This window comes from Arvicanthis niloticus, chromosome 10, assembly GCF_011762505.2.
Source record: "Arvicanthis niloticus isolate mArvNil1 chromosome 10, mArvNil1.pat.X, whole genome shotgun sequence".
Classification (NCBI taxonomy): Eukaryota; Metazoa; Chordata; class Mammalia; order Rodentia; family Muridae; genus Arvicanthis; species Arvicanthis niloticus.
The window spans coordinates 50,101,770-50,173,858 of record NC_047667.1 but is presented as its reverse complement, the minus strand read 5'-3'; the positions used below and the strand labels follow the sequence as shown (position 1 = coordinate 50,173,858).

The window sequence follows — 72,089 nt, the reverse complement described above, 5'->3', positions numbered from 1 at the left end:
TCTCATCATGATTTTTTTTTTCTGCAACAAAGCCACAAATCCAAGTTTGGCCTAGTTGAGATCACTAAAGTCAAGGGCAACTCTCTGGGCTGCTGAAAATGAAGGTGTGGGTGTGTCTGTTTCCTCACTACTACCAATGTGATGTGTCATGGGAAAAGAAGCTAGGAAATCCAATCATTGCTGGTGCTACTGAAGGAGTATCTGGAATTCCACCCCCTATACTAGCTAAGATCTCTATGCTTAGCTCTTTTCATATAGCCTCTTACAAATTACATACAGCTATTTGTCCTTTCCATTCACACTGGCGACACATAATAGATTTTTACCTTTTGCTGATGGAGCAAGTGAAACCAAGGAAAATAAAATAGTTAGTCTGGGATCCTAAGATGAACTCTAATCATCATAATTTCCCTAAAGCCTAGTCTTGAGTTTGGCCAAACAAACTATGGTTGCCATGGGTTTAACAGTGATTCAACACTAAAGATATTTGGAACTGGTTTCAAATAACCCTAGTATACATTTTATTTTTGTTTTGCACAAAAGAATGAACTGAAACAGGGGACTGGAGAATGGAAGATGGTGAAATAAAGTAAGTAGGAAGTTCTGTGTTTAAAAGTAAAGCTGATTTGATTCACAAACTTAATGTTAGAATTTTCTGTGAACAGAACCAAGAACATGGGATCAATTTTAGAGAAAATAATGAACACATCATATGTTACAATTGTGCATTGTAATAGTGGTTGCAAAGGACCTAAAAAATATTTCTAATGAACATAAGAAAATCTGAGAGTGGAAGAGAAAGACTGCTGAATGAGGAGCAGGAGAGCTAGCCATGGTGGCATGTCTCTACAATCCCAGCATTCAGGAGGCCAAGGCAGGACAACCACGGGATACCCTGATTAACATGATGAGTTCCTGTCTCATACAAGCAGACAAAACCCTAAAAAATAAAAAAAAAAAAAAAAAAAAAAAAAAAAAGGGAAAGAAAGAAAGGAAGAAAGAAAGAAAGAAAGAAAGGAAAGAAGGAAGGAAGGAAGGAAGGAAGGAAGAAAGAAAGAAAGAAAGAAAGAAAGAAAGAAAGAAAGAAAAGAAAGTTGAAAACAGCTCAATTGATTTGCCTCACAAATAAGACCTGAGCTCAATGCCCAGATCCCAAGTTAAAATGTTTGGTCTTGGTGGTAAGTGCTTGTCATCTTACTGCTGGGGAGGAAGGAAAACATGGCTCCAACAGAACTGGCCAGCCAGTCTCATCCAATGTGCCATCATCATGATGGGGGAGCAGCCCTGTCCCAAAACAAATAAGGCAGGCAGCACCTGAGGGAGAATGAGTCAAAGCTGTCCTCCAGGCCCTACATATACATGTGTGTAGAATCATTATGAGAAAATAACACTAGAGTTTTTAAAGCTTAAAATAATAAGTGGCCTCCCTGGCAATGGGTGAAGAGTCACCTTGATGGTGGTAATTTTTATCAGTCAGAGGCAGAGCAGTTGGCAGTCCTTTGTTCATCCTAGCTTGAAGCCTGGTTTAGGGGCCAAGCTGTTTTGTGCCTAGGACACACAAAAATCAAATCAAATTCAGGCAGTGCAACAAGGGAGGAGGAAGACATACAGAGACTCGTGGCCTGCCGTACCACCCACAGACCTGACCTCCAGCACAGGTCACAGGGGGCCATAGAGAGCAGCAGGGGCTGAGGATGTCACCCAAGGTTCTGCCAGCTGTGTGGTCAGCCTGCAGCAGGAGCCACCGCAAGGAGCAAGTGTGGGATGGACAGATGGGAGAGAAAGAGAAATGGGACAGCTTGAGCATTGTGAAGAGAGATGGAACTAGAGACTCGAGGGTGGAGAGGAATAGCCTGTTTTGAGTGGCTAGCCCTGCCACCTGGGGCTATAGTGAGTTCCCAGCCTAAGCTACAAAAGGCCATACCTAGGTCTGTGCCTATGCAGTGCCAGCGGTTAGTATCAATGTCCCTGGCTCATATTTCCACCAAGGAACATTCAGGGCAGCTGCAGGGGACCCTATAGATATCCAGGGTGCATCTGGAGGCATGGGTGCTGGTGAGCTGACCCCAAAGGCATGAAAGCAGGAGAGCTAACACTGCCTTCTGCTAATGGCAGCATTGCATGGCCTAGTCGGAGCAGGGTGCATATGAGAGGCTGGGGAGATGAGCAGGACCAGGGTGTGTAATGTGAAACTCACAAAAAAAAATCAATAAAAAGTTTAAAAAATATATGTATACTAGGTATTATTGAAACTCATTTCAGGTCAACATTACTGGTAGTGCAGTTATTTTGGAAAAATCTCAAAATATAGCCTTAAATACCATTTTCCTTCACTCACAAATATGACAGAAGGAGGCAGACCATCTTCCAGTGGATGTAGAAAAAATGAATAGCTAAATTTGTTTGAAGCCTAATGCCCTCTGGAATGTACTTATAGAATAAATCAATAGACTATATGTTTTTGTATGGTACATAATGGAATATTGCCTATCCTCATAACTCATGACAGTTTAATAAATGTGTTAGTCAGACAATGATTCCTCCCAAAGATGCCTTTTTCCTAACCTCCAAAGTCTGAGGAAAGGAGGCATTATAGGTTCTTTACAGGTGTGAAAAAAAGAAAGATCGTGAAATCTGGATATTGTCCTGGATTATCAGGTTGGTCCCTTTGTCATCAGGGACCTTTTAAGGATATGAGGGGAAACTGGGTTAAAAAGAAACTTAGAGATACTGTACCATGAAGCTTGACAAAGTAAAGCAATGTGCACAAGGAAAGGAATGCAGGTGACCTCCAAGTACTGGGGAAAGTGAAGAAATGGTTGCCCTCCCCCTAGAACCTCTGCCCAACCCTGCCAAAACCTCACTATCAGTGAGATCCTTGCTAAACATCTGACCTGCAGAATTGTAGGGTAACAGATTTGCATTTCCAAAGCGCTACATCAATGATAACCTATTGCATAAGAATAGAGAAATTAACAATAATCCTGGGTATATTTTCTGTGTAATTCATGCTTCTTATAGAAGGAAAACAAACATTATTAAAGGAAGCCTTTTAGTAATGTAAGAATAAAATTGATTTCTCTGACCGTGACAGATGAATATCTGACTCTACTTCCAGTTGTTACACAAAATAAAATACTAGAAACTTAAAAGGGAGAAATAAAACAGAAACAAAAACGGAAACAAAACAACAACAAAACTTCTCAGAAACAGGATTATTCTAAGAATAAATAATAAAGAGAGAGGTGAGGTCTATAAACCACTTCCCTCCTGGTTTTGGGGAGACAATAGCTCACCATGCAGCCATGCTATCCTCAAATTCATGACTCTGGTCCTCATACCTGAGCATGCACTGCCATCTTTATCCCCACCCCCAAAATTTGAGGGCACACTTGAAATTTCAATTGATTAGAGTGTGAGCATAGTTTGAATGCCTAGACGATGCAACAGAGACCCAGGAGGTATAGCAGCTGACCTACCCACAAGACTGGACTACACGGAGGACCCCCAGCGTTAGACCTCCATTATGTTAGAAAGTGAGCTTGAATTAATCTAAATTTTAATTAATCTGTTTGGCACCCTCCAAAGAAATCTATCCTTTTTCAATGTGGAAAAAAAAAAAATGAAGAGACTTAATAACATGGTCTTTTCATGCTGAGCAGCTAATAAAAATATTGTTTTATAGAAGCCAGGACATCTAACCAAGGGAGAAACGAATGAACAGAAGCATGTAGAAATAACCACATACACTTATCCCAAATTTGACTGCAAGTTTAAAGAAAGGCCTATGCCTGGAGCTAAAGAGTAGCGGTTGTTACGAATCAAATTGAAGTCACACGGATCACATTGATGTTTGTTATTTCACTGGAGAGGAATAACAGCAGATTAGATTTTTACAGAAGAAAAAACCCCAGAAACTTAGAGATCACAAGGGAAGAAAGAAAAACTAATGAAAGGCTGGGTATTATGTTCAAGAATGAATGACAGAAAACAGGTCTTGGGGAAAGAATAAAATGTCTACTGGCTATGTTCAAGTTGTTAGAGTTATGCTTAAATTGTGTGTTTTTGATGAAAATTCAACACCTACCTATTCTACAAACCTTAATGTGCAATTCTTTGAAGAAATTGTAAAACATGTTGAGTTCTACAGTAAGCTTGACAAAAGAAAGTCAGAGTCACACACTAAAGCACTAGGTATTAAATTCTAAGAAAGGGTTTTCTGATTCATCAGTTCTCAAACAGAGATGACACCATAAAAAAGCATTATCCTTGACTTAGAGTATGCTCTTCATATTCATTAGAAATATATTTAATATTCTTCCCAGAGCCACAACAAAAGCACACGGAGATTGTACATTGTACCCTAAGAGTAGAACAAACACATGGAGGTTAATAAGCTGGATATGAGGTCTTACAATTCATAAACTATTCATGTGTTAAATATACAAACTCTTGCAAGGTACATTGGAAATAGGGGTCAAAGTTCTGATGATTATTCAAAATGATTATTTTTCTATTTTAAAGTTGCATGCAAAAAAACCCAATCAATGTATTTCTTTCTTTATTCTAACTAGATAAAGTTGGGAGGGTCATAGCATGTGTCTCTCCAAGGCTTATCAATGGAACTCTCTTTACAGATTCCATATTATGGTAGTAGTAAAATCTGCTGGTAATTGCTTGTGATGGTTATCTTTAATTGGTAAATTGACACAATATGGAATCAGCTGGAAAGGGGGTATCCATGAAAGTTTTTGTAGATCAGGGTAACCTATAGGCATGTCCTTTGGAGACTGACTGCCTTGGGAAGACCCAGCCCATGTGGGTGGCACCATTCCCTGACTTTAGATCCCAGGCTATGAAAGAGTAGCCAGAGAAATTGAATGTAGTACCTAGCATGTATATGTTCATTCGCTCTCTGATCTGTAATATGGATGTAGCTAACTCCTTCAAGTTCTGGTCACCCTGACTTCCCCACAATGATATATGGTAACCTGGAACTATAAAACAAATAAACTCTGTCTCTCCTCAAGTTGTTTTGACAGGGTGCTTTATTATAGCAAATTAAAAGGAAATGGGTCCACTGCTGTAAAGGTTTTCATTAATGAAAAGGTGATGTATTTCTTTGGTTCTAAGATGATTAATTGGCACAAGAACTATTAATTTCGTACAAGTCTTTATTTGTAAAATGAAATGAAACATAAAAGTAAAATGAAATTTTGTACCTATGTTACATTTTTAAATGCTGCAAGAAAGTCCATCTGTGAAACTTCTACTACTCATATATACTTTATATTAAAAAAAAACCATTAGCAAGGTAAAACACATATTAATAATAATTTGTAAACCGGCATTGCTCTTTGAAAAGATGCACTTAGAAGCTTTCATTTTGAAAGAGCTTTGAATACGGTTTTCCAGAAATTGCAAGGACTTTTGGGTAAAACTGAAATCCCATTTGTTATCTTTCCACTTCTGCAGTATAACTCCACCAAATTCATCTCCTTCAATGTCAGTTGTATCCAGTAACAACCTACGTTTTTATTTTAATAATAATCTTGATACAAAAAATCCAGTGTTTACGTTGAATATAAGATGCATTGCCGGGCGGTGGTGGCACATGCCTTTCATCCCAGCACTTGGGAGGCAGAGGCAGGCGGATTTCTGAGTTCGAGGCCAGCCTGGTCTACAGAGTAAGTTCCAAAACAGCCAAGGCTATACAAAGAAACCCTGTCTCACAAAACAAAACAAACAAAAACACACACACACACACACAAAACCCACAAAAAAACCCAAAAACAAACAAAACAACAACAAAATCTATCTCACTGTCGAGGAAATACTGTATAAAAGTAAAGTGTGTGTTTACTTGTGGTTTTGTCTTGAGATAAAAATAAAATTGATCCAGTTCCCCAGTTCTAAAGAAGACTATTCTCTCCTCCCTGGATTCGAGAAGTGGGGAGCATGTCAGGTGATCTTTGTTGAACTGTTTTAGTTGTGAGGTTCCATGTCATTAAGATAAGTGGAAGATCCTCCTTCCTAGGCATGGTGGCTCCATGCTGCTCGGAGAATTTGTACCACTGGTAAGCCTGCTTTGAGAAAGGGACCTCGAAAACTGTTGTTTTTAGGAGTTGGTGAGACAGTCTTTCAACGACAAGCTTAGATATCTGAAGTAGACACGGGTAGACACAGCTTCCAATGAGCAGGACGGCAGCTCTACTTCTAATAAGTTAATCCAATGGTTTTTGTCATGAGCAAAACAAGAAATCATGTTTTTAATCACGCTAAAAGGTCTCTGCATCTTGTTAACATCTGGAGTTCAATCACTTCTGTGCTAAAAACCGGGGAATGCTTCAGCAGGGCATAAATCTTGCCCCTTGTCGTACATGTGATCCAGATGCCGGGGGAGAATTAACGTTCGTTTGTAACACATCTGGTGTCGGCAGCTTTGAGCGAACACTAATAGAAAGAGTGCAGAACTAACATGGCATTACACCTTCCCTCAGGCCAGAGGTTCTAGACCAAAGGTAAAAGCCTGCAGGTGTCCCCTGAGGCTTAACAATAAACTGCATTAATCAGCCCTGGCACTGTGGTAAGTGTGGGGTGTTTTAAATTTTCCACCGAAACTTCACAACCCAGTAAGTCTACATTCCAACTGTCGGCGCTTGACAACTCTTTAGTTCGGCCACCATCTTGAAACACAGAGCAACAAAAGAGCCAGATTCACTGCCAGAGTTTGGACTACACCAAGATGTGGGAAAAGCAAATAACAACGCTCCTCTGTTAATGTGAGGAATGGTTTGGCTTCATCAGTGGGAGACTAAAGGCGAGGTAAAGAGTTGATCTTAAATCCCAGCAATGGTGTGTAGATATAGACATCTCCAATAGCTGAAGGTAGTTTCTCACAAAGGTCATGAGAGAACCAAATCACATGGGATTTTGTTTGTTTGTTTTTGTAATTAAAAGATCAAGTCCAAATTCCATAGAATAACATTCCGATTCATTTTACAATCTCACTTATCCTTATTATAGTTAAGTGTTAAGCTATAGCAAATATCTCTGTTTTAAAATCTTGATTCAAAAAAATTCGTATTTAAGAATTTTTGCCTGGAGGGGCTGGAGAGATGGCTCAGTGGTTAAGAGCACTGACTGCTCTTTTGGAAGTCCTGAGTTCAATTCCCAGCAACCACATGGTGGCTCACTACCATTTGTTATAGGATCTGATGCCCTCTTCTGTTGTGTTTGAAGACAGGGACAGTGTACTCATAAATAAAATAAGTAAATCTTTTTTTAAAAATTTAAAAGAATTTTTGCCTATGCCACTCCTATCTGCTATAAAGTCTTGCTTCAATCCTTCCATCTTCCCTCTAACTCCTAGGAGCTTGGCTCAAGACTAGAGCACTTGCACAGATCTTCATCATTGTGTTTGTTAGGACCTTTTACGAGTTGTCTCTCGATTTTGTGCTTATTTCCTTAGCTGAGAAGCTCTTCCATGAGAAGCTCTGAGAGAAAGGATAATGATCAGAAAGCATGCTGCCCCATGCCTCAGTATGAGGCTGAGGCAGCAAGAGTACCCCGATGTGGCCAGAATCTTACATAGCAAGCCCCACATCATCCTAGCTACAGAGTAAGACTTCCTCAAACAAAGAAAAAAACAGGAACAGGAAAAGAAAAAAAACAAAACATAGTGACTGTTGAAGGCAACTAATAGTCTTAAGGACATAGTTTGGGCTGGTGAGGTAAAGATATTTGCTACCGAGCTTAATGACTTGAATTAGATCCCCAGAATCCCACATGATTGAGGAAAAAGTATCATTCCTGCTATTTGTTCTCTGACTGTCAAATATGTGCACTATAGCATCTGTGCCCCCTCTGTACCATGTGAGCACACACACACACACACACACACACACACACACACACACACGGAGAGAGAGAGAGAGAGAGAGAGAGAGAGAGAGAGAGAGAGAGAGAGAGAGAGACATGAACACACATGCATGTACACACATACACATGAGTTAATATATAATTAAGGACACATTTTACATTGTTACAGGTGACGTCCAGCTAAATTACATTTCAATAAGAAAATTAATTGTGCTCATCAAATGATAAGGCACATAAATGTTACTTGTAGCTAGCTGGTTTGTGATGCAATTTTTAAAGAATAAGCCTGTAACTACAAATGTATCTGGATGGTGCTGTTGTGTCTACCTGGGAACAAGCCCCAGGTCACAGAAGTATGAAGCACCAGCAGAGGATCTTGGCCACCATAAAAAAGCGAAGCTTGCAAGCTGCATTGCTCACACGGTGCTAGCTCACATAGTCACAGTGGAACATGGTGGGTGAGTTCTTCTTCCCTATGCTGCATTCTTCATGTCATTAGTGTATTGTATACGGTTGAATTTTATGAGTGACGCATGCATAGGATGTGACTCCACTAACCATGTGTTGAGTGGGCTCTTTGTGACTAGATCTAGAGTTTCAGAAAAAGCCTCCTTCCAAGTTAGACTTTAAAATGTTACATCACAAGATAAACCATACGGAATGCAAGTGTGGCATGAAAACTGACAAATGTTTAGAATGTCATCTGAAGAAAGTAATTTCTTACTCCATTTGAGTAAGCTTGGCAAGGACGGTGATGTCTTAAAGAGACACAGCTTGAATAATAGGGAGACCCTAACAACTTCAGTTTGCATTTGATTACTACTTAAGCTCATTCTCCTATTTTCATCTCTCTCTCTCTCTCTCTCTCTCTCTCTCTCTCTCTCTCTCTCTCTCTCTCTCTCTGGTTTATGCATGCATATGTGCATGCGTTGATCTTTCCTATCTGTCTAGGATATAATGGTCAAGATAAAATAAAAGAAGAACCAAAAGGGAATAAATGTATCACTATAAAATAAACACGTAACATATCAGCTGTCTGGTAGCAAAGAGTTCTAAGTAAATTAATGACCTATCATGAGAATCAGCTGACACTGAGCAAGACCTATTCCATTCAGGTTTAATAACTAATAGAAAATCAGTAAAATGTTAAAAGATTAGGGCAGTAGCTCTATTTTGCAATGGGAATTCTGAACTTGTGATATTTCAGGTCAGAGAATGTATTTCCTCTGCTTCTTTCTCTCTTTCTTTCCTTCTTCTTTCCTTCCTTCCTTCCTTCCTTTCTCTTTCTTTCTTTTTCTTTTTTTCTTTTTTCTTTTTCCTTTTTTTTCCTTTTTCCAACATAAGCTCTCACTGTGTAGCTTACCATGATGATAATCTTGTAATCTTCCTGCCTCTGCTTCCTCGATGCTTAGATTATAAGCATGAACTGAACATTTACACTAGGCTTCATATCCAGTTTTGAAAACCAGTTTCAAACTATAAAAGCCATTAGTGACAAGTCTGGAAGTTCTCCCTGGAACACAAGTCATGGGCTATTATATTTAAAGACTTTATGCCTAGGTGGACCAAGGCCTTAGCCAATTGTAGCATTAACCCAAGGAACTTAAGATGCATCTTACAATTTTAGATAATGATATTAAAAATGTAACAAAATCTTAAGCTGGTAAATCAAAAGAGGATATAATCACCTGGGTTTTGCAAAGAGGTCAGATACAAATTAATAAACAAATAAAGACAGAAAAATAGAAGACAAAATCAAGGTGAGTCACTTAAACACAGAGATGAGCTTATGTGTAAAAGGAAAAAGCTAACAAGATTTTTAGAGCACAGTTTTGAAAAAGTTGTTATAGTTGTTGATAAAAAACAAACAATAAATATAAAAACATACAGTGTGGTAGGGATAGCTTAGTTGGTACAAAGACCTGGATTCCATTATAGAGCCACCAGAACTTAAGTACTGTGACATACACCAGTAATTATTGCACTTGGGAGGTGAAGAGCTAAGGAAATTACTGGTAGATTCTATAAGACACTTTTAAGAAATTCTAAACAAAGGAAACTAAGACATGCTCATTTTATTAGTCCAAAATTACATTGGTAATCAGAAAAGAAAAAGATATAATATAAAAGGAAAACTACATAGATCTATATTCTTTATTAACATTAACTAAGGTTATATACTCTGATCAAATAAATTTGTTTCAGGAATGCTAGGATGGTTTGTGAATATTATGTGAATTATTAACTATAACCCATAATATCAAAAGAATGAATATTAATAAAATTATATTAACACCTCACATATTTATAATCTTTAATTGATCAACTTAAACAGTTATTTTTGTGGAGTGACCAGACCAGCCCAGCAGTCAACAGGTTCTCCAGGACAGGAGTGAGGATTAAAAAGAAAACAGACAATTAGACAACATTGTTGCATGACCCTAGCCAGTTCTGAGGCTGAGGTGGGTTTGTTTTTTCCCAATCTGCTTTTTATACCATTTTAATTACATGGAAGTATTTAGGTCAGTTCTAGGTTGAGGAACTAGCAATACAGTAAGTGCAAATAGTCAAGGAACAAGCAAGGCAATAAGCAAAGTCCTGTGATCACTGTTTCTAAGGGCTCGTCAGGATTTCCAAACTATCTGAGCCTACTTCCCTGTCCTAGCCCACAGTCATATTCATGCCTGAAGCCTACTTCTTTATCATGACCCAATGTCAGATTCCTGCCTGAAGCCCATTTCCTTGTCCTTGGCCAATGTCAGATTCCTGCCAAGTGTCCCTAAAAGCTCTCCACATTTCCCCCCTTTTTATTTCATAAACAAGACTGAGCCTGTCTTAGGTTATTCTGACAAGAATGCTTTCCTTACCCTTCATGAAATATGCATTATCAAAAAGCAATGTACTTCTGTCTTAGGTTGGTAAGGCTCTGTGCAGAATCTTACCCATCCTTGGCTTGCCAGCCTGTTAAATTAATAACTCTATCTGGGGGGGGGGGGGGGGGGGGGGCTTCAGTTTCAGTTTCAGTTTCAAACTATGTACTTTGGCTGCCAACATGTTGATGTTGTTAAAGTCAAACTTTAACACAAAAGGCAGGAATAAAAGTATTTCCAGGACAAAAATGGCTGTAGCTGTGATAAACCTGATCATTGCCTCATTTGAAAGCCTTTTGGAACTGGTTTGTGAGAGGGATATGAAAAAGTTTTGCCTAGAAAAGTCCTTGAATGCTGTAAACAGAGTCCAATGGGCTGTTCTGGAACACCAGAAAACCAGGAGAACTGTAGACAGTGAAGGCCCAGCTCATGAAGTCTTCAAGTGGAACAAAACTCAAGCAGGAAGTGGCCTACAGACCAACTGTATACTTTAGCAAAAAGTCTGCCCATGTACTGAGAACTTGAATGGAATATAATTTATAGGCCTACAGAGAAAAAAGAAAAAAGAAAAAAGCTAGATACAAAAAGATAGGAAAATGTGAAATTTGCTGAGGTGAAGATGTTTGAGCAAGTTTGAAGTGTCAAACAAGGAGAATGCAGAAGATAAAGCAGCTATAATTACTAGGGAGACTACACTATTAAAGAGAAACCTGGCATTTTACATCGAGCAATAGGGAATGTGTCTGAGGACAAGGACTCATCCATTGGAGGCTCTATCTTGTGAAAATGCAAATTCCTTTGACTGGGGAAAGCTTAAACTAGAGACTGAAGGAGCTCCAAGACTGAGAGACTCCCTGCTTAAAACCTCCTACCTAGGAAAGGGTTTCCCAAGGTTAGGATATGGAGACAGCTTCAGCTGTAGTCTAAAGGGGCTAGGGTTTGTCCTATGCTGATGGACTTGGCAGTGTCATCCATGTGGAAATTGTTTTGCAGATCTGAATGACACTTGATTGAGGGGATCATGAAGGATTATTCTAGAGAACTGTTAAGGCCAGGAAATGTGTGGCAGACTCTGAGTTCCTAAAAAGAGCCATGAAAGGCCATTGTATAAGGCCATTAAAATGAAGCTTAGATTTCAATGGAGACCTCAGAATGTTAGAAATGCCAGAACCAGGAAATGTCTGCCAAGGAAAGCTGTAGGCATGGAGTGGAGTTAGCTGAATAGAGTGCTTGCTGCAGATGACAGAATTGAAGGGCTTGTGCTGTCTAAGCTCTTTAGAACTAAGATTGTTTTGTAACAGGCCCTGATGCCAGCAGGATTTGGTGTTTTCTGTGAGGCTTTGGTTTTTCCTTAGTCTGATCACTCTTTGATATACCCCTATTCTTTCCTTTTAGAATGAGAATGTTTATTCTCTGTTTTTGTGTGTTGAAAGCACATAGAATTTATTTTTATGATATAGAAGCAAATAGTTAAGACAGCATTTAAACTATTAAAGACTATAAGGCCTTTTGAAGATGGACTAGATGCATTTTGCATTGTAAGATAGCTATAATAGCACAAGAGGAAGAGGGCAGATATGGCTACAAAGTAATGCCTTAATGTCAAGTTTATAAGAGGCAGGCTTATGATAGTTAATACGGATTATCAGTTTAATAGTATATAATTATTTGGAAACAAATATTTTGGCAAGTGGGAAGACTTACTCTAAATATATGAAAATAATATATATAAGACTTACTCTAAATATATGAAAAATCATTTCATGGCATAGTGTTTCAGACTTCATAATAAAGAGAAAACAAGCATCACATATGAACACAATACAACAGACAACTAAAGCTTCTAGTGATTTTCCTGTCACTTGGCAGTCACCACACATGAACCAACAAGGGCAGTTCAATCCAGAAGAAACCACAGGGCTCACTGATCAGCAAGAAACCACAGGAACCTCACAAGAAGTTCTTTATTGAGTTTCTCTTTATGGCATCACCACAAGTGTGGCTCAGCAATGCAATATAAGGTGAATCAATACATGGGTGTCATTAGTAAAGAATGGCAAGGTGGAACAAAACAAACCAATGCTCAAGCTCCCCCTGTTTATATTCCTTCTGAACATCATATGTCCTTTCACAGTTTTCTACTGCAAAACATCCTTTCACCTGTGTCTGTTTCAGAAAAACATTCTTTCACATGTCTGCTTTAGCAAAATACCCTTTCACATGTGTGTCCCAGCAAAACATCATTTGACATAACTGACTTTCCAAAGAAACCAGAAGTTTCCATTTCATTGCATCCTCAAACTGTGAGCCTAAATAAAAAACCCTCTCCTTAATTGCATTTGTTGAGGAACTTTTTTTTTTTAATCAAAGCAATGGGACAAATAGCTAATGCAACCCCTAAGACATCATCAATTGAGTTGTTGGCCCATGGTGTGCCCGTGGAAATCCCCAAACAAGCCAGGCTGTTGCTAAGACAAAGGGTTGCTCTCTACAAACTGACATCAGGGGTCCATTGCCAAGGACAACATCCATACAATTCATTGAACATGCTGAAGTTGAGGTGGAGCCTACACGGAGCCTTCACCCTGATGTTCTGGACTCTTCGGTGCAGAAAGGTACTCTGCAGGCTATCAAAAGAGAAATGTGAACACCAACCCAGCCATAAAATCTTTGACTAACAATCTGTCCTGCTTGAAAATATATTAGGGAAATGATGGCACAAAACTTGTAGGAGTAGCCAGTCCATGTCTGATGAGACCTACAGCTCAGTCCATGAGTAGGAACCATACCTGACTCTGCTTAGGTAACCAAGAACCAGAAACTAGATAGCCCAGAGACCTAAGATAAAACCAAACACTACTGGCCTTAAAAAAAATTCAACAAAAATGATTCCTAATGATATTCTGCTATACTCACAGATCAGTGCTGTAACCTTGAGCTTTCTACCCAGGCAAAGTTTCCTGAAATATCGACTCTGAGACTTTTTATATATGAATAAATGCCTAGACCAAAAGTCTTGAATCATTCCCTGACTAGCTCATCTCATGGCTTATTCTACTCTAAGTTCTGCCACATGGCTGGCTACCTGGACCTTAGTTTCATGCAACTGACCATCTTTCTCTGTATTTGGGGCCAGATCTCCTCCTACTCCTGACTCTGTCCCATAAGCTAACTCTCTATCTACTATCTATCTATCTATCTATCTATATATATATATATATATATCTTTCATCATTATCATCATCATCACTACCACCACCATCATCATCATCACTGAGACTTCCTTCAGCAGCAGATGCGAACCAATGCAGAGACCCACAACTAGACATTATGTGGAGAGTTTAATTGAAGGTCTTCATCAAACTTCCAGAGCTCAGGGCATCCTGTGTAAACGGAGACAGAAAGACTTTAAGAGTCAGATGGTGTGGAGAATACCAGGAGAACAAGGCCCTCTGATATACACCAACAAAACAAGGTGTATATGAGCTCACAGAGGTTGAAACAGCAAGCACAGACCCTACATGGGTCTACTCCAGATCCTTGGTGTATATATTATGGCTATTAATCTAGTACTTTATAGGACTCCTGAGTGTGAGAAGGAGTGGGTCTTGGACTCTTGTACCTGCTCTTGGGATTCTTTTCCCCTTGTTTGGTTACTGTGTTCAACTTGCATACAATAGTTCACCTTAATGCTTTATCTTATTATTTTTTATTTTGTCATGTTTGCTTGTTATATCTTAGAAGCATGATTTTTTCAAATGAGAGACAGAAAAGGAGCAGAGCTGGAAAGGAGGGGAGATAGGGAAGAAGCTGGAAGGAATAGAGAGAAGGGAAACTACAATCAGGATGTATTATTAGAGAAAAGATCTATTTTGAAAAAAATAAAAGAAAAAATATTAAAATTTTTGGATATAACATACAAATATATGAGGAAAAATAATCAATAGATTGGCAGATGAAATTTCAGTAACACAAGATTAGAGTGTCCCACACAGGCTTTGCTTGTTAAAATGACCATGCTATCATCCCTTTGATTACACTCTTCCCTGTATAGAATGTTGCTCGGTCTGATTTTTCACATCTCAAAGTTCAACCCATCTTTAAAACATCCTGTGAATCACTGTTTTTCCTGTGTTCTTTCTAATAAAGAACAGGAAACTATATTAAACTCATACTGCCCTATCAGAAAATGAAGGACAATCTGCTAAGTATATGTCCATCCGTCACTTTAAGATCTTATGTCATTTAATCCAAACTTACAATGGGAGCCTATTCAAGTGACAAATGTCAAAACAGGTCTGAGAATATTAGAGAATCCCCCCACACACACACACACCTTGTATACCAAGTACTGTATAACAGGAGGTAAAGATGCAAACTCAGATTTCAGATTCTAAAGATTTCTGTGCCAGCTAAATTAAACACTGTCATGCTGGATGGAACATCTGCCAGTTTTCATTAGAGTACAAACTTCTGAAATCACCTAGTTTGACACTTCTGATTTACAAACGAGGAAAAGAAAACAGGAAAGGTTAACAGCTTTGTAAACTAGTTTGTTAATGTCAGTGGGTTTGGATAGAGGTCTATAAAAACATATGTATGTAATTAGGGCAAAGGATGAAAGGTCAGCGTGCTATTTTACACCTTTAAAATAGAACTTGGAATTAACAAGATAATTGATAGTCGTTGAAATTAGAATGCTGTCACATACCCCAGATAGGGGAGACTCAATAATGGAAAGCAAAACTATCTGAGAATGAATGACCATTTATAAAAAGTAATGACCGCCCATGACATTTATATGCATACGTTATTGTCATTAATGCTTTGCCAAGCATCTTCCTGTGCTAAAGACAAAATGAGTTTTTGGCATTGTAATACAAAGACCATGTGCCTGACAATAAAACCAGGAGGCTTCCAGAGCTCACTTACTTGTCTCCTCCCTCTAGTATCTGGCTCCCATCCCACAGCCTCTACCACACTGGCTCAGGAAGTAGGCAATTTCCTGCCCAGGCTGAGCCGGATATTAAGGCTTCTTTGTTCCTTATCTCTGAGAAATAACACCTCTCTGTAACACTCCAAAGGTGGACTGGCTTGTGCACATAGTCGCCTAAATGACTCTCTGCAATGCTTTAGCCTTAGTGTTCTCTGAGGCCAAGCAAGTCACCCACAGTCTAATTATAATAAGCTATGGGATAATATACAGCCCACTGGTTTATTATTGTTTATAGAGTGTTGTATACTAGAATAAAGGAGGGTTTTTTCCCCCTAACGAACTAAAATCCTAGAGGAACTTCTCTGCCTTCTCATCAATTTGGCCAAAAGCACACATATTTTCAGGTCAACTTGTATTTGCAGAATTCATCTTTTTTTTCACAGAGCCTTGTAAATGCATCTGTTTATATCAGTGCAGATTGAACTGAAATATGTAAGCTGTGTAACATGGGCAACTTGTTCTCTTTGGGGTCAATACATGCAGAGATAACAACTGCTGACAACTCCGTGGTGCATCCCAGCGAACAGAGACACATGACTTATCGATCTGTACAATAGGCCTTGTTCTCTGCTTGACTGACGGTTGGTAATCACATCTGCACATCCACAGCGTGTCCAGAGCAGGTTTCTTCCATTTGGTTGGAATTTTCTTAATGCAATATTTCTACTCAACACTTCAAAGTCTTTTCAAAACAGTTCACTTTTCATGTAATGCCTGCCCTACATTCCAGCTTCTTCTGTTTGGAACTCTGATACCAAAGCAAGCTAAAAACAGTAATTATGATGACCAAGAGCAGAAAATAAAATTTGAAGTAAGAAAAAAAACTGTAGGGAACATAGTCTGTCCTTCTTCACTAGCAAGTTTAAAGAAACCAAAATAATTCCAGACCTAAGAATTCTTGGAGATCATTTCATCCTGACAGCTCATTTTAAACATGTGGAAACTATGCTTGGGTGATGAACAGGGATGAAGAATGTTACAGGTCAATGAAATAATAATTACATAGACAAAGGGTACAAACTGTACTATGGAGAGAAGTCTATGAACTCACCAGAAAGCAATAGAACAGAGTCTAATAAGTGGGCTTTAAAAAGAAAAATATTGAAAAGCAAAACACACACCCACAAACAAAATAATAAAACAATAAAATATAAATAGGCCAGAAATTTGCAAGTTGAGAATCAACTTTGCACTCCCCTAAAGGTTTAGACATTGAATCGCAAAGGTAAGAATAAGAAAGGCATTTGCAGTCTCAACTCTTCTTTCCTTCACATGAATCTAGTCGTAAATTTTTGTATTATTTAATGTTAAAGCATTTAAAGTATATAACCTCCATATCATCTGGCACTGCTGGAATGATTAAAGTAAAGGCACACAAAAATACTATCTGTTGGATAAATGAGGTCATTTGAATTAACCTTCACATTAAAAAGACACTTTTAAAGCTCTCGAATAAATATCTTCAGTGACCATGTCTGGCTGATGGCAAGGTTTCCCAGACCCAAGACCAGACCATGAAGAAGAACCAATCTATTTGGAAAGAAGAGGTGGGATTTTAGGTTACCATGGTACTGAAGGTTAAAGTACATGTTTCAGGAAGGCATTCGTTTTTATATAAGACACTGGTCCATAGTGAAATATCTGGGGGTCTTTTTGTATTTGTCAAAAGCTCTTATAGAAGTAGGCAGTTCTAGCTGTACTTTACATGTAAGGTAACTGAATGAGTATTTTTACATAACTTTTTTTAGTGAACATGGGTTTGAAACTATGTCTGGTTTTGACACTCAGGTTCTTTCCTTTTTGCTATATTGCCCCTATTAAAAAGTACTTGAGAATCTACTAAAACACACTGATTAAAAATGATATGATGATAACTAATATTTTGTATATAAATAAACAACAGACAAAAAACAAACCAAAGCAAAACAGAAAAAAATGTGTGTCTACCAACCTCAGAAATATTTCCAAGTATAATTGCATCTCTCAAATTCTCACGGATCCCAAGAACTCTCTGGAAAGAGAACTTGAGATTAACCTACTATAGTGCTTGCCAGAGTATCTACATTGCAGTAAGCTCAGAGAAGGAAGCTATTAGTTATGTCTGGTGTTTAGAAACATCAAATAAATGTTCACCAAAGAAGTATCTTCTAACTGATTGCTAATTCTGAATGTCAGACAGAATTACACATCCATCAGAAAAATCTCTCAGAAGTGAAGGACTCAGGGTAGATATAGTGTTCTCTTGTTGGAGCATAAATAGGTCCTGTTGGGCATGAGAAACACTCTGTACAATATATAATGTATTTAATAGTTTTTGTAAGTCTTCTCCTAATATCCAGAAATTCCATCCATATGCATATACACATGAGCATGTACACACACACATACACATACACACACAACATACCACATATGTCCCATTACTATGTGTGGGCAGATGTCCTCAGTGGTATGTTTACAACACTCAACTAATTTTGAGTATTAAGAAATAAGCACCCAGTTTATGTAGCATTAAGGGTGCATCAGAAGGATTGTTAAGAGCTAGACATGGCTAATTGACTCAAAGCTGCAGACACTTGTCTAGCACCAAAGTTTTAGGATAGGGTGTAAACGCAGACTGAGCAATAGTAGAAAAATTTCCTGGACTTTTCAAACTTGTAATAGAAATTGGCTGATATCCTTTGCAATTTTGCCTTTAATGTGAATGGAAACACATACTTTCCTGTACATTTATTGCATGTGGGGAGGGGAAAAATAAAGACTGTCTGGTTTTGAGGCAGCCACAGACCACCCTACTCTCTCACTTAGAGGAAATTCAAAAGAGAATTTTAAATGAAAACTCTGGCTTGTTCATCACACAGGAAATCATCCAATCCTACCAGAATAGCTGCAGAAGTTGTTTGAGATATTCAGTAAGTGGTTGGTATTTGATTATTGCTCAGCTGTTAGCATTGTGAGAGTAATGACCTTTCCACGAAATCACTATTACTCCTGAAAAATGTTCCTGATCACTCAATAAACTTGGGAGTCTTTTGGAAGAAACTATTAAAATGTAAGGTTCTTTTATCCAGCACATACCCTCACAGCAGCCAAGTAGAAGTGACTGTGTGTCCAGGATGGAATGGATATGACATTCATTTTTATAGCTTTTCAATGATGCTGAAGCTGAGAGTGGGATGTGTCAGGGATTTTGGCACAATTCTACAGCCAGGATATGAAAAGTAGTGAAAAATGATGGAGGAAAGTGATATGAACAGTGTGTGGAAAGACATTTAATTTGAGAGTGGACCCTATTTCCTTAGACTTGAACTTGATATGCCTGTAATTTCTAACACTTCATGTTCTGCACAACTGGGTGACCTTAATGAGACCATGGAAGATGCCGTGGAAGACGCTTTAAGCTCTTGCAATGGGTCCTGAGGGTGCAATTTCTGTTAGAGCTGAAGAGACTCCAGAGAGTTTCCCAATGCCAAGAGCTTCATATGATCAAAGGAGCAGACTCTACATTTGAAAGGGGGATCTGGCAAGTGGGAACCAGAGAACTGAAGTGCTAAGGACTGATACAGCAAAAGCACTGATCTATAAGAAACTTATACAGGGACTTTTAAAAAACAGTTCCAGCGGGATTTATAGAAAAATTTAGGGGCAGTTTTGGGAGGGGCAGGTATTAACATAGGAAGTTAAAGTTAAGGAAACTAGGCCCTGTGCCCCTAAAGATGATCTTTCTTTCATTTTGGCACACTTCCTCTCAGAAGAATCTTGAAACTTTAGAATTAGGAAGGATATTAGAAATCATCTATCTCAATCTTATCATTGTAAATTTGGAGAAACTGAGACACAAAAGTAGTGCTCGATTCAAGGCTAAACCAGGAACTTGTTAATCAGAATTAGAGACTGCTCCTTATATTTTTCTAGCTGATGATTGGAAGACTGAATCTCATCTTGGATCCTACAGTAAATAGCTATTGTGTACTAGAGTCTATAAACTCTCCAAGACCAGTTTTTCTCATCTGGTCTACTTCAGAGTTATTCTAATAAAATGAAGGTTTGGTGTGTGTATTCACAGGAAAAGGCAAACAGTACTAGCCATAAATAAAGTGTCCCTAGCAGATGTTGTCTCTTTGGAGTTTGGAGACTGGTATGGACTTTGTGTCTTTCTCAGGTTCTAGCATAGACAAGACATAAATACCAATAAAATAAAATGAAAAAGGCTTTGTTTTCATAAACTTAGAATAACCCAATTGTGTACAGGAGAGAAACCACCCAGCTTAGCTACTTCCAAGAAGTCTGTGCTATGTTCTCAAAACAATAAATGTACTCTTTGTGGAAAACAATACCCATCTGCAGTACGATCTAAAGACTGCATCTAGTAAGAATTTAGTGATCCGAGACTGATGAGAATAAATATTCCCTCCACTATAGACACAAACAAATAATTTCTAAACATTATATAACTCTTTTCTTTATTTTTCTATTTTACTAAGTAAAATCTATTGAAACTATTCTTTTTTATATCACTAAACCAGATTTTAAAAATGTACAGGACCACCCAGTCGGTCTAGTGAACTATTGAATATAATGTCCATTTATTTTTTTAAAAGCACTCTCAGCAATTATGAACTAATTCATTAGTTAAATTCTTCAGTGAAACTGTGATCCAGTTTAAGCTAAGAATGTCGATGTTCTAAATACAGAAATTCTACTCCATGCATAACCCAATACTGTGTCAATTGCTTTCTAGCTTTAAGGGGAAGAACATATACCAGACACCTAATTTTATATAATGTCAGTTTTAAGATGTATTGTTGCTATATCTCTTTTAATATCTTTGTGGTTAGCCAGGATACCAAATGATAGGGATGTTCGTACTTTTTTTTTCTTATTTTTGTGGATATTTGTCATCAAACACATTTAAAAAAATGACACGTTCTCTCAGTTCAGAAATAGCAAACATTAAATTACTGGGTTTTTGAGGGGGTGGAATTCAACCATCCTGGCATCAGTGCTGTGAAGAAATTGCTAGCCTGATTTTAGTGCTCAGCTCTGGAGCATAGTGATATTAATTTTTAACATTCTGAGCCTAAATTCTTCTAAGTAAAATGGCACCATTGCTAAGAAAATAAGATACCTGAGGGAAAAGAGGTTGTTCTTCAATTTGTTTCCCCTTAGTAACAATTCCAAATCCATGTGTTTTAAAGTACAGATGCCTTCCATCTCTCATTGGGACAATTTCATGGGCTTAAACTGCAGACAACGAACACCTTTCTATTGTGAAAACAGAAAAATATTGAAAAATGTTCTCAGAGACACGGGCACTTGTGAGAGCAATGTTTTGACTTATTCTCACATCTTTTTTTTCTTTCTTTTTTTTTTTTCCTTTTTTGGAGTGCTGGGGATAGAACCCGGGACCCCACACATACTAGACAAGTATTCCATGCAGAGGCTTGTCCTTGATTCCCTGCACACAAATATTTTGATGTGTTAAACTGTAGTTATGGGTTGGAGTTTCTTAACTCAGAAAGAGAATAGTATTTTAATATCTGCTTGGGAAATTTTGTTTCTTTAATACTCACTAGAGAAATTTCTTACAAGAATAAAATATTTCTATTGGATCAAACACACATATGTATAGTGTGGCCCAGATGGAGTGCAACAGAGAACCCCTTACCAATCAGCTTTCAGTTGGGTAGATAAAAGGAGAGGAAAAAAGGAGAGCATAGACACATAACTTTATATCTGCAAGATTATGTGAGATTTTCTTTTGCAAGAATATAGGCACATGGTTGGGGATGTGGCTCAGTTAGCTGACTGCTTGCCAAGTAAAGCCTGGGAATCTATCCCCAGCACCACACAAAACCAGGAACAGTGATGTATACCTTTAATATCAGCACTTGGAAGATAGAGTAAGGATGATTAGAAGTTCAAGATTATCCTCTGATACATAATGATTTTGAGGCCAGACTGGCATATATAAAACTCAAAGAATTAAATCTATACAAAATAGACCAAGAGAATCAAATGGTCCCAGAAGTAGCAGGTCAGTGTGAATCGCGTGGAAAATTGTGAGATAAAAGATCAATTACTACTTCTAAAGGTGCTATGGACTCACACGACAAACTATATGTTCGGGAGTCTGATAAACTGGGGTTTAAATATTGGTTGGTTCTACTACTAACGTGTAGAATGACTTGGACAAGTTATCCACTGATTTTTGAACTCTATTTCTTCATGTGTAACATGTAGATAACATTGACTGTCTCAGAGAAATGCTGTAAGGATTAAGAAGCATGTGACTGGAAATGCATAAGCCAGGCCATGCCACACAGCAGGAGCTGGAACGATGACTACTCTCAGGGTCAGAGACTAGACTGGAAGCTAAAAAAAAAAAAAAAAAAAAAAAAAAAAAGGTTCCTAGAACCAAATAAGCATCTCTTCAAGCACAAAGCAGACAGCACCACACCAGAAGTCCATAAGCCCACTCAAAGCATCTGTGTTCCTTTCTCTCTTCTAATTATAAACTAAAGAATTAAATAAAAGGTTTAAGTAACAATTGGGAATGACTTCATGAAGTCTGAAATTTGATGTGCAAGACCCTGGGTTTGATTCCCAGCACAGAAAATAGCCATAATAGGAACAGTAAGAAAAAAAAATATCAGATAATGAAAACACATATCACCTAAAAAGAACTGAAGTACACTAGACTTCAGAACAGCAACACATAATGAGCTCTAATATCATGAATAGGTTCAAGGTCCCTCCTGCAGAGCACAGCCACTGTTTGGAGGATAGCACTCTTTGGAGGATCCTGAGCTCTTGGGCTTCTCAGCCCTGTATAGTGAGATCCTGTCTCTAAAACTCGGAGACAATGCAGCCCTTCACAGATACTTGACTTGGTTGGACAAGGGAAGAGTGACATGTTGTCCTCACTAAGTCATTGTCCAGTGTATCTCCAAACTAGCTGCCCAATAGTTTAGAAACTAGATTAAAAGTAGATTTGAAGTTTTCATGAACCTAAGCCTTAGTTTTATTCCCAAAGAGACTAAAACTATATTTTGTATTCCTATGTTTTAGTTTATGTTAGGCTTCTGAGAAACTGTTCTGTCTCCATTTTTCAGGTTATAGGGCAATAGAACCTCAGAATAGAATGTTCTTTGTTTGAATAAACCATGTCTAATATTACATTCTTATATTTATAAAAAGTAAACAAGAAAAAATTTCCCCAATTGCAATGGAAAAGATTATTTTGATATAATTGTGTCTGGTAAGGGAATCTAGAAACAAAGGGGGTGGGGGAGAAAAATAGTGATAATTTCTCTCTCACCTCATTTTCCTTAGATTTTCCTTTTCTCCAGGAAAATCTAGATTTTCCTTTTCTCCAGGAAAATCTAGATTTTCCTTTTCTCTAGGAAAATCTAGATTTTCCTAGGAAATATGGTATACAATATTTTCCAAAGAAATATGGGGGTTTTCTTTATTAATAAAATTCAGAGGTTCCAAAAAGTTTGAGAAATACTTAGGGAAACTCACCAGCCTGCAAATCATTTACACCAGGGACAACACATTATCCCCACGAGGCCCAGTTGGTTAGGATGTACTGAAATCTTTAATCTCCCTCTGGAAGATAGAGACCCACATCTGCTTTGAAGCGCTGGAATGCTACCTGCATCAGAAGTATCTCTGGAGTGACTGTGTCAGACACTTTCTCCTATCCCTTCTCTTAGAGAAAATTACTTTGATAAATGAACAAAATCCCTGAATAAAGATTTACTTCTCTACAGAACTGTTGATATTGTGTTCACTTCAAAAGAGAAAATCGAGACTGGATGTGGTGTCTCCTATAATTCTATCTGTTGGGAGGCTGTGAAGCAGGAGGAGTGTGAGGGTAACCTGGGCTATAATAAATCCCTGTCTCAAAAACAAGCCAACAAACAAATACAGAAAAAAATAACAAAACAAGAAAAAAGTTTGGGGAGGTGGGTTGGGGAGGGGCATTGGTTGTTGTTGTCCATTTGTTTGTTTGTCTATTTGCTTGAGACAAGGTCTTACTCTGTAGCATAGGCTAACCCAGATCTTACAATGAAGAAACTTATGTTGAGTGCTGGATTACAGGCATGAGTCACCATGCCTTCTGCTGTCTTTCTGTTTGTTATTTTACATAAACTTATGGAGATTTTTTGACACCATCTTCTTTTGACCTTTCACATTTGTGAGTCTTGTACTGTTATATCCAACTTTGCTATAAGAATAAAGTAATTTCTACTTACTTAGGATCTGGTGTCTTCTGCTATGAAGCCATTTACTGTTTGTTGTGATTTTATTTCTCTGCATCCCTTGGCTATCTGCTCAATGTTTTTATACTTGTTTCTTCAAGTAGCCCCTCATTATAATATATTTGTTGTTTTAAAAAAAAATCACACAAAAGAGAAAAATAGACTTTTCTTTAGACAATATAGACCAATTCAAAATGATCTACATAGCTCTATAAAACTATATAAATGGTAAGTTTTGAGGTCTTAGCTGCAACTGGATTTCTGATCAGATCAAGAGAGAGTTTGTCACTAATAACAAGTCACAATTATGACCCCCAAATAATAAAAAGTATCAATGGATGCTCGAATTTATATCACTACAACCACTACCCTTCATAAGAACACACAAAGGCTGTGGGTGATTGCTGAAAATTTTGGATGTTGCTAATTGTAGAACTTGGTTGATGATGTCATTCAAATAAAGATGACATCATGGCCGAATGGCTGGTAGATGGTATATGCCAGATAACAGTGGAAGCTGTATGCAGCATTATATAACAGAAGTGTTTTATGGCTTATTAAACATGTTAAATCCCAATGAATAAAGGATGCATGGACAATATTGGATTGGGGCGTAGCTTAGTCTCAAAGCACTTATCCAGCATGTACAAGACCCCAGAATCCACCCTTAGTACTGGAATAATGAAAATAAAGTCCATGTTTACTACCATGGATAGAGATTCTCTATATATGGACCCAAACTAAGCCTGAGTCACAAAAGCCTCAGAGAAGACCTACTCTTCAGGTATGGCACTAGACAACATAGCTGGGCTCTTCCAAAGACAGCTCAAAAGAAGCTAGAAAGCCATTGGAGGGAAATGAAACACTTGCATTGTCTATGGAAGCTGGGGGCCATCCTTGCCTCTAGTATTCAGGTGGCTGACTCCAGACTGTGTCAAATGACTGAGAAATAAGTGATAACTGAGAGAGGTGGCATTAACTCCATAGAGAACTCCTTTAAAACTACTTACATGCCTTAGGTTATTGGAATATACTGCAGTGTCTGAGACTGGTCCCGAGAGCTTTCAGCCATTTCAATTGCCTTGCAATCCAAATAGGCTTGCCTGTGTTTCAAGCATCCACCCTTCATGGGATACAGATGAAGGAAGAAATTATGATTAGGCCTTTTACTGGCTGCTTTTGTGTGCCAACTTGACACAATAGTCAATAGTCATCAGAAAGGAAGGAGCCTCAGTTGAGGAAATGCCTCCATGAGCATGAGATCCAGTTGTAAAGCATTTTCTCAATTACTGACCAATGGGAGAGGGATCAGCCCATTGTGGGTGATGCCATCTCTGAGCTGATGGTCCTGGGTTCTGTAAGAAAACATACTGAGAAAGCCAGAAGTAAGCCAGCAAGCAGCACTCCTTCATGGCTGTTGCATCAGCTCCTGCCTCCAGATTCCAGTTCTGCTTGAGTTCCTGTTCTGACTTCCTCCAGTGATGAACTATGATCTGAAAGTGTAAACAGAATAAATCCTTTCCTCTCCAGTTTGCTTTTTGGTCATAGTGTTTTCATCATTACATGCAGCAATAGAACCCTAAGACAGGCCTGAACACCCAGCACTGCTCTTGGATAAAGCAGTAATTTGAAAAGATTGGGTAATGAGCAAAGTGTAGTGGCAACACCAAGTCCCAAGGTTTCAGCCTACACTTTATTTGCTTCAGAATAATGACTTAAGAGGAAGACTCTTAGGTTTAGTGATGATTTTGACAGTTTTTAAAACCTAAAGAATCTTTTCTTTATAACATTTTAATCTCCAGGATCCACAACCTTTGAAATGTGAAAAATAAAACAAAACATTGGTTTGTGCATAATCAGTAAAAGTGAATGAATTGGAGAGCATTTTCAGGACTTGGATGTAGGTTTCAGTGTCTGCTGAGGCATTTGGATGTCAGTCTCAGTGTCTACTGACAGAACTAAGACATTTGGATGTTAGACTTGGCATCTACTGACAAAACTAAGACATTTGGATGTTAGTCTTGGTATCTACTGATGATGTAACTAAAGCAGGTATTTTTTCTCATTCTTTTCTTCTTTTTTTTTTTCCATGGATTTAAGTTTTAATAACATTTAAATACCCACTACACCCAAAACACTGGCAATCATATAAGTTAGGGATGATATTTGTTATCCTAAGAGGTTGTTACTCTAAATATTTGCATACTCTAATGTAGTTGAAAACACATATGTTAACCTCAGAAGGAACTAAAGCTAGTGACCTGTAGAACAATTTCTCATTCACATACACTCTCAGAACAAAGGCAAGATCTGATTCAATGACTTTTTATTTCTGAAAAAGAAGATAGTGACTTTCATGAGACTAAGGAATGGCCAGTACCAATGTTTTAGAGTCTTGAATTTAACTCTAGATGAATACATGCCTGTTAATTCAAAATATTTTTTAGGAACAATGCCTGATAAAATCCAAAGAAAGCACAGTGATTTTAGTTTTAGGGTTTTTTTTAAATACCTAGTTCTTAGAATAGCTAACCATAAACTTAGCATTCAGATATATCTGTCTTATTGTTTAAGGGAAGGAGACAATGGAGTCAGAAGTGGCATCTTAAATATTTTTAAAATTAAGAGTGCTCATAACAAAATGTAATTGTTAGTGTGAATTAAGTAAACTCACATTCTAAATAAATGTGGCACTAACTGTAGCTTTTAAATCGCTTTCACCAAAACTAACCCTGTAAGCCTAGTTGATTTAGCTTAGGATATATCCCAAATGTGCACACATGGACTGTAGACACAAGAGTATATGAAATCAAAGCCGCAGGGTACACTTATCCTTTTACTACCAGCTTTAGAATAGGAGAACATGAGATCTATTTTTAAAAAGTTTAACAACAGTGCAGATGAGTTATTCTAGAAGACTAGTTTTAAAGCTAGATCAATAAAGGCAATTACATGAAGTAACCTTTTCTTACCAGTTCTCAAGCAAGACAGATTATTGTCCTATTTGAAGTATGAGTACATCATTTAAACCCCCTTGAACCTACAAAGTAAGGATGGTTTTACTCAAAATTATGCCCCCTAGAGCTCACAACACAGTAGACGCTGGATGAATTTGGTTGTTGAATGAGCGAAATGAGTCTGAAGTTTTCACACTCCCAGCACGCTTAGGCCAGTGAGTTCCATTGCTATCTTTACCATATTCTAGATTCAGCAGCTGATGTATGAGCTCCGATCAGTTCCCAGAGAAGATAAGTATTAAACACAGGAGACTAGTTTTTCTGGAGCTTAGTTAGAATTGGTCCTAACTGACTATGATAAAACATTCACCAAAAGCAACTTAGAGGAGGAGGCTTTATTGGACTTGGGAGTCCTGATCACTATTCATCACTGAGGGAAGTTAGGGCAAGACCTTGAGCAGAAGCAGAGGCAGGCACCATGGAGGAAGGCACCATGGAGGAATGCTGCTTACTCACTTGCTGCCCCAGCTTGAAGTTACCTTTCTTATCCAGCCCAAGAACAAATGTCCAGGGACAGCATTGTCCATAGTGGGATAGATCCTCCCATATCAGTCAGTGATCAAGAAGATGCCCACAGACATGCTCACAGGACAATCTTGATAGAGGCAAATCCTCAACCAAAATTCCTTCTTCCCAGGTGTGCTAGATTTGTGTCAAACTGACAAAAACTAATCGTGATAGAAGGTAAGCAACAAAATGGACACCAAAGGGAAGAAGACAGGAAAGAAAGACATTATAACTGAAGTCTGTGTGGGAATGCATAGGCTTGCCTGTATGCACAATTGTTTTCTGTGCAACCGGCATGCTATGAGGTGGATAAGGCAGAATCCAATACAAAGTCTGCTCAGGAATGATAGATTGTCAACAGCCTGACCCTAACCTGCAGTTAATAAAAGCACTTCTGTGTTTGAAATGTACCTGGTCCTGATCGGCATCTCATTTTGTTTTCTTGAATGAAGTCAGCAGTGGAGGAAGTAACGGCAAACCTGTCTACATTAAAACAGAATCCTTCCTCCACTCTTTTGCATATAGGTTTCCAAAGAAGCTTCAAGAGAAGGAGCCACGTTATGATGCTGTGGCTGAGGCACTCTTGTCTGTTTAGTCAGGGAAACCACTGGCTGGTCCTCAGTCATCACACTGTTTCTAGAGTTCGTGACCAAGGCAACATGAGGGCAAAACCTGTCCCCCAACCCTTTTTTTTCTTCTCTCCCCCCTTCCCTACTAAACACAGGATAGGTACTAAGGCCTTCTCTCTTACAGAGAGCGTTCCCTCAGCATTCTCTCACAAGCCCCCTTTGTTTCCCGCCCTCTACCCCATCTATATGCAGCAGTCGCAGCGACCCAGATGTTCTCTATCAAAGCCTGAGCCATGCCAGCAAACTTTGGCAAGCGTAAGAGTGCTCTGCGTACTGGCCCTCCAGAAATACCTTTCCCCCCTCTGATTTCTGCAAATATTTTTAAATGTTAATGGGTTCCACTCACCCACAACCTAGGGGGAGGTTACAGAACAGGGCTCTGTGTGTCCAGCACATTAGCAGCCGGGGATACTGCTTGGCGCCTGGGTTCTGTCCCACCCTGAGGCATTGGCTGGGGTTCGCCAACCTTCAGCATTTAAGGTCAGTTTGCCAGCACATTGCCTTCTAGTGACAGAGGTTAGATGGGTGGTTGACAGGAAAGTTCCAATAAGCCACAAAGAAATACAAAGAAATACGTAGCCTTGTTTTGCTCTGAAGTTTCAAGAGAGCTTGAAGCATCACGGAAAACACTGAAATGTTTCTTTCCCCTTACACATCCTTCTTACCCCGTCTCTTTTTTCATACTTTTTCCTGGCTCCGTAATAGATACAGAATAATTTGACCCACGCTCCGACAATTCAGCAAGTCCCTTTGAAGAAGCCTTGGTAGAGATTTTAATAAAATGGAAGTTTGGGCTTTCTTTGTTGAGGTTGGGAAAATGATGTGTATTTGAGAGGAAAAGAGAAGTGTTCTGGTCCATAGTTTCCCAAGAGAAACATACTAATCGCATTACTTGCATAGTGTCACCTATGTTCGCATCTGGCTTGGAACAAGATGAACAATAATTTAAAGTCACTTGCTATGGGTCAAATACTTGTGTTCTTCAGAATTCAGATATTAAAAACCAAATCCTCAGTGTGACAGAGTTTGGAAAGTGTATTTGGGGAAATAATAGTTTTTGAGTTCTGAACTAGTAAAGAATTTCCCTCTTCCTCTTCCCTGGGCAGAAAGTGCTCAGGTGGCACCACTTCTCAGCCTCAGTGACAGTTTCTCTTTAGCAAAATTTCTTTTTTATTTGATAAAATCATGATGTTTGGAGTCTGTGGCCCATGTGCACTGCCTATTCTGAGCAGCGGGGGATGCAAATAATCATACTAGGACACCCCTCCCTCAGTCCCCCAATGTACACCTTCACTCTCCGTGCTTCCACTTGAGGTAACATTTTATTACTGGATGTTCTGATAAGAAAGGAGAGACAGGAAGATCTGGTGAAATTTGCCTGTGGAGCCAATGCAGGGCTTTGCAGCCCAGATAACCTGAGACTCAAAACCAGCCAATCATACACCAGGTCTCTGAGGAGGGAAACCACATCTTACCATCCATATCATGCGATTTTACTGTTCCACAGTTTCACACTTCCACGACTTTCCTAATAATCAAATGTTTTGATTAATCATTTTATTTCCCTAAAAGCCCATCAACTCTTCAATGGTGAGTACCAACAAGTATGTCTTAGATTCTCTCACTTTCATGTCTCAAAAATCATTCCCTTCCTTTAAAAGCAAGCAAGAATACAACAACCAAATGACTGATTGTAGACTGCTGTATTTGACTCCTGTACACTTTTTTTAAAAAAAGATTTGTTTATTTATTATATACATACAGTCTTCTGCCTGCCTGTATGCATACACCCCAGGAGAGGGCACCAGATCTCATTATAGATGGCTATAAGCCACCATATGGTTGCTGGAAACTGAACTCAGGACCTCTGAAAAAGCAGCCCTGAGCCTCTGAGCCATCTCTCCAGTCCACCTTCTACACACTCTTAATCAATTGCCCACAATGAAAGGTCAGGCTGAAACCAAAAATGCAATCTGGAATAAATCCTTCCTGGCCGTTCTTTATCCACTCCCACATGTAATCAAACCTTTTTAAAGTTGTAGTAGTTACTGGCAGTAGTAAGCATAAGCTCAGCTCTAACCAGCAAGTTGGGAGGAAACCACAGAGCCAGCTCTTGACACTTCTGCTGAGATACCCTGAGATAAAGCTTAGATTTTAACTTTATGCTTAGGCATGGGGGTTGGACTTCCCCAATTCTCTTCTTTTTGAAACAAAATTATATTTACCTAGCACTTAAAATTTTTTCTGATATAATTATAAAATTGAAATTAAGAAAAATTTCTACTATAAGTTACTTTTAAAATAAACTATAAATAAGTTTAAGAAGAAAGTTGATAAATTAAATGCATAATCAAGGCCCATGGCATAAATCTCTTAATAAACGACAAATTAGCTTTGTAAAAAGACAAAATACTTCCAGTTATTTATGTCATTGTTAAACCATTTGGACTTTTTAAATGTTGCAAAGCCTAATGCACAGAATTATACTTTTGGCAGTCTCTGTGGTTTGACTCATTCTGAGTGTAAACTAATAAAGCTCCAGTGCAGGAACTTTCTGGATACCAGGAGAACATAACTAATTAGCTAATACATACGTGTGACCTTATTAAATAATTGTATTGAAAGTTTCTTCCAAAACTAAACTTAGAACTTTATATTACACAACTATACCACTTTGGAGTATCTACTTGAAGCAAAGATACTTGAATGTCCATGTCTATTGCAAAACTATTGACAATAGTCTGAGCGTCTATCAGTAGAACAATAACGAGAAAGAAAATGAAGTATATATCCACACTGGAGTTCATTCATCCATAAAGAAAAATGAATTTATGGTGTTTGCTGCATGGAAATGAAAATTATCATGCTAAGTGAAATAAGCTAATGGGTTGAAAGATAAATATCGAAAAGTTTATCTCAGTTGTGGATCCTAGATTTACTTTTTATCATAGTTTATTAATTCTTTGAAAATTCTCTTACAATATATTTTGATCATATTTGCCTCTCACTCACCCCACATTCACCCCTTCTCCCCACTCCACATTGTGTCCTTTTAAAAAACCTATGGAGTACAGTTGGTGTTGCCTTTATACTCTTGGATGTGTATGGCCTTCCACTGGAGGGTAGCTAACCCACCAGGGGCCCTTAGAGAGAACTGTCTCTCCCTCTCCCAGAAGTTATCAATTGTCAATGGCCTACAAGTTTGGATGGGACTTCATACCCACCATGCGGCTCCATGGTAGAATTGAGTTTACATGAATCTTATACATGCTGTCCCAACTGCTGTGAATTTGTATGAGCAATGCTGTATCAACAAAACACTATTTCCTCATAGTTACCTACCACCTCTGATCTTCCAATCCTTCTGCCTCTTCTCCTTCAATGATCCCTTAGCAGGGAATAAAATACAAACATCACACTTAGGGGTGAGCATTCTTCAGTCTTTTACTCTCTGCACCTTGACCAGTTGTGGGTCTCTGTGTGTGTTGCTATCTACTGTAAAAAATAGACACTGTAAGAGTTGGCTTACTACTATGCCCATTTAATGAAGGAACAGTAATGAGTTCTTCCCTAGAGCCTATGATCTGTCTAGTCACAGATTCCTGCTTCTGATAACAGTGTCAGACACCAGTTTCATCTTGTGTAGTAGACCTTAAAGCCAATCAGAAAGTAGTTGACTAACCACATAACACTGGCAGCATTATTGCTGGTAATTGTAACCAGAAGGTTCACAGCTGGGTAAAATCGATGATTACTTTTCTCCTCATGTAGGATGCATGGCACCTTCTAATCTTGTGAAACCTAGCCAGTAGGGATGAAGCTTCCAGTTAAGTACCAGCTTGATTTCTCCATGTTCTATGACTGGATATGTTGTATCTTTAACAACATGGTCCTACACCATTTTGAAAGGTTAGAGCATTGACAATAACTTCTAACGCAATGTTTAAAGATCTATAGGACCTCAATGGCAAACAATTCTAAAAGACATAACCAATTCTAGGCATTAGGCTTTTTGCTTATTAGCCCGTGGTGCCCAGTAGAGGCATTGTTGTTCTATTATAGATAACTTCATTTAAACTCTTTGTGTCTATGTATGTAGATATTATATATATATATATATATATATATATATATATATATATATATACAGTAGAAGGTTTCCATATGACTTTTTTGAAATGCCTATAGCATTAGTTATCCCTCCCCATATTACTTTCTTCATCCTGCCTTCCTACCCACCCGTATCCCATCTAAACCTTACTGTTGTGTTCCATTACCCCTCTTTAACACTGATTTCAAGTTACATTATAAAGTTAGAGTAATAAAAACAGCATGGGGATGGTGTATAAACAGAATATTGATAAATGGAAGAGAATTGAGAATCCACATATAAGCACACACTCCTATAGCTACTTGAGTTTTTACAAAAAGGTTAACAATACACACTAGAAAAAAGATATCCCCTTCAACAAATGGTGCTGGTCATACTGAATAGTTAAATGTAGAATGAAACTATATCCTTATCTCCCACCCCACACAACTTCAGATGGATTAAGGACCTCAGTATAAGAGCTGACATCCTAAATCTGAGACAGGAAGAAAGTAGGGAATATACTTAACTCATCAGCATGGAAAAGAGTTAACAGAAGTGCAATCGCACACAGCAAGAATAACAATTAATAAATCGGACCTCAAAAAACTCATAAGCTTCTGCACGGCAAAAAGACACCATCATTTAAGTAAAGGGGCAGCCAATGGATTGGTAACCACTAGTTTTCACTGCAGATAGCCACAACTCTTGTCAAGGTATCTTTCCCTGCAGTTATTATACCAATATCCATAAATATTTTGGTTCTGTTTGCTACTCTTTTCGTTGGTCATTTCATGTTGGCCATGGATCCCAGCTGGTGCTGCCATCCCCTGTTAATTTCCATGATTGTGCTACACACATTGCAAAGAGTACCTTCAATAAATCCTGCTTAATAATCCATTGCTATCAAATTCTGTCTTACATGTTAATAGCTTTCTAACCATAGGTACACCATAATATAAATCATTGAACTAGACCTATAAGACATCAACTGTGGCATATGTTCAGCTATCCACCTATGCACTTCAGCATTGATTTGGTAAAACCAAATCAATGCTGAAGTGCATTTTTTAGTTTTGTTAGTCAGCTGATACTTTTTGGTTTCTTAATTAATTTTTTAAATTAAAATATAATTACACTACTCCTCCTTCCCTTTCTTCCTTCCCGTTCCTCTCATAAACCCCTCTCCTTGCTTCTTCTTGAAATCATAGCCTCTTATTATTAATAGGCAAATATATTCAATAACCAGTTACAAGGCTCATCTGGGGGGAAGACTATTTCTGCCATCCATGTAAGCATATCTATTGGTATTGTACTTCTACAGGTCTTGTTTAGGAAGCGAAATTGAGGTTTCATGAGTAGAGCTTCCTGGTAGACACAATTGCACTGAAGATCCTCTGGTCTTTGGCTCTTACAATCTTTCTGGGTCCTCATTTAAGATTTTCCCCAAACCTTAGATTCAGGAGTTGTTCTGTAAACATATGTAATGGCACCATATTACCCTTTGTTATCTGCATTTTGACCAGTTGAGGTGAAGTTTTTTTGATGAGAGGTGAGAACAATATTTGTCTACGGGTATAGAATTAATATTTAGAATGCAGTTAAAAATTATGCTTGTCTAGTAACGTGGTTGTAGGAGGTTCTTTTCTAGAATTCATGACCTCATGAGCTTTGGGTGGTTGACTCGTTTTCCAATAATTTTCCTTATGCTGAATAGGCTTTAAGTCGAATTAGAGAGTTGTTGGCTACTACTAAGGAAGTCACTACTGCACCTCTAGGTCATTCATTACAGCTTGGTATGACTCTTGGTTGATTCTCTCTTTTGGAAGTGTACATAACACTTTGCACAATTATGAAATCTAGTCCTGAGAGGAAGCTTTCAGATCAAATTCAATTCAGATCAGATCCACACTCTGTGTCTGAAGTACACAGTATCTTCAGCGGTAGGGGCTTCCCAGTCCTGTAGCTCCAATGGTAAAGTGCTTGTCTAGCTTCCACTCCTCACAAAAGTCAAACTCTATAAACATTATGAAGACATTCCTTAAGGAATTTCATTATATAATCTTTACTACCACTCAGTTGAAAGTTTTCCTCCAACTTTTAAAAATATTCCTTAAAAATATTAACATTGCACAGAATTTCATCCCTCAGCTAGGACTTTGTTATACACATAAACAACAAAAATGAGCTTATCACATTGTGTGTGTATGTGTACACATACATACATCTGCATGTAATAATAATAAAGAAAAAGAGGCTATTAATTTGAGAGTTAGGGAACATGGGAGGGGTTCAAGAAAGGGTAGCTGGAAAAGGGCTGGGCAAGGGGAACGGGGAGGGAAAGTGATGTAATTTTATTTAAATTAAAAACACATTTAAAATATTGTAGCAGAGCTCTGGGAACACTGTTTCTGTGTATTATTCTCACCTTCTGTTCTGTGTTATGTTTCTTATTCTTATTTTACTTTAAGTAAGAGTTCTTTACTTCCATATGCATATGTATATACATAATCATATATACATATATATGTACTCATATACTCATGTAAGTGTGTACAAGGCATTTTAAATTCTTTTTTGGCCTAGGAAGCAATGTAAGGAGTAGAAAGTTATAGTTTCTTGACAGGTGATTTTTATTAACTGAAGGTAAGGGTGTAGTTTAGCCACATTACTATTTAATCTCCTTTTATTAAAATAATCCAAAAATTATATCTTTTAGAATGGTTCTAAGCTTAAAACACCTTTACTATCATCTAAATTTTCAATGACAGTTTCACTGTGTCCCTCATTCACGTATTCAATGACCATAAATAAACTATAAAACATCCTAAATTATTGGCTGAGTACAATTTAGATCGGCTTCTTTGTAAACAGACTTGAGAATATATTGATTAAGAGCACAAATCTGAAATCAGGCCATCAGGTTAATCTAAGTTACTGATTGTAGAAACTTGGGTGAAGTACATCTCTCTGCTCCTCAGAACCACGCTTGTCTACAACCATGGGAACATGGGTGTTTTGAAGGATGTCACTGAAAGCTCATTCAGAGCGGAATACTGGTTAAAAAAATCTTTTATAAGTGACAAATAGCATCAACAAAAGGTCATTGCTTTAATCTTTTATTCATTGTGTTAATCCAATCATTCAAAAGTGACCTAAGTTGGTGAATGGGCATTTACAAAATTTCTTTAAGTGCTATAAAGACTAAACTTTGTCAAAACTACCAGGGGCTGAACATGTGATTAAGTCACACAGCACTTGCCTAGCTTGGGTTTGATCTCCAGAGCTGCAAAAGTAAATGCTCACAGACACATACATGGTCTCAGATGGTCTAAGAACACTAGTTCATCTGAGAGAAATTATTAACACATCACTGCCTTTGATAATTATGGCTTATACTAGGGCCAATTTCCTGAGGCTACCACAATCTGCCTATATGAAATAAATATGTGTTCTAGGTGCAACACAATTTGTGACTCAACTCTATTCCTTCTACAAAGTCTGAAAACAGAGCCTGTGATTTAATAGTATTGACTGGGGGTCACATTGTGGTTCTGTGAATCTACACAACAAATTAACTTGGAAATCCTGATTTGTGATGTAAGTGCTTTTAGAAAATCTGTTTTATTCAGAAATTTTAAATCCAGAATTTTTTTATTTTGTTCTGTAAATTTTATAAAGGCATTTTTCCAAAAGCATTAAATATTTGATTTTTACTTGTTAAGATTTGCAGGAATTGCTTTAAATTTAAAATAAAAAAAAATCACAGCTACAGTAACACATTTCCCCCTTTCATTAAGAAGTGAAAAAAAAAGAATTTTAAGAGCTTTTCCATAAAAATGCTCTAAAATATTCCATTAAAATGAAAAGGTAACTGCCATTTCACACATGGTCAGATTTAACTACTCAAAGTTATTTTAGGTATATCAGTCTCTAAAGACCAAAAATTACCTGAGGTTCCAGCTGTGTTCAAAGGAGATGCTGAGCTCCAAGACTCCACAGATGTGATACAAAAAAGCTGTTGCGATAGAGAAAACAATGAGAATTCTGTGCACCAAATTAGTATTATCCCTCCCCCAAATCTTCCCTTGATTGTAGGTTTTATAAGTAAACAATCATCTTCATACAGCAAGAGGTTTTTTTAAGAAAAAATATGGGAGTATAGAGTTTGAAACAAAAGCCAGGTTCCAACATTCATCATGTGATCCTCTGGACATTGATTTAAGGCTCATAGTAGCCACCCATCTTCCAGAATGGTCAATTATACACATATTTAATTAGCTAGGTAGTTAAACAACCATTTACTTTTTCAAATATCAGGACATATGACTTTTAAACTTAAGTATTTTCTCAGATATGTACTACTAAATTACTTAAACCTACAATATTTCAGTAGATTCCTCATTAGGATCTCAGTTCCTCAAAAATCTAGTATAGTTATTTTCCTTACTTCTGATGTCCTTGAATTTTTTTTTACGTAAAAAGTTGTCAATAAAAAAAAATCTGAGGACTAAAAGATTTTTTTAGTACACAAAAACCTTTACAAGTACAGTCATCAAATTTAAAAATAAAAGAATCCACCAATACGTTCTTGAGTCTTATTCCTGAGCTGATATTAGACCCTGACATTGCTTTCAGAGTGTTTCTGCTTTGCAGTCCAGTGAAAAGTCAAGAAAGCTCTGTGCACCTAGCATATAAATCTGACTATTTCCTTATGTTCTTTAACCTGAAAAAAAAAATCACTTGATTTCAAAAACCCTTTATGTTTTGTCAGCTCTCACTCAGGCCCACCAGTGAACAACAAACCAATGATGTTATTCTACAAATACAGTGTAAATAGCAGGTAAGGACAGAGCAACAGCAGTGCTATATTGTGCCATTGCTGATCTTTAGAATGACCCCAGTCTGAGGGTCTTTGGCCTCTTCTTTACAATGATTTCTTATCAAATGAACTACAACACTATCTTAGATGAACACATTCTTCAAATCCATACACATCCTAACAACGTCCTTGCAAGCCAGCAGCCACTAGCTTTTCTTCCACCTTAATTAAGGAAGGGGCCATTTCCAATCCACTTGCCTACTCATTTACTGTGAGCTCAAGTTCGTAGATTGGAAAGCTGCCATGCATTTATGAGAGCCTAAGGGATATTAGATGTCTGTCATCTTTCTCTTACTCCCTCAACTGCACCAAATGCCCTAGCAAAGTTACCACACCTGGACACTGCATTCCCTGCAGAGAGCCTTGTTAACCAGAATTATGGAAAACCTGGACTAAGTTCAGAGAAGAACTACTAAAATAGTTAAGTGACTAAGGGGACCAATTTATTAGGAACTCAGAAATGTTTGGTTAAGAGGTAATTATCCTACAAAAGGTGTGGTGACTCTGGCATTAAAAACTTAAATCCAAGCCATACTCAGCAACAGGACTCTGCATTCAGAAATACGTTGACAATACGAATTTTAATACGTTGAACAATACGAAGCTTGCTCTTGTTGGTTCTCCAACCACACTACACCTGAGGTTTGGGTGGTTCACACCTATGGAGAACACGCATTACAAACAAGCACAAAAGAGCTCACATAAGAAGACACTAAGATGCTTCTCAGGAAGACTTTCCAAAGGTCATAGAAATTGCTTAAGCTGGAAAGGGACAGTCCCTTCGCTCAGCAAGCATTCATCTGTGTCATGTCCAAACATTGTGGTCAATGGAAACTAAGTGCTGCCAAAGAAGTCCACCATGTCCATTAGAACACAGGTAACATTGAACATTCCCAGCTAGCCAAAGATGGATACCTATGATCAGGTGTAACAGCCAAGGAGACTCGTAATGCTGGTGATATTACAAATGAAAGCTGTGGATTTCTTTGGGATCGCCATGAGGATCTCTTATACAGCTATAATGTATTAAAAAAAAACATGTCTATTCCCATTTCTTTGTATTCTTCATAATGATATGACTGTCAAAGGTATCTTATTACTATTTTTCATGTGAAACTTACAATTTTCCTAGTCCACTGTTTTGTTAATACATTATCTTATTCCAAATCATCTTGAAATGATTTTCTCTATACCTGAATAGTTTAAACTGCAACATACAATTTTGCAAACATTACCACAAAAAGAACTCTTGCGAAGATGACCTGAAGTTTTCTGTAGAACTTATTTTCTACTCAGAATTTCTATTTAAATAATTTCAACTTGCATTACTCCTGAGCTGGCACTTCAGTTTAATTCTTTGAAAAACTCATTTGCATTTATCTCATTTGGAATTTCCTGTTAGCTCTCTGAGGTAAAAATAACTCAGCTTAATTCTCGTCTTGTCTGCCTCCATTTGATATCATACCTGCAAAAATCAAATCTTATCATTTAACCCCAAATAAAAATATTTTATAAAGTCTAAAAGTGACATTGATAGACTAACCATTATAATTTATTCTTATTATTATTGATAAGCCAGTTTCTATGTTTCTTTTTATAAATACCCAATGTTGTGGATTTTTTCAACTATACTTATAATTTTCCAAGACATTCTAGAAGTCACAAACACACATCTAGCCAATTTCTGTTCCAGACAAATCAGAGATGTGCACTATCATTTTTTTACAGCAAGAAAATTCCAAAATGCAGAACTGAGTTTGGGCAATAAAGCTAAAACCTTTTTCTTGGTCCCTTCCCTTCCCCTCATCTTACAGAATCAGTGACTGTGAAAATATCCTGAGCCTAAAATAGAGGTAATGTGCTGCCAGGTCAGTCATAGCCATTTCCAAGCCAAAGGGGAATTGACAGATACCCCCTTTACAAGTCTAATGTTTGTAAATATCCAATGAAATGACTTCATTCCATCAATTATTTCTGGAGAAAGCTGGCAGAATAGCATGGTAGTTAAATTGAGAACTGATGGAAACTGTTAAACAGGGGAGTTATTTTGCCTAGCAGCTCTAGTTAGTGATTTTATATGTTTTCATTTTTTAAAAATGCTTGAAATACTAGTGCCATTAAATGGAACTGTCGCTTCATTTGGAAAACATTTTTAATGTGTTTCAGTGAAGATGATGTATGGGAAAGAAAAGAAAAATCCAGTTTTCTAGTATGTTCTTAGAGTTAGTATGATTTCCTTATACTATGAATTATGAATTCTGAGGTCAAAAGTTTATGACCATAAAGCATATCCCAAAACCTAAACATCACATTGTTAAAACTCAGTTGTCAACATGCTGTGCTTTCTTCATAGTAAATATGCTTTCCACCACAAACTGTGCCTAGACACTCTCTCTTTGGCTCGTCCAGTAATCACCAGCATTCTTTGTTTCATTCATCATCCATCCATCCATCCATCCATCCATCCATCCATCCTTCTATCCATCCATATTAAGGCAGCATCTTAGACATTATTCCAGATATTTGTAATGCAATAATAAATAAAGCATATTTTCTTCTGTACCATTCATTCCTGCCTAATAATCATGCATGATGGCAGATAAAAATTCTAAGACTACAAACTCAAACTTGAAAAGTGATAAAACTGTGAATGTTTCCCAAAGGAAAGAAAACAAGCTGTTAACTTACTTGTAGCTTGCCATTTGTATATGCATGTGTGTAAATCTTCATGTGTGCATGCCTGTGGAAGCCAGAAGCTGATATCAGGTGTTTTCCTCTATTATTTTCTACATTTAAAAATGGCAGTGTTTGTTGTTTTGTTTTTTGAGATGATGTTTCTTGCTGAATATCTGCAGCTAGCAAACTTGGCTAGACTGGCTGACTGGCTAGACAGGGTTCCTCCTGTCTGTACGTCCCCAGAACTGGAGTTGCAGACAGGTTCTTCCATAGTCAGCTTTTTAAAATGGGTTCTGGAGATGGAACTCAGGTCCTCATGTTTGGACAGTAAGCGTCTTCCTGAGTTATACATGTCCTCCGTCCCAGAATTTTATTTTTAAATAACTTTGATAGAGAACCTCCATGTTTCTCAATACCAAAGACATGAATGCAAATATCAATAAAAAGGGAAATAGTTTGGCCATCTGTAACAGTCTGGGAATGGATTAAGAGATATTAACAAAAATAAGAACTATTTATAAAAGAAAAAAAATCAAGCCAGAGAATACCAAGATGAAGTGAGACAGGAAGACTTAGTGAATAAAAATGGTGTTTTAATTTCAAAAATTATTTCCTGTTTCTTTTAGTTATAATACATGAACACACACACACAGAGAGAGAGAGAAAGAGAGAGAGAGAGAGAGAGAGAGAGAGAGAGAGAGAGAGAGAGAACAAGACCCCCTCTCAGAAAGAACAACAGCAACAACAACAACAAAAACCCATTCAATCAAATGCTTGCTGTAGCTCCTTGGACACTAAGAAATCTCATAACCAGGATGTCAGGATAGTTAACCTCACAGATCCCAGGCCTTCAGTACTTGACTGGGAGCAGGAGCACCTGAATGTATGTAGGATGTGCAAACTGCAGCAGCTAATTTTATCTCTTTGCAATTCAGGTTCTTCCACTGTAAAACAGAATTATTTGAACTTCTCTAGGTGTGCTGACAAGTCCACATTAATCCAGGTAAAGCAGTAAGAAAATGAGATCAGCCAAGGTGTCTATCAATGGTTGAATGGATCACAAAAATGTGGTATGAGTACATAATAGAATTTTATTCAGCCATAAATAACAATAAAAATTTCAGAAAAATGTTTGGATCTAAAGAATATATTAAGATGACTCGTACTCAGAGATACCGCATGCCATTTCTCATATATAAATATCCTCTTCCTTTCTCTCTCTTCTCCCCCCACCCTGTGTGTGTGTACATATAGCACATGGAACTATAAAAGGACCAGACCATGAGGTAGTAAATAGAAGAAAGAAGTATAATGTGACAAGGACGTGTAAAGAGTAGTAATGGGGATAAAGGACCCAAACTGTGGCAGGGCATAAGGGAGAAACAGAGAAGGATCAATAAAAGCAAATTAGATATGAATACATCATAACACTTGCTACTTTGTGTAATAACTAAAAATAAACAAATAAAAAATAGTGCTTATAACTGTATCTTCAACAAACAGACAAAAGGGACTGAACTGACACTCTTTCCCCCTTCCAAGACAACCAAACCAAACCAAACCAAACCAAACCAAACAAGAATTCATAAAAGAGTGACTTTTAATGACACAAACTATATGACATGAGAGATGAGAAAAGAACATGGCAAGTTCTATGATCAACTTAGTTCCCTATTGTAAGAAAGTTCTCTGTTCGCAGCACAGAGCATGTAGTGTCCAGCAAAGCCCAGAGGGCCACCTGCTTGGGAAGATGAAACTCAGAATGGAAGAGAGGGTTAGAATGTGAACAGCAAAGTATCAGAAAGTAGAGAGAGACCCAAAAGAACCGCAGAGTGGTGACAGACACCAGCAAGTGAGATCATGTGAGGTCAACGAAAGAACTCTGCAGCAGACTCAGAGTGCAACACATAGCACTCACAAAAGTGCCTGTTTCCATCAGCCAGTGTGCAGGATTTATAAATCACAGGACTGTGGGGGAGATTTCTCTCCTTGCTGGTGGGAAATAATTAATCTGTGCCAACCATTTCTCTGATTAGAACACAGTCTAAAAACAATACTGTAAAAGACAAAAATTCTTCCCAAGCAAATTAACTGGATCTTACAAAGGCCAAAAATATTTATAGGAACATAAAAATAGCTAGTACCTAATAAGGTGAAGCTGACGGGCATGCAAAGTAGCAGGAAGTATAGATCACGATGAGAAAAAATACTAACCGCCTAAAAGTGACTCATCACTAGAACAGTTGTTAGAATCAGCAAACAATGATGTTAATTTTATCATCCCTGTTCAAAAACTTCAAGAGTCATTGAAAATACCAAATAAATTGACTAAGCATCTGTAACAAAAGTTACAACATCTGTAAGTTTAAAAATGCCATATATGGGAGTAATGTTATATTAAAGACAATAGTAAATATGATAAAAAACATAGAGATACAGCAAAACAAGTTATACAAAGTGAAGCAAAGAAAGAAGAATGTTAAACAATTAGAACTTAGAACAGCATTCAGTATCTCTAGGAAAGATCAAAGAGGATAGCATGTTTGTAACAGAAATCATGTTAGGAGAAAAGAAAGAACAAACTCCAAAACCTCAAGAACTAAGGACCAGAAAGTTTTAAATTTGATAATAACTATAATATCACAACAGCCAAGCATCTCAAAGAAACACAGCCATGAAATTATCTGGAAACTATGAAAACAGGTAATGTTATCTTCAAACTTACCAAAACTGATAAAAAAAAAAAAAAAAGAGAGATCTTAAAAGTCAGAGAAAGGTGTGTCGTGCATGAAGAAAAAAAGAGGAATATGATGGATTTTGCACCAGAAACAATACAAGTTAGAAGAACATAGAACAACAGCTATAATTTACTTAAAAACCAAAGAGTCATTTTAGAATACTGCATACACAGGCACTGTTAAAAAATAAAAGTGAAATAATTTTACACAGACCCAATCTTAAAGATCATCACACTTGCAGTATAGAAAAGCTCCAAGGCAGAAGAAAAATGACACTTGCTGGAAATATGAATATGCATCAAGAAATGAAGGGCACAAAAAGTTATATCTATAGGGGTCTTACGGTTCAAATATAAAATGTCCTTCACATGCTCATGTATTTGGTTCCAGCTAGCGGTACTATTTTAGAAGGTTCTGGAAACCTTTAAGGTTTGGTGAGTTACGGGAAGTAGATAACTAAGGGTGTATCTCGAAGGTTATACACGTCTCTAGTGTCTGTCTCCCTCTCTGCTACCTATCTGATATGAATTGGACAACATCTTCTATGACACAATCTCACTTCCTTGATGTTCTGCTCACGGAGTCATGGAGCCATGGGATGAGCACCTTAAAAAATAATAAAATTAAATAAGGTCTTTCTGATTTTCCTCAACTTATTAAAATGTGTTTATTAACTAAAGAGTTCATAGCTGCAAGGAAAATAAAAAAAAAAATGTAGTTCACATTTTCAGCACCTTAGAAATCCATTCTAGAAAGAAATCTCAAGTGCATTTAATGAGCGCGTTTAATGTGGAAATGTTACAAATGAATGTTAAACTCAGAAAGGTTTGTTCTTTTGATACATATGGAGTTTTAGCAGCTGTTAGTCTGTTTTACGCTGGGTAAATAAGGGGTTAAGGTTCATACCATGGAACACTTATCAAACGGGAATATAAAATAAAAATGTAAAATACAAAACACCTAGATATTATGCTCAGTACTGTATAAGCCATAAAAAATACAGGAAATAGGAGGATGTTGTTTAGATAGTGTGGTCATAAGAAGCCTATGTGGATTTGGGGACCATAACTTAAGCAGGAAGGACAAGAGGAAGAGAATAGTTTAAGTAGTTTAAGGAACACGGACTGGGGATGCTCTGGCTAGACCAGCAGAGTAGAGGGAGAAAGTCTATGCATTCCAAAGCCCAAGAAAATCCAGTCTGACTGGAGTGTAAGGAGAGTGAAAAAAGACAGCTTATTATAGAAGGAGGCAGATGCCAATGACAGAGGATCCTGGAGGAACTGGGATTTTACTCAAAATGAAGTAGGATGTTATTTCACATATTGTAAAGGTTACCATTATGTGTGAGAGGGTTACGTGCGGTGTGTATACAACAGCATGTGGATGGAAGTCTGAGCCCCACTCTATGTACTAACTTCTCTCCATTCACCTTTAGATGGGGTACCAGGAATTGAACTTTTGATGCCAGTTTTCCACAGCAAGTACCACAACCTCCTGAGCCAGCCAGGCAGCTCCATTTCATAAATAGGCTAGAAACACAATTAGGTTTTTAAAAATATTTATTTATTTTTATTGTTTTACACTGGGTCTCACATTGCATCCAGGCTGGTCTGTAATTCACTGTGTAACCCAGACTGTCTTCAAATTCATGCCACAGCCTCTTGAGTGCTGGAACTATAGGGATGAAATACCATATCTGGGTCCAGATTTTTGGTTTTAAAAGAACACCAACCATCGAATGAAGAATCAACTGGAAAAAATATTACAGTTCAAATTGTCACAGATGATACCCTTTTATAAACACATGAATATGCTGAATTACATATAAAACTTTAAACACACATATGTACATCATGGAACTTAAAGGAATATAAAAAGAGAACACTACAAAGTATAACTAACTACTCAAGACAGAACTTCTTGCTTATAATTGGAAACAACTAGTTAAGAGCCTGAAAAGAAGAGAATATATGAAGATTAGAAAAGCACGACCTACTGCCCTGGAGAATAAGGAAGCCTTCTGTGTATGGGAAACAGTAACACCCCTGGTGTATATGGTGGTAGGATCTAGATTTACTACACAAATGGGGAAATTTTCACCTTAAATATAGTTGGTTTAATATGACTGAGACTTCCAGCAAAACTATTCTTAGAGATACTCAATCAACTCCAAGCAAAGAACTCCCACGGAACAAAGACTTCTGGAGCGAAGTTCCCGCCAATATATCCTACAGCATTTGACAAAAGTGGGCTCCTTGAGGAAGGGCTAACAGAACACCGAATAGGAGATTTGGAATGTTGTAGGGGGAGGAGTACAATTTTATGCAGATGGATTTTATTGGCTTTTTATTATCTCTTGCTGGTGCCTTGATTTGCATTCACAAGCAAGGCAAAACCTTTTAAAATGCTATTATTACTGACTCTGTTAAGATTAGTAATTAATCTTGAAACTCATAGAAAATGTGTGTATAAAATGTAACCGAGAGTACACAAATTGGTTTAAGATTGTTGTTGGGTCACTTGTAAATGGTTATTGTGTGCAAAGGGCAAGCTGAACTCACTACTGCATTCTATTCTGGAGTTAATGTATACCTGTTTAAGTATTTAGTCTATGTTTAAAACTTGAATGAAACTAATCCTTTTGGATGGCATTTTACCTTTTAAATGTATTGAGAATAAACTCATCTTTAAGATAAGCATGTGTAACATCTTTGAATTTGTAAAATCCGTTAAGTTTCAAAGTCCAAAGATTACAAGAAAGATGTCGAACTTTTTTTTCTGATACTTATATAAACTAAACTGCTCATATTTTATTTTCCAGTATACGCCTTTATTTCAACGAGATTAAAAATATTGACTCTTAAGCCGAAAATTAATACCCCTTTTTAAAATTTTCAATGTAGTACGTAATGTTTTTTGATTACTTTTAGTAAAATTAATGAAAAAAATTAGTCGGTTTAAAAAACGCTGACCTACGCATACATTGACAAGCATTGCATGTTTTAATTTCCTAAATTCTACTTAAAACGGAGAAATGGAAGCTCAAGAAGATAGCTTTAAACAAAAGAAAAGTTCATCATTTAGAACTTAAGAGTGGTTTGTTTAGGCACTTCTATAGTCCTAGCACTTGGTAGGAGGCTTGTGAATTGGAGACCAGCAAAATACCTTGGCATAAGGATTACGTACTTAGACTCATTCATCAAAGAAACAAGAAATCGAGATCTGCTAGATGTTATTGTCTAGAAGAGAACTGGCCATTGATTATATCTCAGGCCCACTACATGTTTCTTCGTGACTTAGAACCTACAAGCCAAGGATGCTCCGGTACAGCCCACTTCCCAGGCAACACAGGCTCCGCCCAGCTAGTCAGACAGGACCCTCCCCCTTTAGGCCTTCTCTGCCACTGCCTCCCTCCCTGTTTTCCTCAGCCCTTCCTCACATTCCCATAGCCCCCATTTTCCCAAAAGTTATGGAGCAAGAAGAACTAAAACATTTAGCAGAGGCGTGTGAGTGGAGGCGAAGACCATGGTTATGCGGTCCGCCGAGACAGCTCTTCAGGCATCGCTCGGGGCAGCCCACAGGCACTGGCCCCTGTATGCCCGGGGGGGGTCCTAGCACCACAGTTCGGCGCTCTGATTGGCTGTTTGACGCGTCCGCTGAAGGAACCCGGATGTGCCTGTGGCGCTGTGTTGGCATTCTGCGCGCGGAGATTTGGGCACCTTTGGGTGCCCAGGGCTAGGCGGATGGCTCAGGATTGGGCGGGCTTCTCTGAGGAAGAACTGAGGAGACTAAAGCAGAATAAAGGTAAGGAGTATTTGCGCGCCGGTGTGGCGTCTCGAGTCTGAAGGACTGGAGGCCTTCCGAGTGAGTGAGGGGGCGTGGGGGCTGGAGCTGTAAGTAGGGGGACAGAGATGGTGGGGTTCCCCAGGTAGCTGTCTTAGCTGCAGAGGCCAGAGGGACGGGCCCAGAGGGTTTCTCTTTTAGCATCCGTTTTCTAATGATTTTATATTTTCCTGTAAAAAGGAATGAGAGTAGGGAGAGAAAGCGAAGCCGCCACCTGAGTGGCTCCAAAGGGAGGACTGTAGCGCAAATCATTGGTTGTGGACTTGTGGTCAGGGTGGATGAAGAATAGTACTTAATATACAGTAACCTGATTGTGACCTTATAAAACCAGTTATTGGGAAAGGGATCATAAGAGTGAATAAATGCAAAAGAAGTGATATGTCTGATGCATCTGTATTGTGTTTATGTCTGACTACCAAATGATTTTTGCATTTCTTTCCAGTTCTTGGGAATCAGCAAACCAAAAGAATTTTTTGAGAAGTTAGATTTGAAGTGCGTGTGTGTGTCTGTTTGTGTGCACATGCACAATGCACTCACATGTCTGTCTCTACTGCCTTCAGGACAGCTGAAATCTAGTGCCCTCCCCCAGGGCCTTATGGAATTATAGGTCACTGTATGGGCTTGCTATAATGCTTCTGATTAATTCAATTTTCTGGTACTTGATAGGAAATGATGTAAAACACTCTTGACCTGTGATTGAAATTTCACAAAATTGTTTGTGGTAGTCTTGGTAGTGCCCATCACTTCTGTGAGAACTTTCTGTCACTCTTGGCAACATTTTTAAATACTTTATTTAAGGATAAAATTAAATAAATTCTTCCATGTGTATAGTTCCTTTGTGAGAAATTTGGATATGGCTTAGGTACCTTGCAATTTTTAACTTCGATATGAAAATTATCTAGGGCTGACAGGTGCAAAAGGAAGTAAATTACTAACATGGGGTCAATGTGCCTTATATACATTTGGGAAAAATTGGGCTGGTCCAGGAGTCTTTAAAAACTATCATGAAATTATCATACCAGATGTGCCCCCAACTGATTCTGTCCAGCTGGATGTTTTCAGGTTCTTTTGTTCTGTGAATCATTCTCCATTCACATATGTACAAAATGCAGGCACCTAGAGCTGGTCCGAATCTCAAGTTCTTAGTATCTGCTTTTTAATTAAGTGTGTTGTCTGTTCTGGGGGCCTCTTCCATCCTTGTCAAGGGGAATGCTAGCCTGTCATGAAGCATAACTTCTGCCTTAGAGATGTGAAGATGAGCAGGACATTGTTGCCTTTACAGACCTTGTAGATTAATGAGACAGACTGTAAAATAATGTGGTAGATAGTGACCAAATGGTAGCCATAGAGCAAGTTCATGGACACTGGGGGTATTTCATGGAGGGGAAATGTTGCCTTTAGTTTACCAAGGCAAAGGTTAAATGTAGGATACCTATATGTTATCTAAGAAGTATATTTTAAATGATTTCCTTAATTTGGATTTGGCTAGAAGGTGGTGAGAACCTAAACTTCAAGGTCTGTCACTTGGTTATGAAACGCTAGACTGTGGGTATAAAATCACTCATCTATGACATCTGTGAGAACAGAACAAGTATCTTCTCTTCTTTTTATAGCCATAGTGGAACACAATGATCAGCACAAAAATACCACTTCTACCTTGGGTTTTCCAGTTTTAAAGCTGCAGAAATCGAATCCTCCTTATAGCTGTTAAGAATGCAGTTTAATAAACTAGGAAGATGGGATTTGTTGCCAGCAAAAATAAGTACAGGGTCCTTTTTGAGACACTCAAATGCATGTTCAGTCAAGAGTGTTCTTAATCACCTTGTTTATAATATTCAAAAGTTAGAAACAAATCACTTGTTTGCTAGCAGGTGAGAGGATACATAATATGTGTTAGTTGGTCAGACCTTATTAATCACTAGCCACGTTCATTAATAATGAGTTTGTATAAATTACATTAATATTTGCGAAAGGAGTAAGTTGGCAGCTGAGTAGCTGGTGGTCTAGTAGAGTCTATATGTGAACAAAATTAGATAAAGCAGGAATGTTTTAAGACTATCTGAACAATATCAAAGGAGTGAAACAGAATCCTGATTGGTAGAGAGGCAAGGCAGTGTGATGGGAGGAATAGGTACCTGCAGAAGCTCTGGTAATTAACAAATTAAGCTAGAACAGTTTTAATTGAAGCAATAAAAAAAAAACCTTGAAAACATAGCCAATTGTTTAGAATAATGAAGGTTTATTTTTCAGTCTAGTGTCATGTGTAACATGGGTTGCCAGGAGAAGCTGATACACAGTCATTCCATATTACCTATTGATGCTGTCATGTGGGAGTGATTTTAGGCAGGAAGAAGAAATGATTGGAATAGAACATTGGTAATTAAATGCTTTCACTAGCAAATAACTTTAATAAAAGTAAGTCATACAGTTTTAGGGATTGGACATTTGTATGTAATTGAAAATGTGTCACAGGGAGAGGGGGGTTGTCAACCACAGTCATTGACATCTTAAACTGAATTATTTTCAGTCGTACAGATTGGAAGAGTGTATGGCATACATATATACAAATATATGCCATATGTACACATACATACAAATATGTATAATGTATATATGTACATACACATGATCTGTGGCTGAGTTCATATGTAAAATATAGAAGAATGCAGTGCAACCATGCTGTCAGTTTTAAGATAAATATTTATTTCTATGTGTCCTTTGTTATTTTTTTATGATCATTTATTTATTGTATGTCCCCCTTGGCCATAGCATGGGTGTGGCAGTCAGAGGCTGTCTTGTAGGAGTTAGTTCACTCCTTCTACTATGTGAGTCCTAGAATCAGAACTCAGGTCTTCAGGCTTGTTGACAAGTGCCTATACCTGCTCATTTATCTCACCCACTGCTTTTCTTCTTGATAGTAGGAGTCTTGTTCATCTTTTTGATTTATTTACTAATTTCCTTGCTATTCTTAACATTTTATACAATGATTTTTAAACAATTTTACCAAATTTCAGGGGATAGGAATTTGATTAAAATTGCATTGAATCTTTAGATCAATCAGTTTGGAGATACTATCATCATGTAATTAACACTACCAGGAAGGCTGCATACACTTCCATTTATTTAGACCATCCATAATGCCATGAAACAAATTTTGGAATTTTCCCTCATACAAATTTTGAGTGTTTTCTGTTTTTAGACTTTTGTTTTCTAGATGTATGACCATTTCTAGTATTGAACTATTATCTCTTTAGTTATCATTTCTCTAACAGTAATGTGTGAATATAAAAGAAATAATAAATGTTTCAAAGAAAAGGAATATGAATAGATGCTAACCATCAACAAGGAGCAGAGCATTAGAAATCAGAAGCACAGTGAGGTACCTACCACCTTGTGCTCTCTTGTTCGTCAAAGTTAAAACATTAAACAAAACAATACCAAGTAATAGAATGGATTATTATACATTGCTGGACAAAATATGTTTTGGAAAGCAGTTTAACATCTCGTGCTATACTTTATCACCCAGTAGTTTGTGGGTAATATCCAAGGCAAACTTTAGTTCGTAAGGAGATCTAACAGCCAGGTTCACAGAAGTAAATCTAAAACCAACCTCAGTGTCCCTCGGGGGAAGAAGATAGGGAAACTCTGGTTTGTCACTCTGAGGGATGTGTCTGAGCACTAGAAATGAATGATTGTAACAGTGTCAATAGTGTGGTTATTGTTAGTGTGACGCCGAGGAAGAGATACTTGCTTGTGCTTTTGGTGAAATTAATACTTCTTAGAAATATTTTTAGACCAATAAAGGAATGATCAACACATGGAGACAGAGGTTAGAGAGAAGGATGTAAGTACAAGACACACAGTAGATCTCACATGCATAGCCTCTCGGCTAAATTACACACACACACACACACACACACACACACACACACACACACACACGAAAAATATTCCCCGGGGACTGAAGAGAGACTTAGCAGTAATGAGCTCTCACTGATCTTCCAGAGAATGTGAGTTCAGTTCCTAGCACCCCCTTGGCAGCTCACATCCTTAAATAAACTACAGTTCCTTGGGATCTGATGTTCCCTTCTGGGTCCCTCTGATGGACATATAAATGCTGTACTTACATGCGTGCAAAACACTCATACATAAAATCCCTTTCTAAATTATTTAACTTTTTAGGGTTTTTCCCCTCCTTGCTTTTGATTATCCAGTTTTTAAAATATTAATAGTAATAATATTCATTAGTAATGTTTACAAAACTAACATCTGCTTGTTGGCCTCTGATATCTTTTGCTTTCTGGTTCTGAAGATTGGACGCAAAGTGTCATAATGTTTCTTCCCTCTGAGCTGCATCGTCAGCCTGGCTTTTAAGCTGGATACGCCACTGCAGATTAAGAGTCGCTTTCCACTATACCATAATCTAGGTTTTGATGTCCATTACAGTTCTGTGTATTCACAACCACGTGCAGTTCATATAAAACTGCTATTGAGGAGCTGGAGCCAGAGCTAAGTGGTTGAGCACTTGCCTGGCATGTACTAGTTCTGGGTTCAGTCCAACACCACAAAATAAATAAAGAAGTAAGTAAATAAATAAAAATAGAAATAATTTTTAAGTGCCTGTTTTTAATTGTGAAAATCAGTGTCTGGCTGTATTGACCTAAATTGCTGTAATGACAGCAGCTGACTAGAAGTTACTGTGGCTAGTCCTCCTTGTACTAGATTTCCGCTCCTCTGTTGGCTGTAAGTTTCCAGAATGTAGTACTTAAACAGCACGTTCTGTTTTCACATGCCTTGATTGCTAATGAACAGTATATCATTCTAAGCATCGTATCTATGCTCTGTAAAAAATATAAAGTAAAATAGACATAGCTGAGTTACAAAGGAACTCCTAATTATTCAGTTAATGTTTTCAGTTGAAATCCAAATCAGCCTCAGTGACATTTTTAGTGTTTTTAATAAGAACAATAACCAACAGTAATCTTTATTGTGGAAGAGGGCACTTTGTATTTTCTGAGAAAGTCTATGTCTTAGTTATTTTTCTTGTGGCTGTGATAAAATACCATGAGAAAAGCAACTTAAGGGTAAAGGATTATGTTGGCTCACAGTTGGAGAGTACTGGCCATCATGATGGAGAGGTCCTAGAGGCAGAAGCTTGGGGTGACTGGTTTTGGTGCATCTTCACTGGGTATTAGCCCAAACGTTTGAAATACCCAAGATACAACTCATAGACCACATGAAGTTCATGAACAAGGAAGACCAAAGTGTGGGTGCTTCAGTCCTTCTTAGAAGGAGTAACAAAATACTCATGGGAGCAAATATGGAGACAAAGTATGGGACACAAACAGAAGGAGGGGGTATCTGGAGACTGTTCCACCTGGGTATCTATTCCATGTGCAGTCACCAAAGGCAGATGCTGATGTGGATGCCAGGAAGTGCATGCTGACAGGAGCCTGATATAGCTGTCTCCTTAGAGGTCTGCCAGAGCCTGACATATACAGAGGCAGATGCTCACAGCTAACCATTGAACAGATCACAGGGTTCCCAATGGAGGAGTGAGAGAGAAGACTGAAGGAGCTGAAGGGGTTTGCAGCCCCATGGGGAGAGCAACAATACCAACCAGCCAGAGCTCCCAGGGTCTAAACAACCAGCCTGGGAGCACATAGGGTGGGACCTATGGCTCCAGCTGTATATGTAGGGGAGGATGGCCTTGTTGGCATAGGTGGGAGAGGAAGTCCTTGGTCCAGTGAAGGCTGGATGCCCCAGTGTGGGGGAATTCGTGGGTGGGGGCACATCTTCATAGAAGCAGGAGGAGGGGGATAGGATAGGGGGTTTCTGATTGTAGGGAAATGGGGAAAGGGGATCACATCTGAAATGTAAATAAAATATCCAATTTTAAAAAAAAAAGAAAGCAGAGAACAATGAATGCCTGTGTTCAACTCACTTTCTCCCTTTTACACAATCAGCCCAGGGAATGGTGTCACTCACAATGGGTTTTTTATCACTTCAGTTAACCTGTATGCCTATAGGTCTATCTCCCAGGTGATTCCTAATCTCATCAAGTTGACGATTCAGATTAACCAACACAGGACACAATTTTTAATACTATCTCTGTCTTTAAAATTTAAAAAAAAAAAAAAATTTCCATGCATAGCTCATTCTTTCCTTGTCTCCATGGGTTAAGTACAGCAGGTAGTTTATAACTGGAATGACAGGTGTTGAGTCCAACAAACAAGTCTGAAGCAAAGCTGATGATTGCAAAGTTTTCAGCTTTACTTTGCAAAGTTTAAATTGGTAAACTTGTACTTCAGTGGTTGGTGTGTAGAATTTAAGCATCACACTTGAAAAGTCTTTGGTTGACTGGATTTTGTTCTTGCTGTGCTGTGGAGTGAGCTCAGGGCCTTGCTAGGGAAATGCTGCACCACTGTGTGACATGCCCAGCCTTAAAAGCCCTGTTTGAGTTGCTCACTTGTAAGGACTTACAATTTTATACCATGTAGTATGAGAGGGAAATGCTCTAATTATTTGCCCTAATAAATAGTCCCTCAAAGGAGCATCATTTGTGTTTTAAAAAGAACAACATCACTGTAATTGTCTTATCTTCCTCTGTTGTTTGTTTCAGGCCGATGTTAAAATTAGCTTGAATCCATTGATTAGAACTTATCTTGTGTTTGGTGAATGAGTATGCCTTTGACCCATCTCTGTAAGCTAAAGTGTTGATGGAAGTAGCATTGAATCCAAGGGAAAGGTGTCAGATGTGAGAACCAGCCATTGTTGTTTCTGTAGAACAAAAATTAAAAAAATAAAACAAAACAAAACCAAAAAACCCTGAATCAATCCAACAATTCAATTGGCAACTTAGTTTCATCACAATTAGTCAATTCTCTCATAGACTTTGCCTTGCGTCCTTGGACCTTAGTCATGAAGTAATTTCCTATAAAGATGAACTAAGAACTGGGCTGGTTTTGTTAAATATTAACAGTGTGATATAAGAACTGTTGTGCCAGGAAGATGGCTGACTTTTCCTGGGTTTTCAAGATAGAGGATGGGAGGGAGGGGCCCCTGGAATTACAAAAGTTTAATGTCACTACTTTATATTTTTAGAGAAATGATCATTATTTGTTGATCAACAAGCACACTTCATTCGCTCTCTTTTATGCAGATCTGTTTGAACCTCAGCGCCGTCTCCCTGTGAAAAAAACTCGACAACAGCTTCAGCGAGAAAAAGCCTTACTAGAGCAGAGCCAAAAGCTGGGCCTTCAAGATGGAGCAGCCTCGTTGCTTCCAGAGCAGCTGCTGTCTACACCCAAACAGAGAGCTGACAGTCAAAAACCACGCCCTTCTTCCCCTGCTGCCTCCAATCCCTGCACACTGGCCTCTTCCTCTGGTGATGGAAAGCCACACGGTGTTGAAAGCCAGTCACAAGAACCAGGGCTTGGGAATTCCCACCATGGACACAGAAGTGCTGAGGTTCAGACTCCAAAGCCAGATTGCAAAGTGGAGAAGAAGAAAATGGAATTGTTAGTAAGTCTATGAGACTTTTCATCTTTTCCTCCCAGGAACTTGGAAAAAATACAGTTTGTGGAGGTTTTTCCTAGAATCTACCACCTAAATATATTAGGAGCTAAATATTTTATTTTGTCATTTACTCTTAACAACAGCCTTAAAATTCATGCGTATTGTTTTTAACCTTATAGAGGAGTTATTTAGGACTTAGAAAAGATACAATTTTCTTAACACTAGACACAAGCCACATTCCATTAAGGCTAGCACTTGGGCTGAGGAAGGAGCTGTCAGGTCTTGAGACCACAGTGACCTGCATAGTGAGTCCTGGGCTGTATATATAGCAGTATATATAGCAAGAGCGTTCTCAAATGTACACATACACGCACAGGCACAGCCGCAGACTGGGGACTGTCTCCCTAAAGCTAACATACACAGCCAGTGAGTAACAGTTGAGATAGCTTTGTATTAGAACCTATAGAGTTAAGCTCTACCCATATAGAAATTTCCATTTTCTAACTTGTGAATTCTTAGTAATGGAAAAAAAAGAAAAGATGGCATTTGGTTTTGTTTCTCTTTTTCTGAATTTTTCCAAAGTGTCTTATGTTTTTCCCAATATCAGATATATTCCTCATCTCTGGTGGCCCAGCTTTTGTGTCATGAGAGTCCTGTCTACGAGAGTCTGGTGACAGAATTTATTTTAATGAGATACATAAAATTGCATGAATTAAGTTTGTTTGCTTGGTTTTTGTTTTTACAACAGAGCCTCAGTATATCTCAGGAAGGCTTTGAATTTGTGCTTGTGGTGGACAGTCAGTAGATTTCATTGGAGTTTTAGATACTTTGGGGCATCCAAAGAGACAGTAATTTGAGGAAACACTGATTTTAAAAAGTAAGAATCTTGAAATGATAAGCTTGGGAAAGGAGAGCTGTGTCCTGCAGTGTTCTATGATGACGTCTCAGTTTTCTGAGAGAGGCAAAGGCTAAAGAATAACAGAGAAGTGAAAGAGAGCAGGGCTAGCAGGGAGGCTGCTTCCTGGTGTGGCATAGTACCAGAGCTCCAAGGGGAAAATATCCTGGTCAAAGTCGTGATGAGAGAAATGACAGGTGTCTGTACAGTTTGGGAGAGGGACCCAGGTGACGTGGGCCTGAAGTGCCTGTGGAGTGGAATTGTGAGGAAGGGCTGATGCTGACCTCGGTGGAGGCAGGGTTAGGAGAGAAAGACTGGATGGGCTGGACAGATGCCAGCAGGAGGAAGAAAGATCATTGCTGTGACCTCTTTCAGTTGATAGCTTTATGCCTGTTGAAATGTGCATGCACCTTTCTCAGAGCCGGACATGTTAGGAGATACAGTGCGTGTTTTAAGACCTTTGACTTTCTGTTTTACTGTATTACACTTGCCTTTAGCTCAGCCAAATGCTCATTTAAAACTAAGAGTTGGAGATAAGGGACTCATATTTGTATTATATATTCATACATGTGTATGTAACAATAAAGGCTATCAACTTAAATGGAGATCGGGAGGGGTTGGAGGGAGGAAAAGCAAGGGCAAAGTGATATAATTCTGTTTAGTTAAAAACCTGTATTAACCTTTTTTTTTTTTTTTAAATTTGGAGAATAATGAGCAAAATGAAAGAAAACATAAACAAACTGGCTGTTATGTTAATATGTTGAGGGAATCTAGACTTTTCATAAAGAAAATTCTAGAAAGTAAAACATGACATCAATCTCATACCAATATACTTTGACTTCCATTTTACATATGTTATTAACCAGGCACGTATTTCTTTGTACTCCGAAAAGAATGTCACAGTACTTGCACTTCTAGTTTGTGGGTTCCTAGATTATACACATATATAGATTTCAAAGGTCCAAGTTATGGAAGCCTCTTTACTTAAGACCATGTTCTTTGTTCATATTAGAACAGAATAATGAATTGCAGATGGGTTTCTTATAAGGGAATTTTTGAAAGAAAATATATGCAATTTGCCTGATTAAATTTTGTGTATAGGAGACAGAATGGTAAGGTGTGGGGTTGGGTAACAGTCTTTTTCATAAATTCACTTTTGTGCCTTTTCTTTTTTTCAGGCAAGAGAAATCTCGTTGGGAAGTCCTCCAACAAGAACAGCGACTGATGGAAGAGAAAAATAAACGTAAGAAAGCCCTTTTGGCTCAAGCCATTGCGGAGAGGTGAGGCATTCACATCAGCAGCCTGTGACCAGCACAGGCATCTCTGTAGAGCTCATGTTTATTCTCCCATGCCTTCCCCAATAAACTGATTCTTTCATTGCAGCTTTTACTTTGAAGACATAGTACACTTTAAATGATACTGAAATTCTAGTTCTACCTTTTAGGGAGGGCTTTTTTTTTAAAAAAAAAATAATGAATCACTTGTGTCAGCTGCAAGTGAGATGGCATCAGTGTTAACCATCAGTTAACACATAGGCACAGGGCAGCAGAAGTAGGTATCGGTGTGCATGAGTGAGCAGTAAATGCAGATTTTAGTTTGGATATCGTAGCATCAGGCATGTTGAGGAACAAGTACACTACAGAGGGGCCTATGCTGTCGGAAACCTTAAATAATTTACTGTGTTTCACAGGTGACTTCCAGCAGCCATCACATACACCATGTGAAGTTTGATTTTATCTCTTCTCATGTGCTATGTCATCCTGGCCCCAACTGCAGCCTTCCCTGTGGAAGCCATTCTTCCCAGCTTCTGCTGCCCTTCCTGCACTTTGCATGTTACTTTCTATTCTTCTGGGCCTTAAGTGTGTCAATTAAGTAGTGATTGAACTGAGTTCGAGCAAATATTCAATGACGTTTTGCTTTTAAAGTCATCCGGAAAGGAGTGGTGGAACCTGCCTGCTATGTCAGCATTCCCAACAGGGAATTCCCAAACAGGAAGATTGTTTTAAGTTTAAGATTAGCCCAGGCTGCACAGCGATACAGCGGTACCCTGTGTTAAACTGGTGTTGCTTGAGGATTGATGTAAGGGTAGAGAAGGTGAGAGGAAGTTACTTAGGTAACTCAGAGAGCAAGACATTTGGTAAAGGCATTTCCCCCCTTCTAGAACAACTTCTCATGAAGCATAATAAAGATACAACTCACAAGTTGACTTATATTTCAAGGAAAAGAGCAAAATGAATTAATAATACCATCTTTTTCCCTACAAGTGATAATGCTTTTTAAAGAATTCTCTTAGTCTTTACTAAGAGTAGAGACTGCTTGTGGGGATTTTACAAATGAACGTAGGTGTGTTCAGCTTGCTGTAGTGGTGTGCACCTGTGATCCTGGCACTTGGAACGTAGAGGCAGACAATTGTGAGTGCAAAGCCAGCTTTGGCCATGTTGTCCCCTATAAGAAAAAGAGTGTATAGATTTCATATTTCTCTGCTGTTGATTTAAGACAGAATAACATAGATAGAAACAGCAATGTAGGGAAATACAACAGGATTATGTTATTAATAATGGGTAGTGAAGTACTTGAAGTAAGACCAGTGCTGGTTAGTGAGTGTGGACAGAAAGGGAGATCTGTCCTAATGCAGAGGAAGTCGAGAGTGTAAGCTGCACTTGGGTGGTGTCACTGGAGGAGGGTCTACTCCCTAGAGAACGTGTGTGAGACTTTGAAATGAGCGGATTAGTGATTAAAGGTTTGCTTTTCTGTTGATTACTCTGTTTCTGGTGTGTGTGTGTGTGTGTGTGTGTGTGTGTGTGTGTGTGTACACTTGGGTATGGTGAGGAGACAGATAAATGATTGAATCAGGGGTGCTTTTCAACAGAGTGTCTGAAACCATGGGTAATTTTAAAGGCCTGTATATAATTTTCCAGAAAAACAAGATGAGCATGAAGAAATTGAAGGCATAGATGTTTTTAGACAAGGAAATGTTATATAGTTAGACTGTGTCTTCATGTCCACTGAGGGTGGAAGATGAAGCGGACTTAAGGAGAATGGGCTTTGAATAGCTGTGTTGGATACTTCCATGTGAAGGAATACTGACATGTCCCTTCAGGACTTCTTCTTAGGAATGGATGTAAGTTCACAAATAAATGTTCATCTGGGACCTCTGTAAAGATCTTAGTTTGTTCTTTCTTCATGAAAATAGTATATACTAATAGAAAATTTAATAAAACAAGAAAAACAGAGCATTTATTTTGTCACAATTCTGATTTTTTTCTAATTTTTGAAAAGAATGTCGTGAACTATAATTATATACACAATTACCATCCTTTTTCATTTATATCATGTATGGAAATGTAGTGTTAAAGTGTTTTCTCCAACTCACATTCCTGGATTTTCAGATCTAAGAGGACCCAAGCCGAGACCATAAAACTAAAGAGGATCCAGAAGGAGTTGCAGGCCTTAGATGACATGGTGTCAGCTGACATTGGAATCCTCAGGAACAGAATTGACCAGGCCAGCCTAGAGTATTCCTATGCACGGTGAGTAGATAAGAGGTCTGAGCAATCTGGCCTAGCTCATCATTGCTGACCATGCCGTGGGCTTTGTGCATAGTACCAGGACAGCCTCCTGAGAATGCCATCAGTAACCTGCTGACTCAGGTGGCCACCTGCCTGGAGCTTTGGCCTGTTACAACACTTCCTGAATTACTCTCTGCATTTTAGTGTTTCTCATTAACCTTCAGCACATTAACATTGAAGATCCTGAGTATTTCAGGATCTATCGAATTATACACCCGATTAGCTTGCTGCAGAACTGTATGATTCTAACAACTAGTCTTTGTTCTTTCTATTAAAATTTTGACTCTTTGATGTTGCCTTTATGGAATTGGAGCCGAATTCTGACTTTATTTTTTATCAAAGTAAAAAAAAAATTAATTTATTTTGAAAAAGCTTTTGAATATAAGCTAAGAATGGTGGTACATGTGTATATTTCCAGCACTCAAGAGGCTGAGGCAAGAGGATCAATGCAAGTTCAAGGCCAACCTAGGGTACAAAGTGAGATTCTGTCTATAAGTACAAAGGAAAACTACTGTGGATATTTTCTTTAATGTCCTCTAAGAACTGTGAAGTTTGTTTTTTTTCTTGTTTGGTTATACTTTGTACAAAATGGTCTGCTGTCATGTGCTTCCTTGGCTTTCAACTGTTGGTATTTTTTTATAAAGGAAAAAAGCATTGTGGAATATTTTTAAAATGAATAAACACATGTAAAGAATTACATGGGCTTTACAAACAGATAAAAGGGCAAAAAAATGGGCCAATTTCAGGGTTCTCAGTCCCTGTGACATCGCTTTAATCATTGCAGTTTGTCTTTTCTTCACAAGGGAATGCTGTGCTAATGATTCAGCTTTGTATGTGTCCCTGTAACACTAGAAATCAATCAGAATGCTTCATTAGTCTCGGGAAAACCACAGCCTCAGAATGTTTATATAACAATTTAATAAAGTGGAAATGCTTGGTGATAGTTTTAATTCACTGTTTAGTGTTTAAAAGAGGCCTGTGGTTATCCTTGTGACTTGGGTAATTGTTGTTTGCTTGTATGCTATATACACTATGTGTTGGCTTTATTAGTGGACAGCCTAAATTAATGCCATCAGGAGCTGATAACCAGAAGTTCCCAATTTCTGTTACTGTTCAGGAGGTGACTAGAATTTTGTTACAAGTAAACTCAGCCTTAACTTTGAACACATCTTATTCTCTGTAACTGAGCTGCCAGGGTCTCATTTTCACACCACTCTAGCCTCTCATCCTAGTCCTGGGTCAGCAGGAAAAGAGAGAGTGGGGGGAAGGGAGAGTACATGCGCACACTTTAAATGATTTCTTTTATTTGAGATTATAATTACATCAGTATTTCCATCTCTTTCCTCAAACCCTCCAATATACCCCTCCTTGCTATTTTTTAAATTCATGGCCTCTGTTTTTTCATTAATTGTTGGTGTGTGTGTGTATGTGTGTGATTATGTGTGCGTGTGTATTCCTGAATACATAAAAACAATCTGCTCCGTCTGTGTTTTACTTCTGTCTTGAGCAGGTTACCGAAAGATGTTTTTCCCCCATTGGATATTAGGTAGGAAACGTCAGTTTTAGTTTTCAAAACCATAGAGAAGGTAGAAACACCAATTTTTATTGAAACTGCAGAGAATTCTTACACAGTGTTTCACATCATGTATTTTTATTTCATGTGTTTAATATTAATAAGCTAAAGGCATCATTTACATGATTCTGTTACTGACATAACTATATGAATGAGTGCTAATGTGTGAGGTTCTTTTTCAAGACTAAACTCTGGAGGTAAATCAGAGAAGCCATAGACAGTCCTAACTAGAAGGAGGATTGTGTCTGGTTCATTCATAAGATTAATACAGAATTTTCTGTATTTGTGGTTATTGAGGAATTATAAAGACTTATAAATGTTTCCTATTGAAATGATTAGTTGCATGTGGAAATTGCATTTCCTTTTTATCCTTAGGAATACATTTTCACTCATTGCTTCATGAGATTGAAGAAATTCATTTGAGTGGACTGTTCTGCATACTGACACTTCACTTCTGTCATCAGTTTTCCTGCTTAGACTCCAGGCTGTGACTCTGCATTGCTTCAGTTTCCTAGGACTACCAAAAAGTTACCAGAAGTTAGATGCCTTAACATACCTGAAAGTTCTCAGCCTACATTTCTAGAATGAAGACTAGACGCCCAACATAAATGTGTTAACAGGGGTATGATTTCTGAAACACTCATGGATTTCTTTTCTAACCTCTGATGACAATATCTATTCCTGAACTTGTGGCCACAGTTGTCTGTCCTGTGTCACATGTTTTCTCCTGTCTCCACATTTCCTCTGCCCTCTCTTATCACAGGTTCCATGAAATTGTAATTGGGATCCACTGGAATTCAGAATACCTCCTCCCAAAGCCCTCAATCACTTCTGTTCCCCTAGAAACCAACTTCTAAAGTTTCACAGATTCAGAATTAGTATTTTGAGGAAGCTGCATTTTAGCTTACAATCATATTTGAGTTTGTCTAGAGCATCAAAATGCCTTTTTCTGTCAATTTTCTCTATTTCCAACATATGCAATAAATTTAAAAACTTGTTCAATTTTATTTGGAGAAAACTAAGAATGTTAAGATGGCAGTATCACACATTCTTGAGACATAATACTTTGAACTAAGCACTATGGAACTAACTGATGATAAGTTATTTGGTTATCATGTCATTTCTGTTTTCTTGATGTTTATTTTTTATCATAGATGAGAGCTAAAACTTCCTGCGGTGATGGAATAGCAGTGTTTCAAGATAGAGGGAGAGGATCTCTTAGATCCTGTTTTATTAACCATGATTCCTCTGTTCTTAAGAAATTCTAAGAAAGGATAAAAATCATATGTTAATTTATACAGACAGTTGAACTTTCCAGAAAAGAGAAAAAAAACAAAAAACAAAAAACTGTAAACTAAAAGAGGATCAGTGCAACCCAGTGGTATAGAAAGGGTTAACAAGTGAACATTTTTTTAACTTCAAAGATACCAAGAGACAGTTTCTAAAATCTTTAAATAACATTAAATCACTCCGTGTACCCTTAAAATAACAAAACAGTTCTGTAATTGCATTTCCAGTTCAGTGTGCCTTACTGTCTAATGTATAATGATCTTATTATTCTCTTCCAGGGTACCCTTTCTACCCAGCTTCAGTGTGAGTGACAAGACTCTCGGGCTAATCATGTCATCTGTGAAACTAACCAATATTTTAAACAAGAGACACTCTGTAGGAGAATATATGTACTTGTTTTAGACCGAAAAGACTTTAAGTAAATAAACAAAACACAGAATTTTAAGTGATTTATCTAGGGTAAACCCAGATCAGTGGTAACCTAGGGACCTGATTGAAATGTTAATTTCAATTCAGTATTCATGACCCCAGTCTGTAAGTCTCTACTGACTTAGGGAATGTGGGGGAAAGGCTAAGGTATTTGTATACCTATAATGTCAGAGCTCTTCCTTTAAGATGAACACAGTCATAAGCAGGTTATGTTACTAAATGTAGAAATAAAGAATCTAGGTACCCAATAAAGTTTTTTTTAACATGAGAAGTTACTGAAAAGCTATGTATTCATTCTTATGTTTATTAATAAACAATAAAATAAAAGATGTATAATAAATGAGCACTCTGTAAATTTTAAAACTATAAATATCAGATCCCTAAATTTGCTGTAACCATAGTTTTAGATAATGCCACTAAATGGCAATGATGGTTTTTACTTGGGTGCTCTGAAAGGAAAATCAGTTTGGGGGGCACTGGGAAGGAGTCTTGAACTGTTTACACTGCTGAATCTCAGGCCACATATCTCTGTGACTCTGTTGCTGTCATTGTTTTGCACATAGACCCAAGGCTGGTTTTAGTAACTACCAGAGTTGCTCTACTCATTTTTGGTCTTTGCATGACCCCTTTTCTCTGACTCCTGCAGAAATTCAAGTACTTCACTACAGATGTTTACCATGTTAGTATACCAAAGATTTAGATCCATTCCAGGCCATTTCATTCACAGACCAACAACATTAAGAACTCCATTTAAACTGAGATGAACAAGGTCTTTCTGAGCTCTCGTTCTGAGTATGAAGAGATTGAGTGAAATGAATCTGATGGAGAGCCATAGCCAATAGCCATTCTTGCCCATGAGTGTGAAGGAGAGCTCAGGTAGAAATGGTGTGGCTTCTTAGCATTAAGAACAGCCTGTGAGTCTGGTGACTTACCCGTAATACTGCTCCTTGTATCCTGCTGTCAAAGTATTTTTCTCTCCCTTAGCTACCTTTCCAGATAATTGCATCCAAAGACCAAAAGGGTATACAGAATGGACAACTGAGGACAGGTTTGAGCCTTCAGTTCTCTACAGTCAGAGCCTTTATAATTTTCATTGTGTCTTCTCAAGATAGAATCTCTTATATCAGGAGGTTTCGTTCTTTCTTACTCTGTAAATTATACTTAAAGCTGCATGTTAGAATTAGTGAAGTTAAAGATATCATCAAACTGGTAAGCTAGCAAGGCCTTCACAAATATTAGTGGTAATTAAATTGAACTAGTTGATAAATCGGAATTTCCTTTCTTTCAGGAGAGGAAGAAACCTACTTTGTTCTAAAGAAAAGTAACATTATGTAGAAAGTGAAGACACGATAACCTTACTGCTTATAGCAATCTAATGCAAGGGGTTGGGGGAGATTTCAGGGTGGCTTCTTCCTAGAGTTTTGTTACTTCACAAGAGACTGGCATTACCCATCCACACAGCTTATATCTGTGCAGATACATAAAATGGAGTTCCTCTCCTCCCCTCCCTCCTCTCTCCTCCCTTCCCTCCTCATATGTTAGGCAAGTACTCTGCCATTGAGCTGTAGTCTCAGCCTATAAAATGTCTTTTACCTGTAACAATAGTTTGTTCTTTATTCTATGGAATGAAAACAGTTTAGCCTGGAGATTTTCAGCTAGGAGTACTTGTGGTGCTGGCATTGTCCAGAGGGACTTTGGTGTCAGAGTTTAGTGTGTGGTGGCACTAATAGAGAGCACAGTGATGCTCTTTGGTATCCTACAACCAACATGACAGACAGCAATTCTGCGGCCCAGATTGTCAGTGTGGACTTGGAGGAGCCTTGCCTAAACTGCCCCTGGCCTGTGCTTTCTCTTCTTGGTATTTACTTCTTGCCCTACTTGGTATCATTTAGTTGACTGTTCTCTGTCTTTATGTTCACTCCTTACGAACTTTATATTTCTCTCCTGGCCCATGAATTTCCTACTTTTTTTCACCTCTTGTTTTGACGCCTGTGAATTTAACCAACCTTGTATCTGAGTCACTTGTACTAAATGTCTTGTGCTAGCTCTAGAGAGCAGGTTCTGGGTTTTCAGTGATGTCGCACAGGTAACCTGAAATTAGCCAGAGTGGCAGTGTTTATACAACATTGCATGGCAGGTGCCACAGAGCTGAGCTCTCTGCTTCCCTCTTCGCCCCAGAACTAACCTGCCATCAAATGAGCTCTCTTCACCTGTTGTCACTCAAGTGCAGCAGAGTCATTGGCAGTAAGTTCAAATAAGGATGCTATGATAGTAGCTTTTTAGCCTAGCTTTCCTTAGGTGTTGTCAGTTATCGTTAAAGTATCAGTTCCATAGATTCATTGCATTTCATTTCGCATTTTGAGTTTGTTTCTGACCCCGAGAAAGCTTCATGACAGAATGGATGAACTGATGTTTATTTGTGTCCTTACAGGAAGCGCTTTGACAGGGCCGAGGCTGAGTACATTACAGCAAAGCTGGATTTACAGCGTAAAACCGAGACAAAAGAGCAGCTCACTGAACACCTCTGTACCATCATCCAGCAGAATGAGCTCCGAAAGGCTGAGAAGCTGGGGGAGCTGATGCGGCAGCTGGACGTGCAGGCTGACGAGGAGGCTTTGCAGCTAGAAGTGGAGGTGGAACAGTTGCTTCGAGAACAGGAAGCAGAGGCAGCCAAACAAATGGTTCCTGCAGAGAGGCTGACTCAGCCGGATGGGGAGAGTGTGTCTTCAGAACTGGCTGTGGAGAACAAAGAGCCTCAAAAGCAAGCTACTTCACCAGAGACAGACAAGCCAGGCAAATGTTGCAGTAGCTCTCCCCATAGACTAGACTGCCCAGATCCAGGAGCCAAGAACTTTTCAGCTGCTGTGGCCACATGAGGGACCAGTGCTTTTTCAGTTAACGTATCTCCGGAGTAAATTTTAGCCTGTCTCTGATAAAACTTCTTTAAACTTGTTTGTGTTTGAATCAGTGCTTAGTGTTAGTTAGTATGTTAGCATGTCAGATCCTTCCAAAGTCACAAGTTGTGGTCAGTTCGTATCTAGGGAGTGTTGACCCTCGGTATTCCTTCAAGCCTTGTTTCTGGGTTAGAATAAGTGACTCCCAGGATGGGACTGCATGGGGCCCTGGGTTTGCCCACCAACACTACAAAACAAGCACAGTGGTAGGAGAAAAACTACATGGCTTCTCAGCCCTTGGCCAGATTTAACTTGTGAGAGAACATTGAGACTGTGTGGCCTTCTATGCAGTCATTAAAAAGACAAAAGTTCTTATATAGAGAGAGGAGAAGAGAGAAACAGGTAAGAGTTGCCAATCTGGATGCTGCTAGAGCCACTGGACACAGCTTGGAAATCCCAGCTGACGGAAGGAACCAGACGAGCTAAGCCAACATTACTTTCCCTTGAATTTGCCAGTAAATGGCTTCTTGTTCACACCTGAATTTTGGTTAGTTGATACACATCCATAAACAAACTGTGTATGTGTAACTTTATTTTTACTGTATTTTGTTTTCCTTAATCAATGAATTGACAGAATTTAGACAATGAAAGTGTTTCTAAAGTGACTGTGAAAATGGCAAGTCATTGATTATCCAACAATGGTATGTTCCCTCTCTTAATCTCTGTAACATGGGCATTTATATGTCAGGTATTGATTCTGCTGCCATAAAGCATTGAAATCGTTAAAATACCCATTTTCTAATTTCTTTCATAGTTTGTTAATCACCTGTTCCTGAAAACTTGACTGGTACATTGTGCTAGATTTGAAGGTTATACATATTTTAGTTTTGCCACAAATATACAAATATTACCTTAAATTATGATCAATTTATCAGAAATTATAAAAAATGAAAAATATGTTTCATTCATAAAAAAGGACCTATTATTAAAGGAGATACAGACAGCTGTTCCCATAATACATTGTAGAGAAGTTAGGGACATCCTATTTTTAAATTATTGTCTAAGACATCTTCTGATCGTAAGGATGCTGTGTATTTTTCTATGACCTGAGCTACAAAAACCCAAAAGTGTAATTTTTCCATTACTGACTTCTAAACACAAACATTTACTTCGATAGTGTTGTTTTTATTTATGAATGAGACACATACAAATTTGAAACTTCATTGCCCAGTGCAGTCTTATTTTTCTAAGGAATAAACAAGTCTGATATGTTTACAGTATGCTCTTTCATTTACCCTAAAAAATTGTTTCACACCATTGAATTTGTGTTACATAGCATGTGTGTGGGATCACACAAGAAATGCACTGTCTGCCTCACCCAGCGGAGTTCTGTACTTCTGTTACAGTTTCTGCCTGTCTCAGCCCATAAAGTTCACTGTGTCCATCTTCTAACAGTTTTGTTTTCTAACTCCCCCCTCCGTTTGTGTGTGTATGTGTGTGTGTACGTGCGTGTGCTGATGCTTTCAAATGTGTGCTGTAAAAGTCCCACTGAAGCCATTACTGTGACCAAGCCTTGTCTCTCCACCTTTTCTCGGGTGGTATCTGGATGCTCAGGTGATGATATAAGTGACAGAATTATATTGCAACAGTTTTATGCAAAGGCAGCTGTAGCCCATGTGTGTGAGGCTCCAGAGCAAGAAGTGGGTGAGAACTGGAGGGTCCTGATATGAGGACCATATGCACTGACTTCCCCAGGATAGCCCTGGAAATCATCCTTTAAAACATGCCTCATCAGCTTTAGTCTATAAAGTCACAAGTACATTTTTGTGAAGGAAACTAGGCCCAAGTTACTAATCGTCATCCTGCTTATCCCGGTTAAAAGGTCGTGTTTACCAGATAGTTGTAAGCTGCACTTTCTGAAGAGTATAATCTTGTTTTGAATTTGAATTATATAGAGTTCTTTAAAAACTCGATTCTCTGCAACTGTTTTTGTTTGTCTGTCTGTCTGTCTGTTTTAAACTGGAGCTGTTTCTGTGGGCTTCAGAGAAACAGAGTTCCTTTAAGAATGGTTCTCATTATATTGAAAATAACCTTTTTTTTTTTCTCTCAAAAATGTCACCTCTGCATAATTTGCTGAATTACAGTGCTTACAGGTAGTAAATCTGTTTCAGAAGAGCACAGCTGACTTGCTAGTCATGATAAAAATCTCTGGTTGGGATCCCGAGAACAGACCTCATCGCTGGATGGCGTTTGATGAAGAGTTAGAAACTCTGCTCTAAAGCGCTCTTCTCCTTTATTTGGAGTTAGCAGCGTGGTCCTCTGCAGGAGCTTATCTGGCTGTTCAGCCACTTCCTCTTTCATAGGATTGGCACAAAACTGACTCCAGTTATTCTGACCCAGGCCATTCCCAGTGACCTTTAGAAATGATGTTTGGGGTTTTGTATTTCTAAGGAGCCAAGTCAGCATTTTAAAAAGCCCTGATAGATAGAACTCAGTCTGCTAGATGTGACCTGAGGCCACTCTGGTCCAGGGTAATTATACCTCCTCTCGGCATAGATCCAGCCCAGGCCTGACTTGCGCTGTTCTCTGGAGAGATGAAGTGGAGTGTGCTGGGCCCCAGGCTACGTTTGCCGTCATGTTTGATGACTTTTGCAAGATCCTAGTCCCAAGCAGCTGTCTTCAAAATGCAATGTCATCTTTGCAGTTGATCAAGAGCTGCATATAACTACTCATACAGATGTGTATGATCTGTGCCCCTCTTCCCTAAGCTTATGGTCTAATGAACAGAATATGATTAACATCTGTATACACTGATGCACAGTATCTTCTAAAGAAAGCCAAGTAAGTGGCTAGAATATCGGACATGGATAATTCTTGTGATTTTTAGATGCTCCATCTGGTTGTTTGGGCTTTGTGACTAAACTACTACATTATTTTACTTCACTTTTAGTGATAAAATAAAACAAAATATCCATGTTAAACAATGGGTCAGAATGGGAGTGTTTTTTTTTTTTTTTTTTTTTTTTTTTTAAAGTCTAGTTACCAAAATAAGACTACAAAGAAGTGGGGTGGGTAGGTGCCGTGTATTTAAAGTTAGACAACCCACTAGGGTAACCAGTATACATCCTCATCAACTACTAGAAGAAATAAGGACAGTGTTATGATAAAAAATTGATAATATTGTATCTTCGTGGAAAGGAAGTAACGTATAAAGAAGCTCACTACAGTTGTAGACAGTGTTGTCAACCCATGGGGCAGTAATTGTGTAAGCCAGGACCAGATAGAAAGGTAACCGTGAGAAATGAAGGTGAGTCAACACGAGGCTTGATGGAAGATCAACGTCAGAGACTTCTCCAAGCCAAATGACTCGAGGAGCCTAAAATAGAATTAAGCAATAAGCTGTGACAGGGCTAACATTTCTCAGTGACTGTAGACTGCCTAAAGGGTATGTCATTAGGCCAAAGGTCCATCATATAAGGGGTGAAATAACTTCGAGGTCTGGTGCACTGCCATTACAGGGAGAAGAAGGAAGTGAGTAATCAGAGTTAGAAAAGTCATTGCATGAGCTATTCAGACATTGGGTAATAATACCATGTGTACAGTACATGTGGCCATTAGTTTCATCCAGCTTTCTAAGGCTATACCAGAGGCTTAGCTTAAAAACTATTTTTTTACTTAGTCAAGCAAAAACAAAGCAATTCAGTCACCAACTTGAAAATCTATATAGAGAACTATGGTCTGCTAGATTTATGATCAGTTGCTCGGGCTTGGGTTTTAGTGTTGGGAGGTCCTGAAGCATATAACTGAGTCATTTTCCATATGTTGGCTTGCTTGCTTCATGTGCAATTCCTTCATTTAGATGTGGCCTTTGTGCCACTGAGATCTGCAAATACCTTTGAGCCTTTTAGACTAGGCTTTCTCTGCCCTACCTCTGTGCTACTCATAAAAGACAGGAGGCCCCTGGATGAGGTGGCCAACTAAACTCCACCCTATATTGGGGACAGGTCTGTACCCAAGGTAAGAGGTGAGATTCTCAGTAACCGTGAGATGGAAAAAGAAATCTCCAACTGAAGGGAGCTGTGGAATGACTTGAGGATGGGAGCTGGAAGCTGACTGAATTCTTCCCCCACAGTATTCTGAATCTTCCCACTTCAGAAGATAATAAAAGTGTGGCTAAAACTAGTTTCTGTGTTCCTTGATGTCTCTTGAGGCACAGGGCAAAGCCACGCCCTAGACATGTCAGAGCAAACAGTGTCTTCTCAGGGCTCAGACCCTTTTCGGGTGACTTCGGCTTTCATTCTTAAAATCAGTTTGTAGGAAAAAAAAACAGAGGACAGTGTAGGGAAATCCAAACTTCCCATCTAAGGCTTCAGTGACTTTGGGGATTGGGACATCGGTGAGTAAGGGCAGTGTTTAGACAGTCTCACCATGTGGCTCTGGCTGCCCTAAAACTTGCTTTGTCTACCAGGCTAGTCATGAATTTGGTCTGCCTGTCTCAACCTTCCAACACTGGGATTACAAGCACGAACCAGCTTACTCTTCTGTAATTTTAATCTATGAAATAAACTAGCAGTAGACAGATGAACAGGGAATACAACATTTATCGACATGTAGAAATACAGAAGACAGGTAGTATGACACCCGAGAGGAGAGGTAGTTGTTGGTGGGATACTCTTTAGGAAGAAGGGAAAGTAGAGTGTAGGCAAGTTTAGGAGGAGAGTAAATCATTTTCAGTAGAACTAACAGGCTTGGAAAAGCAGACAAGGGCTTGGAAAGAGGCTCCTCTGTATTCTACATGATGTTAGACTTTTATTCTTCCTATAATATGAAGTGGGCAAGGAAATTCTAGAAAGGACATTACAGCCATTTGTGTTCCTCTTTGGTCGGGTAGATAAGAAAAAGGAAAAGAAAAATCTCCCCCTGTGCTTGACGGAGGAGGAAGAGGCAGACTAGAAGCTTTGACTCTGAGGCAGCTTGTGGGCATCCAGAGCTTGTCAAAACATCAATTTTCTGAGACTCTGCTCTTGAAGAAACTTTCAAATCATTAGGCCACTTCATCGTGCGTATCTGGAGAAGTTCTCAGTGCAGATAGACTTGCAGGTCCAACAACCTCAAATGGCTGCTCCAAGTGAACTGGAGCTACTTTGCCAGAGTTGCACGATGTTCTGTATTTGCAGGTATCTGGTTCTTGTGGCTGCCTGCTTGGTTTTGGGCCAGGATCTTGCTAGGTATCCCAAGCATTTCTTGAACCCAAGATTCTCCCAGTTCCTCCACTTGTCCTGAACTTGTCCCCAGCTCCAGCCTGATTGTTGTCTGCCCAGGCTGGTATCTGAAACCACCAGTCCCTACTACCCAATCCTTGGGAACACTGTTATCATACCTGCCGTAACTGTTGGATTCCTCCAGCCCTGCTCCCTCTTAGCCACCTCTATATCTAAGGGCCATAGAGAATTTTAGGCCTCACCTCTCTCCAAGGTCACCTTAGCTCTTTTGGTCTGTATATACCAGACAGTTTCTCTGGCCATAATACTTGCTTTAAGGACCTCTAAGGCTTGCCACCTGGATCCAAACTAAGAAATACACTAGGAAATAATTGACTTAATACTTTAAAACCCCACACTCCAAAGTTTAGGAAAAGGAAGGGGTAAAAGAGCCATGAAGCTCCCTGGAGACCACATGGCTTCTAACCCTCTGGCTTTGCCATAAAATTGCCTCTTGTATCCCAGCCAGGGGAATTTTTATCTTACGTGGGCAGGGAAAAAAATTGGCTCAAATGGATCAAATAGTCTTCCAAATCTTTTTTGTCTGAAGCCTGAAGCTGAGCTTTTTAAACTCCAAAGCCAAGAATTTGTGTCTTTTGTTCTCTGACTCTGCTGTGACAACACTCCCTTGAGGCACAGAATGACTCATGGTCTAACTGCCCAGAATTTTTTTTGGGGGGGTGGGGTGGGGGGAGGGTCAAGGGTAACAGGAAATCATGGGGAAAACACATTGGTTAATACATCAAAATATTAGTCTTCTACACTGCCATTTCTCTTTCCCATTCTCTGCTAAACGGAGACAAACCCTTCTTCCTTGCTTGCATTGTGTATTAGATAGGTTTCCTTGGAAGTAACCAATAGGAATCAGCTTAGTTCTATTTTCCCCTTCTGAAGGAAATGAAATGCAGGCACTAGGGGAGGAGATGGGAGAGATGGGAGAGACGGGAGTCCCAGACAGACTTCCAGTTAGAGAAAACACTGATGATAGGGAAATGTCTTTAAAAGCTGCACTTTCTCTGGTCGCCATTCATCTCCCAAACATTGACTATTCGTCCCTGCTTACAGCCATTCACTTATTCCTGGGAAGGGCTAAATCGTGGTCCTCTGGAGTTGGCTGACACTGAAATCTCAGGCTATCTGAATTCCAAGGGGAGGGCTTCTGAATGGGCCACCATGGCCAAAGGGTATCAGCTGAGCCTGAAAAGACAAAATCTCATGTTCCAAAGTGTCTGTGAAGTACTTACTGTCCTGGGGGGAACAGACAAAGCTTGGGAAATGGAGACTGGGTAGACAACCTCTTGGCTGTCTGTTTCAGCATCCCCTAGGTGGAAGTGATTCCACCTTACTAAACAAGTTTGGCGGTTAACATACACCTACCCCACGGGAGCTGTGCTTCCTGCTTTCTAGTGATTTACGGACATGTCTGGTCCAATGAACTGTCAGCAAGTTGTGAGCACAACTTTAACTCCTCTTCCTCACAAAGGCAAACAGAGCCCTACAGAATTGAAATTTAAAATAAGATAAAAGCATTGAGTTATCAGATGAGTCTCTGGATGAGGATTGAAGGAAAGATTTCATTGAATTATCAAGATCAAGCAATCAGTGGCCTCTAGAAAGGAAAGAGGTGCCTGGTATTTTCAATCATTGGCCTGTAGAAAAGGAAAGGAGTGTTAGGCATTTTCATCACTCTATACATTGTTTGGGCAAAGTGTGGAATGAAAGCAATCTTGCTAGTTTTCGATCCCGCGTGGAGGTTACAATGCTGTGTGTCCCATGAGGTGTGATGCTGCGGCTGCAGTTGCTTAAGACAGATGGCTGGTCATTACATTCCAAAGTCAGGAAGCAGAGAGCAAGCAGTAGAAGGCCAGAGTTGCACTCATGTTCTCCTTTTGAATCAATCGGAGACCTTAGCCCACAGAACGGTGCAGTCATGATAACTCCTCACTGGCCAGCTCAGAGGCTTGTCTCCTGGTTGATTCTAGAGCCTGTCAGATTGGCAATACAGGCACACACTTGGTGTTACGTTCCCAGAAAAATCTCCACTTCTGTTGAGAATCTCACAGCCTAATGAAACCAAAACAACCCAGCTTTTTATTTTATTCCCTCAATAGCTATTTAGTGCCCATCATTGTATCTGACCTATGACTTTTTTTCTTTCAATTATCAAATAAGACTTTTTTTTTTTTTTTTTTTTTTTTTTTTTTTTTTGGTTTTTTGAGACAGGGTTTCTCTGTGTAGCCCTGGCTGTCCTGGAACTCACT

At 38.5% G+C, this 72,089-nt stretch overlaps 1 protein-coding gene and 2 non-coding genes across 4 annotated transcripts; 2 read left to right on the top strand and 1 right to left on the bottom strand.

The window, feature by feature from the left end:
- Positions 1 to 1,420: 1,420 nt before the first annotated feature.
- Positions 1,421 to 1,561, top strand: LOC117716646 (small nucleolar RNA SNORA48). The gene has a single exon (XR_004607762.1). It is a non-coding gene; the product is annotated as a small nucleolar RNA SNORA48 (small nucleolar RNA).
- Positions 1,562 to 46,195: 44,634 nt separating this feature from the next.
- Positions 46,196 to 65,842, top strand: Gorab (golgin, RAB6 interacting). Of its 2 annotated transcripts, none has more exons than XM_034513129.2 (5): positions 46,196 to 46,360; positions 53,562 to 53,923; positions 55,991 to 56,092; positions 58,202 to 58,342; positions 64,105 to 65,842. In XM_034513129.2, the coding sequence occupies exons 3-5, from the start codon at positions 56,037 to 56,039 to the stop codon at positions 64,547 to 64,549; spliced, it is 642 nt and encodes a 213-aa protein (XP_034369020.1). In that variant the 5' UTR covers positions 46,196 to 46,360; positions 53,562 to 53,923; positions 55,991 to 56,036; the 3' UTR covers positions 64,550 to 65,842. The 2 variants fall into 2 exon arrangements, with proteins under 2 accessions (XP_034369020.1, XP_034369019.1); XM_034513128.3 differs by having other exon boundaries at positions 46,285 to 46,360; positions 53,562 to 53,919.
- On the bottom strand, positions 47,501 to 47,630 carry LOC117716680 (U6atac minor spliceosomal RNA). The gene has a single exon (XR_004607785.1). It is a non-coding gene; the product is annotated as a U6atac minor spliceosomal RNA (small nuclear RNA).
- Positions 65,843 to 72,089: the final 6,247 nt, after the last annotated feature.

What these genes read in the sequence shown, in the direction of transcription:
- Gorab (XM_034513128.3), top strand. Translation starts at nt 46,300, where the DNA reads ATGGCTCAGGATTGGGCGGGCTTCTCTGAGGAAGAACTGAGGAGACTA. An exon ending in GAGACTAAAGCAGAATAAAG is followed by an intron (nt 46,361 to 53,561) that starts GTAAGGAGTATT and finishes TCTTTTATGCAG; the next exon opens with ATCTGTTTGAACCTCAGCGC. An exon ending in GCTCAAGCCATTGCGGAGAG is followed by an intron (nt 56,093 to 58,201) that starts GTGAGGCATTCA and finishes CTGGATTTTCAG; the next exon opens with ATCTAAGAGGACCCAAGCCG.